The 72,089-nt window shown below is 40.5% G+C and overlaps 1 protein-coding gene across 2 annotated transcripts; it reads right to left on the bottom strand.

Annotated features, from left to right (window-relative positions):
• Positions 1–20,943: 20,943 nt before the first annotated feature.
• e2f6 (E2F transcription factor 6) lies at positions 20,944–39,282 on the bottom strand. Of its 2 annotated transcripts, XM_060853307.1 has the most exons (6): positions 39,068–39,282; positions 37,705–37,909; positions 33,889–34,047; positions 31,795–31,909; positions 29,164–29,414; positions 20,944–23,004 (listed from the first exon to the last, which is right to left on the bottom strand). In XM_060853307.1, the coding sequence occupies exons 1-5, from the start codon at positions 39,111–39,113 to the stop codon at positions 29,208–29,210; spliced, it is 732 nt and encodes a 243-aa protein (XP_060709290.1). In that variant the 5' UTR covers positions 39,114–39,282; the 3' UTR covers positions 20,944–23,004; positions 29,164–29,207. The 2 variants fall into 2 exon arrangements, with proteins under 2 accessions (XP_060709290.1, XP_060709281.1); XM_060853298.1 differs by lacking the exon at positions 20,944–23,004 and having other exon boundaries at positions 25,073–29,414.
• Between the last annotated feature and the right edge of the window lie 32,807 nt (positions 39,283–72,089).

The raw sequence follows: 72,089 nt of genomic DNA, 5'->3' as shown, positions 1-72,089 counted from the left end.
CTGTGAGGCAGTAGTGCTAATAACTGTGCCACAGTGCCGCCCGCGAAGCTGCCAGACGAAGTCATGGAGTTATATAGCACAGAAACAGACCCTTCAGTCCAACTCGTTCATGCCAACCAGATATCCAAAATTAAGCTAGTCTTTTTTGCCAGCATTTGACCCACATCCCTCTAAACCCTTACTGATCATATACCTATCAAGATGCCTTTTAAATGTTGGAAGTGAACCCGCCTCCACCACTTCGTTTGACAGCTTGTTCCATACCTGCACCACCCTTATGTGAAAAAGGTTGTCCCTCAGGTCCCTTCTAAATTTTTCCCCTCTCACCTTAAACCTATGCCTCTAGTTTTGAACTCCCCTACTCTGGGAAAACGACTTTGGCTAATCACGACATTATAAGGTCACCCCTCAGCCTCCAATCCTTCAGGGGAAAAAGCCCCAGTCTATTCAGCCTCTCCCTATAGGCTAATCTTTGGCAGCAGACTTGTAGATCTTTTCTGAACCCTTTCAAGTTTAATCACATTTTTCCTATACTTGGGACACCAGAACTGAATGCAGTATTCTAAAAGTGGCCTAACCAGTCCTCAAGATGGGTATAATTACAACATTTAGAAAACATTTGGACAGGTACATGGTTTAAAGAAAGGTTTAGAGGGATATGGGCCAAATACAGGCAAATGAGACTACAGTAGAACCCCTGTTTCCCAAATTCGATTTCCGTGGTTTCAGTTATCTGTGGTTTACCACTGCCCGAAAATATTACGTGGAACATTCCAGAAATAATTCCAGGGGGCTGCCAGGGAGGTAATTTTCCCATTTAAATGATAGGGTTTGCTATTATCAGCAGTAGGTCTTAGAACGTATCACCCGCGGATATGGGGGCAGGGGGGTGGGGGAGACCTGTATTCGGTTTGAGACACCTGGTCAGTATGGATGAGTTGGGTCGGTGGGCCTGTTTCCATGCTGTACAACTCTATTGGCAGGCTCTCTGGCCAGACTGCATTGATTACCTCTCTGCTGTTCGACATCTCATTGATCACAGCCATTTTGATTTAAATCTGATCCAATTAACAATAAAGAGTATACATTCTTCAGTAAATGTATGCTTTATAAGAAACAAGGCAGGGTATGCACAAAATTCAAAACTTGAAAATTTCACAAGATCCACAAGTGACTCAATTCTAAAAGCTATTCAAAATACCAGAAAGAGGAAGAATCTGCAGTCTAGCAAACAAAGACCTTGGTTTTGGATTTTCACTTGGTGACACCCTGGTCATGCAGCCAACAGAGTTTATCTCCTTCTCTCACTGCATCATCTCACCACAAAGTAATATTGCTCTTTCTTCTAAAAGCTGCTCAAAAACTATCTGCCTCTCGAACAACGTAGCTTGACCAAAATTCCTCTCAGCAGGTTTTCACTATGGACACAATGCTAATTCTCCTCAAAATTATGATGGCCCCTCTTGTAGTCATTAATTTTCCTAAGCCAAAGAAAATTGTCAATCATGTGTTTTGGCAATAAACTGAAACTCTTCCTCTCGTCTTTCATATCATTTAGAGTCATAGAGTCATAGAGATGTACAGCATGGAAACAGACCCTTCAGTCCAACCCATCCATGTCGACCAGATATCCCAACCCAATCTAGTCCCACCTGCCAGCACCCGGCTCTTAACCCTCCAAACCCTTCCTATTCATTTACACATCCGAATACCTTTTAAACGTTGCAATTGTACCAGTCTCCACCACTTCCTCTGGCAGCTTATTCCATACACGTATCCCCCTCTGTGTGAAAAGGTTTCCCCTTAGGTCTCTTTTATATCTTTCCCCTCTCACCCTAAACCTATGCCCTCTAGTTCTGGACTCCCCAGTCCCAGGGAAAAGATTATGCCGATTTACCCTAACCATGCCCCTCATAATTTTGTAAACCTCTATAAGATCACCCCTTAGCCTCCGAAGCTCCAGGGAAAACAGCCCCAGCCTGTTCAACCTTTCCCTATAGCTCAAATCCTCCAACCCTGGCAACATCCTTGTAAATCTTTTCTGAACCCCTTCACGTTTCACAACATATTTCAGATAGGAAGGAGACCAGAATTGCACGCAATATTCCAACAGTGGCCTAACCAATGTCGTACAGCCGCAACATGACCTCCCAACTCCTGTACTCAATACTCTCACCAATAAAGGAAAGCATACCAAACACCTTCTTCACTGTCCTATCTACCTGTGATTCCACTTTCAAGGAGCTATGAACCTGCACTCCAAGGTCTCTTTGTTCAGCACACTCCCTAGAACCTTACCACTAAGTGTATAAGTCCTGCTAAGATTTGCCCAAAATGCAGCACCACGCACTTATCTGAATTAAACTCCATCTACCACTTCTCAGCCCATTGGCCCAACTGGTCAAGATCCTGTTGTAATCTGAGGCAACCCTCTTCGCTGTCCACTACACCTCCAATTTTGGTGTCATCTGCAAACTTACTAATTGTACCTCTTATGCTCGCATCCAAATCATCTATGTAAATGAAAAAAAGTAGAGGGCCCAGCACCAATCCTTGTGGCCCTCCACTGGTCACAGGCCTCCAGTCTGAAAAACAACCCTCCACCACCACCCTCTGTCTTCTACCTTTGAGCCAGTTCTGTATCCAAATGGCTAGTTCTCCCTGTATTCCGTGAGATCTAACTTTGCTAATTAGTCTCCCATGGGAAACCTTGCCAAGCGCCTTACTGAAGTAAATTAGAGAAAGGTGAATTTTGACGGGATTAGGCAAGAACTTTCGAAAGCTGATTGGGGGTTGATGTTTGCAGGTTAAGGTACGGCTGGAAAATGGGAAGCCTTCAGAAATGAGATAATGAGAATCCAGAGAAAGTATATTCCTGTTAGGGTGTATTTATTTCTCCAAAACATATTTATAGTATAATTTAGTTGGTAACACAGTGAATCTCCATCATGTAGATTTGGCCTTTGCCGCTCTTACTGGGGAGAGGGCAAAGTGCATAGACAATATTGCTTCTGGCATTGCAGGCATCATACTGCCCTTGCTAGTACTGTCTCCCTTGTTAGTGATGTCTCCAGTGTTGATGATAGTATTTTCTGTTGCTCCAGCTCTGGTATATAGGCCAGAATTGACTCTGTTTCTTAACATTTGCTTTCTAGTTTCAGTTTCAAAGATGTATAACTTTGATATTTTGGGTGCTGGATTCAAGACGTTTATGGTTGGATCCTGTAAAGGTCTGGAGCTCAGGTTAGGATTGAGCATGTTTCATGAAAGGCGGAAATGAGGACTGCAGATGCTGGAGATTAGAGTCGAGACTAGAGTTGTGCTGGAAAAGCACATCAGCATCCGAGGAGCAGAAAAATCAATGTTTCGGGCAAAAGCCTTTCATCAGGAATGAGGCAGGGAGCCTCCGGGGTGGAGAGATAAATGCTCCTCGAATGCTGTCTGTTCTGCTGTGCTTTTCCAGCACCATTGGACTCATGGTTCATGAAATGCTGACCTTCTCTTTCCTGTGTTTTGGTGTCTCATTTACCCTGATCACATGGAGAATGTATTTTGCTTGGCAGAAGAGTCTTACATTTTCTTCCCTTGAAGAATTATACAGGTGATTTCATGTCAACGCTAAGAGTTGTGGATTGTAATGTCAACGCTAAGAGTTGTGGATTGTAATGTCAACGCTAAGAGTTGTGGACAATAGATGAGGTTTTGGGTCTTCCTTTAACACTTGGCATTTCCAAAGGGTTGTCTTGACCATTTGGACATGTTTTTTTCTGCAGACCCAAGACCCCAGGGGGTACAATTATGATGCTTTGAAGATTTTGAGTATTGCATCACTGTTGCCTCAATCATGAAATCAATGATTCATTCCCAAGGTAAAGTATTTTTAACAGAAATAAAGAATAGCTTGAAAGTGATTTCTGAAAGATGGAAGAAGATAATGAGTTTTTCAGAGTTAATAGAGCTTACAGATTCGGTTACGATGAATAGCAAGCCAAATAGACAACCAAGAATTTGCCTGGATCTTCTAAAGAATGACCACTGTCTTATTCTAACATTGCAAGAGATCACTCCAATGCAGGCAGGGGGTAAACGTTTTCATCAACCTTGATGCTAGAAATAGTGAGTGGAATGTGAAACTAGACAGGACTCTCAGGATTTAGGAAGTTATGACCACAGGCCTGTCTCTGAAATACAGCTTGATAAAGAAAGGTTTAGACTCTGTAACTGTACCACACTATTTTGGACTCAGGAAGAAAGTAGGGGCACGCAGATCAGAAAAACCTGAAGAAAACAGAAGACAAATACAACGAGTTAAAAGAGTGAGCAAAGTGAAGCCAAAGTGCTGATTGATCATTTCCAGGAGATGAAAATGCACATGGAAAGTAACAAATCCTCACTCGGGGCAATGAATTGTTAGTTTCATTGCTGGGTCAGTAGTGATGTGATACTCAGAATATCAGACCCTTCAAACCTCTGGGCACATTTGTATCAGATCTTCTTTACATCAATGGGCAAGTTACCTTCTCTCCTCTGTGCCTCTGCATTCACCTCGTGTTTGGCTGAAGTAATCTGCAGTTCTTCACAACTGCTCAACCCCAGACTGAAAGGACCATCTGTGGCATAGGAGTTCATTTTGGTAAGATATGGTGAGAAAGCACATTAGGCCTCGCTGTGAAAAACCCAACTTAGCTCAAAACAGCATAAGACTGTTACCAATAAAGTTCATCATGGCCTCCTGTGTGCCAGTTCAGCCTTCAATTCAATGATGAAGAGAGTATTTGAGACCAGATCTCAACTGAGACTAAGGTAATTGTTTACCAGTTACACTGATCCCCAGACCTTTGTGCCTCAGAGATTTGGATTTCTCAGTATAAACAGTGCCTTCACAAGATCCTCCAAAACCATTGGCAAAGGCAGTCCAACAGCGGGATCCTCTTTCAAGCCAGCTGCTAACCAATCAAAAGAAAGGTTTCACTATGTCCTTTTGGGGAAGGAAACTGTTTTCCTTACCTGGTCTGGCCTACATGTGACTCCAGACCTACGTCAAAGTGGTTGAACCTCAACCGCTGTCTGGGCAATTACGAATGGACAATATATTATAGCCTGGCTAGTGATGTCTACATCCTGGGAATAAAACAAAACAGTGGGCAGGACACAACGTTCATTTATCTGATACCAAGCTCCAAAAGAAATTGTTCTATTCTGAACTGGATGTTACCCGGAGACTCCCAGAGGAGACTAGATATATTTTAAGGGTACCCTCAAATATACCTGAAGAGGTCAAACATGCCTGTTGGCTCATTGGATACCCTGGCACATGACCAACAAAACCAAAAAGCTTCATTCAGGAGGGCACCGGGTACATGGACAGACTTTCTTGGGAACGTGCAGAGCCAAGAGCGAGGCATCAAAGGGAGCACACGATCCTCCATTTACCTAAACCTTTGAGCATCTCCCCAACATGTGTACAGAATCTGCAGAACTCATCGGCCTGGATTGGACACAAATTATTCTTGACCGCAAGGGATTGCCTGAGAAGAAGAAATGTTATTTGATAAATAATTAATTGAGTGATTTGGCAGTGGGTTTTTCAAAATAACAGCAGCTGAGTTGTTAGGACTGCATTGGTGCAGTGGTTGTGTCTCAGCCTCTGGGCTAGAAGACGTATCAAGTCCCGAATGCTTCAGAGGTACAACATGTTTAACGTGTCTGTTTTAACGTTAAAAAGACTGACTTTGTCCCTTCCACTGTTGATCTTTTGCTCATGTTCTTATCACATTCTCTTAGTGGGCACTGTTTGTAGTAATTTGTTAATTGCGTGTTTTGTTTGTATTGAGTTTCGAAAACAAAAATAAAAGAAGCAAAAATGTAAATATCCCAAATCACTTAAATACTTTTGGTCAGGAAAGAAATATTACCTTCTCCATACTTTTGCAAACCATTTAAGGCTTGAATTTTTTTTTTGGAAAATAGCAATTATGCTAGAATGTATATGTCAAGACAAAATCCTGGGTCATTTGCAAGTATGAACACTATTATTGTCTGCTTCACAGATTCCCTGCATATTTCAAATGGCAATCCGTTCTAATTCTGTGCTGAATAGAAATGGATTCAAGGGGATGCACATGTCAATATGAGTGCCAGCTATTAGTCCCTAGAGCCTGTGAAAGCAAACCATTGCATTATAATTCAAATTAGTTCTTTTACTGCTCCCTTATTTCATTAAAACGGAATCACTTAGTTGCATTTTAAGGAAAACAGCTGTGTACACAGCTTTGATATAGTGGAATGTCTGCAACATCTGACAACACTTAAAAGCACTTCAAAAATATCAAAGTATGGAAAACAACCAAAACCCTTATTTTTTTCCCTCCCAACATGAAGGTGCTGACTGAAGTGCAGTTTCTATAGCATCGAGTGCCCTTCAGTATCTTACCCAAGTGGCCATTAGTTAGATGCTAGCCAAGTAGATGCTACTAAGTGCCAGTCCCATTCTTGAAACATAAGGGTTGGAGGATTTGAGCTATAGGGAAAGGCTGAACAGGCTGGGGCTGTTTTCCCAGGAGCGTTGGAGGCTGATGGGTGACCTTATAGAGGTTTACAAAATTATGAGGGGCATGGATAGGGTAAATAGGCAAAGTCTTTTCCTTGGGGTCGGGGAGTCCAGAACTAGAGGGCATAGGTTTAGGGTGAGAGGGGAAAGATATAAAAGAGACTTAAGGGGCAACTTTTTCACACAGAAGGTGGTACATGGATGGAATGAGCTGCCAGAGGAAGTGGTGGAGGCTGTACAATTGCAATATTTAAGAGGCATTTGGATGGGTATATGAATAGGAAGGGTTTGGAGGGATATGGGCTGGGTGTTGGCAGGTGGGACTAGATTGGGTTGGGATATCTGGTTGGCATGGACGGGTTGGACCAAAGGGTCTGTTTCCATGCTGTACATCTCTCTGACTCTATGACAAGCCAATGCAATCCTCAACTGAAATGCACCTTCCAACAGGAAACAATGACTAACTTTCTCTTCCCCAGACAAAGTCTGTGAGACCATATTTAGTTTCTATGTTGCTCCCTCAGCTGAGATTAGTTAACTTTCTAATGAACTAAGATTCAACTAATATTTGCATTTTTGCCATTTATCGCTACTGCCTAATTCATTGTTTAGTTTTAAGAAATTTTGATCCTCTATTTCAGTACACCTCAGTTTGCTTCTTCTTTTTGTGTTACCAGTAAAGCTGCCTTTTTCATTTTTGTTTGTGGCTGTGAATACACCAACACACTTGTAGAGTAACAGGAATTTCGCTCTTCCTTGTGATAACTCAGGAAACCCGTCTGGAAAGGAAAATTATTTATCGTTGAACACCAAAATAGAACCACGATGCATCGCATACAAAAGGCTATTCCCAACTTGGGACAGTTAGTTTATTTTTATATATCCAGTGTGTTATGACACACCACTGAATGTATTTCCCATGTCCAAATCACTCCGGTATGTTTTTTCCAGTTTAAACCACCTGCATAGCCAACTGAATAGTTACAGTCAAAGTCCATTAAGGCGAATGCAAACCATCAATGGTGAGGGAGACATAGAGAGAGCTAAAGGGAGGTAGGGAAAGGGCTAAATCAAAATGGAGTTGGGGGAGGTGATAAAACACTCTACCTCCTGCAGTGCTGCCCCCTGTTTAAAGGTGTTGAGAGTATTGTAAATGCTGTGTGCTCATTCTCAAAGGACACTTGGGCTAGAATGTCACGAAGGAAGAGGGGTAGATAGCTGGCAGATATGACCCCTCCCCAGCCCACTGTCTATTAATAACTAATGTGGCTAGGCCTAAGAGAAGACACACAAGGAGACCCTTGGGTCTGTTTTTTAAAAAATCCAGAAATGCTGAACAATGCTTTCTCCTATCACTAAATCACCTTGATGAAGGGCTTATGCCCGAAACGTCGAATTTCCTATTCCTTGGATGCTGCCTGGCCAGCTGTGCTTTAACCAGCAACACATTTTCCCTGTGATGTTGCCAGCATAAAATATTTCAGTTTTGAGCCAATTTAAATCACTTAGTGTAATATCAAGAAAGAGGTGAAGGTGCGGAATATAGGAAAGGCTACTAGCCATGCCAATATTCATGGCTAGTGTAATGAAGATTAGTCATGGCTCTAGCCAAACTGTTCCAAGTACAGCTAAAAAAATCAACATTTACCCAACAATTCTTTTTGGTTGTGGATGGAATAAAAATAATTCTAGCAAGGCCAGCATGTCCTGTCCATCCCTAATTGCCTTTGTGGAAGTGGCAGGGATCTGCTTTCTTGAAGCACTGCAGTCTGTTGTGCAGTACAGATACAATGCTGTTAGGAAAGGTTCCCCAAATACTTGACAGTGACAGTGAAGGAATGGTGACACACTTCCAGGTCAGGATGATGTATTGATTGAAAGGGACCTTGTAGAATTCAGGGTTTTTTATGCATCTGCTGCCCTTGTCCTTCCTCATGGCTTGGAAGGAACTGTCAAGTAAGCCTTGGTGATTAGCTGAGGTAATGCTTCTTATGAAGTTCAGTTTTGCTACATGGGAGGAACTAATGTTTAAAGTTATGAGTGAGATGCCAGTCAAGTAGGTTGCTTTGTCCTGATTGTGTCAATCCTCCCTTGAGTGTTGTTGCAGTTGCATTCATTTGTGGGATAAGTGGAGAGTATTACATCACACTCCTAACCTTTACATTGTAGATGGTGGCTGAAAATGTGTTGCTGGTTAAAGCACAGCAGTTTAGGCAGCATCCAAGGAACAGGAAATTTGACGTTTCGGGCCAGCAACACATTTTCAGCTCTGATCTCCAGCATCTGCAGACCTCACTTTTTAATTGTAGATGGTGGGCACCCTTTGGGGATTCGACCATTCTGTCCATGGAAAACAGGAAAAACATTTTAATCCATCCCATTAGTTTACCCTCAATTATCAGCAAAGTGATAAAACAAGTGATGATCAAATGGCACTCACTCAGCAACAGCTGGCACATTTCCTAAAACAGTGACTGTACTTCAAAAAAAAGGAATGAATTGGCTCTAAAGTGTTTTGAATAGTTCCCAAGTGTAAGTCTTGCACCTTGAAGGTAGTGGACAGTCCTTGGGGAGTTAGGAGGTGAGTTAATCACTGCAGAATTCCCGATCTCTGACCTGCAGTTAGAGCAACAATATGTATATGGCTGGTCTAATTCACCTTGGTGCCAATAAAATCCCAACATCTGACTTTATGACAGAGGGAAGGTTGTTCGTGAAGCAGCTGATCTGAGGACACTACCCTGAGGAAATTTGTGCAGGGGCATTCATGAAGGATAAGAAATGCTGATGAAGCCAGCAATTCACACATCCTATGAGCAAATAGAAAATAATCCACTTCGTTATGTGCTTCAATAGCTATTCTATAGTCGTCACCTAGCAAGGTTAATTGTTGGCTGGTTGATGATAGAAGGTAATTGGAGAAGGGTCAGGGTAGCAATGGGGCAAAAAAAAGTGACATTAAGAAATAGGGTATATTTTGGCAAATTAGATGGGCCTGAATGGCTACAAAGGTTTCATGTCTTTTCCCTTGTGGGTTAAAATTGCAAAGCACTTCATCAAAATTAAAATAAATTCCTCACAGATTCATTTTTGCTCATGTCTATTTTCTTATAGTAAAATTCTTTATCTTTGTCTGAATATAGGCATGTAGTGAGCATTACATAACCATAACTTTCCAAATGATGTGGTGTTCTTTTTGTGGTGTTCTGAGCATATATTTCTTATTCTTAATGCTTGACATATACTCCAAGCACAGACAATGAGAACATTTATGACTTACATTGCTACCAGACAGATGAGTCGGCATCGGGGAGCACTTAGCAGGAGTCGACTGTTTTCTTACAATAAGATGAAGATTGTAGCTGGGGGTGCTCTAGTAGTACATCTTTCAGTGGTTGATTCAGTACAATACCAGTGGAGACTAAAAGCAGTTTGATAGCAGATTGAGCAATTCTGCAGTATAGCCAAGAGTAAATTCATTGAAAGTTTTGGTTTTTAATATTTGTTCAAACTGGAGGAACTTTGGAAAACAAAACTAAGATTGGTCATTAGCATGTTGTGTGTGCTGCTGATAGTTGAGGTAGAATGTTAACACCCACTCTCCTTTCCATTTCTTTTAAAACCAACCTGCTCAAGAATCTTATGTCACACTTCAATGGCAGACAGGAATCGGTGTGGCCCTACCTTTGGATTCTGTTCCAGATTTTTGGACGAGCCATCAATTTCTGGATCTCTGAAAATTCTGAATTGCTGTTCCAGAGCTAGGAAATGATTGCTGTAGTACATTATCACCTGTGTTCCTTTCAATGTCTTATTGAGACTTTCTGTTGGTGTAGAATTAGACATTTTAATCAACCCGTTCAAACATGTTCTGATACCTCTGATGTCAGATATAATCTAGTTGCCAATTAGAAAGACATAACCTCAGCTGGCTGGCTGTATATATTTGCAAGTCATGACATGGATTACTCCCATTTCCTAAACAGTTACCACTCTGTAAAGGAAATGGAGGTCATACACCTGGCCTAGGGAAAGAGACAGTTGGATAGAGAATATAATTTAGTGTCAGTTCTACAGGTTTAAGGCAGTAGATCTCTGTACAGTGTGGATTAATGGGCTCAGAATAGTTGAGAAAATGATCTTCAATTTGTGGGCTTTTTGACAATGCACTGTCACATTTATTACCATTTCCACTCTGAATCTGACCACGCCTTCATTACATGAAATATAATATACAACATATAATGCAAATCATGAAGTTTTGCAACTGTCTTTCATTGTTCTTCTACAGGCTGTGTGTGGGTGCCCCTTTCTTCTCAATTGCTGTGTTGTTTTATGCCCATGTCCATAGGTTTGGAATGAAGAACAGCTGAGCGAGAAGAAGGCACCATCAAGAATGTCCTTAATCTAGTTGCTCTAGTCTACATGCTTCTCTGTGCATATTTCTGACGTTCACCTGACCAGACTTCAGGCTTATGTATATCTCTCCATGTTTGTCTCTTTTCTTCCCAAACTTCACCCATATTGTATTATTTGTGCCCAGTGAGGAGCGGCTCTGTGACATTGTTGCAAGGTTGCTCCAAGATCTTGAAGCCCTTACACAAAACCCCCAGAAATGGCAGTCAGCAAAATCAATTGATCTGATGAGAATTTCTGCTTTTTCATATTAAAATCACTGTTAGAAACCTCAGAAAACGTTGTCTCATCTACGAGGTGTAAATAGGTGTCTAACTATCTAAATAGTCACAGAATCTTTACATTATTGAAGCAGGCCATTTAGCCTATCAAGTCCATACCACTAAAGAGCATCCCAGCCAGACCCAAACTTTTACCCTATCCCTGTAACGCTGCATTTCCCATGGCTAATCCACATAGCCCCTGGACAACTTTGAATGGTCAATGCACTTAACCTGCACATCTCTGGACAGTAGGAAACCGGAGGACTCAGAGGAAGTCCACGTAGACACGAGGAGAATCTATAAATTCCACACAGACAAACCTGGGATGCTGGCGCTGTGAGGCAGTTGTGCTAACCACAGAGCCACCATGTTAGTTATTGCTGAATAACTAATGCAGCCCTGAAAAAAAAATTATAGAATGATGATAAATTTCTCCATTATGATTACATACCATGCTTTTTAAACAACACTTAGACATTTAAAAAAAAAATCTTGCTTATTATATTTCAGTTTCGACCTTAATCCCATGAGTGTGACCTAATCTGTATTTCAGCACCTGTAAGATTTTTATCAGGTGGATTAATTGTGAATGCTTTTTTGGCTGTCTGTCTGTGAACATTGTTTAATGTGATTGAGTGCTCGCTGCTGTGACTGCAGTTTTGACACTGAATCACTGAGGAATACTACAATGAGCCTCATCACAGAGAATGCTGAATCTCTCTGCAGTTTTCTTTAAAAACACGCTAGCTTCACTGCTGATAGTAAACTATGGGTTTGCTAAGTTAAAATAAGTTGACATGCAGCTACTCATTCTAACTAGTTCCACAATTTCGACAGTCCAGTGGAAATGTTTGAAAATTAAAAAGCCTGGTGCACGTAACAATTGAGCCTCTGCCAGAGGGGGAGAAAAAAGTGATTGTGCTCTTTTCAACTAAAATAGAATCATCTGGAAGTTCTTTGTGGTCACAAACATATTTGTCATGGAATATCCAGACATGTGGAAAATTTATTAGTACTTTCGCTAGAAGAAATTATTTGCATGGGTGAATGCCATGAATTCAGAATTCTGGCAGAGTCCTGCGCTCCTGCCAAATGTTTAGCAATCAAAGTCACTTTTCTCTTGAGGCATCAAGAGACTCTGATCGCCGTAGCAACGCTGGAGCCAATCTTGTGCCGTCTTGTCCAATAAGGCTTGCTGCATTCCATCTTTCTTGAGGAGGATAACTTTTCAAGTTAAGATGAGAAAGTAAATGTGTCCATACAATTAATGCTGAATATTTTCTTACATCAGTCCATAAACTTGGATCTATTTGCTTACTTAAGAAGGGTCACCTTGAGAGTGCAAGTTTCAAACTATAATAGACTCATAGAGATGTACAGCATGGAAACAGACCCTTCAGTCCAAACTGTCCATGCCGACTAGATATCCCAACCCAATCTAGTCCCACCTGCCAGCACCCGACACATACCCCTCCAAACCCTTCCTATTCATATACCCATCCAAATACCTCTTAAATGTTGCAATTGTACCAGTCTCCACCACTTCTTCTGGCACCTCATTCCATATACGTACCAACCTCTGTGTGAAAACGTTGCCCCTTAGGTCTCTTTTATGTCTTTCTCCTTTCATCCTAAACCTATGCCCTCTAGTTCTGGACTTCCTGACCCCAAGGAAAAAACTTTGTCTATTTATCCTATCCATGCCCCTCATGATTTTGTAAACCTCTAGAAGGTCACCCCTCAGCCTCTGACACTCCAGGGAAAATAGCCCCAGTCTGTTCAGTCTTTCCCTAGAGCTTAAATCCTTCTACCCTGTCAACATCCTTGTAAATCTTTTCTGAACCCTTTCAAGTTTCACAACATCTTTCCAATAGGAAGGAGACCAGAATTGCACGCAATATTCCAACAGTGGCCTGACCAATATTCTGTGCAGCCGCAACATGACCTCCCAACTCTGTGCTCAATACTCTGACCAATAAAAGAAAGCACACCAAATGCTTCTTCACTATCCTATCTACGTGCGACTCCACGTTCACGGAGCTATGAATTGTTTGCTTTATTAAATATTGGCAGAAATATGAAAATACTAAAACCTCATATGTGAGCCTATCACTAAAAAGAAAGGATTTAGTTTCCATTAGAAAAAAGGTACATTCCTTTGTAGCTATTATGTAGTTAACAATCCTAATTTGTACCACCAACAAGGCACAAGTCGGAACGGTGATGGAATACTCCCCAGTTGCTTGGGTGGTTGCAACTCCATCAACACTAAAAGATTGACACCATTCAGGACAAAGCAGCCCACTTGATTGGTACCACATCCAGAAGCATCCACTCCCTTCACCACCAACACCTGATCGCTGCAGAATGTACTATCTACACTCACCACAGAAATGCATCACAGAAAATCTCAGCACCTTCCCAAACTCTCAACCACTTCCATCTAGAAGGACAAGAGCAGCAGACAAATGGGGTACCACCACCTGCAAGTTCCCCTCCAAGCCAATCACCATCCTGACTTGGAAACTTATTGCCGTTCCCTCACTGTTGCTGTTCAAGAAGGCACCTCACCATCACCTTTGCAAGGGCAACTAGGGACGGGCAATAACGTGACATCCACATCCTGAGTGAATAATAAAACAAAGGCAGGCAAACTATCATCTGGTGGTATGCAAGGTATTGGTGACATCACCTGAAATTACATTACACTTGTCTCTTCTTCCATTAAAAAAGTATTGCGATCACTTGCAATTATTATTAAGTACTGCTAGCTTTTTTTTGAGGATTCCAAAAGATGGCAACATGCATAATAAAGAATTGGAAATATTCAGTTCCCATTGTAGAGACTATTGAGCTAAAATAATGGGAGGGTGAGATGAGACGACTCAATCCACAATAGTGACTGCGCTTCCAAAGAACTTAAATTGGTTTTAAGGTGTGGGACTTGAGAAGTTTAATGTTGAGCGGAGTTTGATCAAATGAGAACATATCACCATCTACTATTAAATGTTTCAGATTTTTCCAGATATCAAGTAAAATGAAGGTGAACAAAGGTATTTTATGATGTCTTTTAAAGAGAAAACATTATCAAGTGCATAACAAGATTGAAATCAGTAAAAGTGATAGAACTTGGTCTTAAAGGAAGAGAGCGAACTAGATAGCCAAAGAGGTTCAGGGAGCAAGCTCCAGAGTTAGGGACGGCTGGACAGTTAGAAGGACTTGCATCAATGGGCAAAGAGATTAGAGGATGGTCGGGGTCAGAGTTGGAGGAATGTGGAGCTCTCACAGTTTTGTAAAACCAAAGTAAAGAGTGATAGGAAGGATGACGCCAGGGAGGTAACTAGTTGCAAGAATGGCAATTTTTAATTTGGGGTGTCTGACAGCTGACATGGATCAGTGAACATGGGATGATAATTGCAAATGACTTGGTATGGCTTAGGACATGGACAATAGAGGATTTAAAAAAATATATTCATTCATGTGAATTTGAGCATCGCCGCCTTGGTCAGATTTTATTGCCCATCACACAGTTACAAGTCAACCATGTTGCTGTGGATCTGGAGTCACATGTAGGCCAGATCAGGTAATGATAGCAGTTTCTTTCCCGAAAGGACATTAGAGAATCAGATGGGTTTCCCCCAACATCAATAATGGTTTCCTGGTCATCACTAAATGCTTAATTCCAGACTTTTATTACATTCAAATTCCACTATCTGCCATGGGAGGATTCAAACCTGGGACCCTGGCACATTACCTGGTTCTCTGGAAAATACCTCGAGTCCATCACCTCCCCCATTTGATTAAATTCTAGTTTATGGAGGGTAGAAGATAGGGAATTAGCCAGGAATACATTGAGATACTTGAATATGGATACAGATATGAAGGGTTCAGCAGCAGATGATGGGCTTGAAATTCAGCAAAAAATTAATTCAGACCTCAGGGCCCCCTAATTCAGCCTGAGACAATGACCAGGGAGAGGTACAGAATCAGGAACAAGTCAGTAGAGTTTGAGCATGTGTTGAAGGTGATGACATATTCCCCTAATGTTTAATTGAGGAAAGAGTGACCCCTCCAGGACTAAACATCAGATACATAGACAAATAACATAGATTAGATTAGACTACTTACAGTGTGGAAACAGACCCTTTGGCCCAACAAATCCACACCGACCCACCAAAGCGCAACCCACCCAGACCCATTCCCCTACATTTACCCCTTCACCTAACACTACAGGCAATTTAGCATGGCCAATTCACCTAACCTGCACATTTTTGGACTGGGAGGAAACCGGAGCACCCGGAGGAAACCAACATAGTTGGAAGGATCGAGAGAGATAGTGGTTAGGTAGAACCAGGTATTGTCAGAGTGTGTGGGAAAATTGATGTAGATGTAAATAAGGAGGGACCAAGGATTGATGCATGGGGAACATTAGATTAATAGCACAGAGAGCAATGAATAACCATCAGTAAGGACCCTGGGCTCTGCTGATACAGATACCAGTGGAACTAGGTGTCATTGTACTCCTTCTGACAAATACAGAGAAAAAGCATAACGGCAGAACATCGTGGATACCTACATCAAAGGTTGCTGGAGAATTTTCCCGTGAGTTCCATTAGGGCAACAGCTCCAGTTCCATTTTCATGGCTCTAGGGAACTGAATATTCATGCCGATTAATTGGCAGGATTCCTCTCTCATGAGGAAACCTTCCAATATAACCAATTTAATTCTGGAAGTGGGAAAGATGTTGTGATTTCAGAAGAGGCAAGGACAGACTGCAAATGAGGCAGAATTACCCAAATACTGGATCACAGTTCCTAATGAAGTCCTTGCCTGAATGTTTGGAGTTGCCCTTCTAAGTTTCCCTCCCTCCATTAGAAGAAATCTAATGGGGGGAGCACACTTATTTTCATTTTCTGACATTATATTGACGTTGTACAGGATGTTGGTGAGGTTCTTCTGAAGTACTATGTAGAGTCCTGGTTGCCCAGTTATAGACAGCACATTATTAAGCTGGAGAGGGTTCAGAAGAGGTTTACCAGGATGTTGCCAGGAATGAGGAGAGGCTTTAAAAGCTGGGAGTTTTTTCATCAGAGTGTATGAGGTTGACAGTTAACCCTATAGAGGTTTATAAAATCATGAGAGGAGGTGTCTTTTCCCTAGAGTGGGGGAATTTCAAGACTACTGCAGATATTTTAAAGGCGAGAGGAGAAAGATTTACAAGACAAATATGGAGAGTAGCGAGTGTGTGGCATGAACTTTCAGAGGGAGTGGTGCATCTGGGTAATTACAATGTTTAAAAGACATTTGGATTAGTGTATGAATAAGAAATGTTTGGAGGGACATGAGCCAAACACAAGCAGGTAGGACTAGTTTAATTTGGGATTACGGTCAGGATGAACTGGTTGGACCAAAGGGTCTGTTTCTGTGCTGTATGCCTCTATGACTCTAAATTCTGTGTTTTTAACTGCCACATCCCAGAATGTACTGCCAACAGTTGGGGTGAAATGAAAGGAAATCAGTACTCCATTCCTGCAATTAATGGGCATTGCCCTCTGTTCCTACCACAATCTGCATATCATGTATTTGAAAAAAGAATCTAGTGAAGAATCTTTGCATAATTAAAGCTGTCGATCTTAGTTGAGGTGATGAGGTGACAGTGGGACACACCATTCAACTTATCTGTGAATCTCTACCATGAGCTCCTGCACGCAATAATTTGAGGAATGTGGCACCATCTGCTGACAATCTTGTGTTATGGGTTTTTCTCACATTTTTGGGGATAACAAAGTGAAGCAGAGAAATCTACAGACAAAAGTTTCAAACTCTCACACTGGACCCAGTTGGATGGCAAATGTATTACATTCTACTTTATTAAGGAGCAACAATATGTTGCAACATAAATTAGAGATCGGAGTGACTTAAAACAAAGTTATTTCGTTTGGGTGCTTTTAATTTGATTTTTTACTTTGCAAAAACCAATCTGTGGTTTTAATGATTGAATTCCAAATCTATTGAAAATGTTATTTTGTATTCCCTTCCTCCCCACTGGTAAAGCCTTCAGCTACATATGGCTCCATTCTGAGGGTAGCAACGGAAAATGGACTGGTGCTCTAGTGTTAGGTTTGATTCTGTTACTTCTCATTCCACCTTTTGTTTTTATTATCTTCCTTTCCCTCCCTTTTGCACCAAGTTCTCAAAGCCCTGAATTTTATCCTTCTCTTTGCCTTTATACTGTTGCGCTATAACAAGAATTGCCAAGTTTAGAAGTATAGGGAAAGAAATTAGAAAAGATTCAATTCTGTTAATGTTTAAACAGCATGGTCATTATGCCATTTTGGATAATAATTTAATTATTCAATCATTGTACATTTGATATACAAATTTGATTGCTGAAAATAATTCTCAGGCATCTATAATATATCAAAGTGTTATAGACCGGGCCAGACCCCCTCAAAACACTTCAAGAAAGTAGCCCAGACCCTACCTTTGTTAGTTGCTTTAAGCAGGTGTATCGTGGATATTCCAGGAGTAATGCAGCTGGTCAAACCACTTAGTTTTAAACAAAACTGAATTTATTTTCAAGATTACCAAATGGAACAAGAGAACAGAATACAGAATAACTTAACCTATCTGAAAACCCAACTGATTATCCCAACTTAATGATGCTGTTCCAAATACTTGCAACAATCTCCGTAAACATCCCTTGGCAAAAATGATAAAATCAAACACAGGGTCTTACAGGAGAGATGTCAGAGAGAGGGAGGATCAGCATGGATCTGCTTCTTTGATTAGATTAGATTACACAGTGTGGAAACAGGCCCTTCGGCCCAACAAGTCCACACTGACCCGCCAAAGCACAACCCATCCATACCCCTACATTTACCCCTTTTACCTAACACTACGGGCAATTTAGCATGGCCAATTCACCTAACCTGCACATCTTTGGACTGTGGGAGGAAACCGGAGCACCCGGAGGAAACCCACGCAGACACAGGGAGAATGACTGTGTGGAGTTTGCACAGTCGCCTGAGTCGGGAATTGAACCTGGGTCTCTGGCGCTGTGAGGCAGCAGTGCTAACCACTGTGCCACCGTGCCGCCCACTAGAGTCCAGCAGATTCACAGCTGCCTGACCGCTTCCAGTGTATAGCTAGACCAAACCAGAGTAAAGCAGAGCTGGGAGAACTGACCACGCCCCTTACATTGTACAAGTTTTTTTAAAAAAAACTTAAAAGCCTTTTTCTGAGGCCGTATCTGTTAGCTGTAATCAAATTGGCCCTAAAACCCTTCAACTTAGACCTTTTGGACTCTGTGTCTTTTACGACCTCTCTGAAAAAAAACCAAAGCACAACATAACCTTGTTAAAGGAGTAGCATCATCACAAAAGCCAGAAGATAATAACGAACAGTTACAACTTTAGATGTTAGATGATCACAAAATGGAATCTTCTCTGGATCTCAGAAATAACTGACTGAGAATTTTCCCGACTACATGTACTTTAATAATCAACATCAACAGTTGAGGAAAGATGACAATAACTGAGCACAACTGGTTATGAACATCATTATCAAATTCAAATAAAACCATGCCCACCACAGCAGAAAGTTATAGCTGTCTAATGCAGTAACCTGCCTGACAACAAAAGGTAGACACCACTGTTATGATAGATTTGTGAGAAATCAATTGTGGCTCCCATTCTACCAGAACATTGATCCAAACCTGTCTCGATTATGATAGCTACTTGTTCAGTGATTTCAGTGGAAGATTAAAGTGCTATTAAATTACACCACTTGAGTTCTGGTAAATCAGTTTCTATTTCTGCTCACTGTTCTTTCTCTAGTACTTTTCGTTCAACTTTGTGGCTCTGGAAACTCTATTGTTCCTTACTGGTATATTATTCGTAAATGTAAGTATTAAATCTGTTAGTGTTTACATGCATAGATTAGTTATGTTCATTTAAATGTTTTATCTAATCATAGAACAGATACTGTATGACAGGCCACTTGGTCTTGTACCCATGACTCTGCAAGAGTAATTCAGCCAATCCTTATAGGCCTGTAATTTTTCTCTCTCCAATTACCTAATTTCTTTGGAAAATCACAATTGAATCTTGCTTGACTATACTGTAAGGTAGTACACATTACAGATCCAAAGACACACTACATACAACCTGCTGATGGGAATAATTTAGTCGCAGTTACACAGCACAGAAACTGATGTTTCGGTCCAAATTGTCCATGCCAACAAGTTTCCCAAACTAAACTAGTCCCATTTGTCTGTGTTTGGCCAAATCCCTCGAAACCATTCTTATTCATGGTCTTCTGATCTACTCTGTCCAAACCCTCAAGATTTTGAATACCTCTATCCAATGTCCTTTAAATCTTCTTTAAATACAGTGCAATGTCTCTAATCTACCTACAAAATCCCTCATTCCTGAAAACGTTTTCATAAGTTATTTCTGCAACCTCTAATATCCCTAAAATGAATTAACTGAATTTAAAGGAAAAGGGATATAGCTATTAAGTGAAAACACTTTTTTTAAAAATAGAAAGTTTGAATATATTTGAATAAAAGTACAGTAACTTTGACACTATTAAAACTTAGAAATATAAAACAACTGTCATTTCTAACTTTATTTTGATTTCTGACATTAACTACTTTTACAAGTTTCTAACCTTAAACAATACAAATGTCGATATTCAGGTGAGCATTTTAAGAATGCAATCCTAATTTACAAATATTTACGATTAGATTAGATTACTTACAGTGTGGAAACAGGCCCTTTGGTCCAACAAGTCCACACTGACCCTCCAAAGAGCAACCCACCCAGACCCATTCCCCTACATTTACCCCTCCATCTAACACTACGGGCAATTTTAGTATGGCCAATCCACCTAACCCGCACATTTTTTGGACCATGGGAGGAAACCCTCGCAGACACGGGGAGAATGTGCAAACTCCACACAGACAGTTGCCTGAGGTGGGAATTGAACCCGGGTCTCTGGCGCTGTGAGGTAGCAGTGTTAACCATTGTGTCACCGTGCCATCCATGGAACAGTATAAGTGGACATTCAGTTTCTGAGACTGCCCCCCCCCTCTCTCTTTCACCTGGAAACTCCAAAATGTTTCTTGTGAAATGCATCTTAAACTTGGATATCTCCTACTCCTAAGCTTTGCACCCAGTGATACTGCTCACACCTCGAAAAACCAACATCCTGATGCATCAATCTTTTTTTTCCCATTCCATACATGTCTCTTTTCAGGGCCAATAGCCAGGGTACAGTTCAGATGCAAGTCAAAAGCACAGGTTTGATTTCTGTTCTGGCTGAGATACGTTTAGGATCTCTATCCTTACCCTGCAAGAGTGTGGAAGGCATTGCAAACACCCACTGATCAAAAGCAAACAGAGGAATCAGCTCAGGTTAAAGTATTAGGAGACAATGAGCAAAGGCCCTGCCTTTGGGCAAAGCATACAAGTTAAAGACAAAAATGAATTGTATCATTTTACTGTAGACAACAATACTGATGGATCTGCAGCTGCAGCACGGCTGTTCTTAAAACATTAAAAAAGGTCACACCACACAGAAATGGCAGATACCAAGTATATGATTTTATTACACAATTCTGAAGAAATGATAAAAAAATGCATATTATTGATATTAATACATCAGTACAAAAAACATTAAATTATAATTGTATAACCTAATAGCAGGCTGTGACATTAATCAATCATTAAATTCAAAGTTATGAGGAAGTTCATGTAGATAAATTATGTTGGTAATAGCCACAATTTATTTGATAAAGTAGGTAATAAATGTCTGACTAAAGGATATCTTGAGATTTTATGCACAGTGCTATTACATGTCTACTTATAAGCTGAGTGGCAATTCTGTCGATTGCAAACACAATTTAACATCTGAAAAGAAGAATTCCTGTTTGTAAAAATGGTAGTGTTACAACTTAGGAACTGAGGTATTACCATGCAACTTTACCCTTGTCTCAGTTTAAACCATCAGTGAGTCAGCTGCAGCACTCAATTATTACCTATTGATAGGATGAGCAACTGCTTAACAATACAGAAACCTTTTATCCTTAAATGTACTAAGTAGGATAATATAATTCCTTGCATTGAGAGAGGTTGATATTTCTGGGCAAAAACCAAGGCAAGTCAAGCATTCTACTGCCCTCCCATCAAGTACAAGCTTTCAACAAAGCCTTGATTTTGAGCTAACAATGGTTTAACACTACCTTTTAAAGTTATGGCTTTTCAAAAAAAGTGTGTATACAGCTTATACAAGTTATATATTTTAATGATTACTACACTTAACATTTGTGAAACTCCCAGCATTCTTTAGGCTACTTCACACTGTGCCCATGTAAAAGGATTTGAAGTCTTAAGGCTAAATCTGCATTGCTAACGACTTAGTAGCATACACAAAAGCAATCATGACTCGTGAATTAACTCTACTAACTACAGAAATAACTAAGTAAGTTTCAGTATCATTTGGGAGGATACTCAGTCTGTAAAGTAAGGCTTTAAATAGTTATTGACATGGAGATCGAGTCTTAAGTTTTGATTTCGTCATATTCAAAAAATACTTTGAGACACAAATGATTGAACTGAAGACAGTGATGTCCTGACTCAACCTCGGGATGGTACTTTTCTATTTTCATTCCCTTTCAGGGCATTTAAATGTGGCACATCATTTCAGAGTTACAGTGAGATCACAAGCAATGCATGTGATAGTAGAGATGGAGTGGGTGGAAGGCATTTCAGTACTCAATGCAACAGCACGTTGGTGCCCCAGTGTGCCACCTGATATTGTGACAGCCACTTGGCTTCTTAAAATTAAAAATATTCCTTGAACAGTTACATTTGATGTTTAAGCAAAACAATCACAATGGCTTAATATAGATTTTATTAACCCAATTGCACAAACTTTCTACTTAAAATATATAAATAGAAATATTCCAATACTGTGGGTAACAATGATGGAATGATCATTATGTTCGCAGTTACCATTGCCCCACACGTCATTTCATGTTAACATCAATCACCAATATCCTCAGGATAGAATTATAGTACATAAGAAATTACTATCCATTTTAAGTGAACATCAACTTAACATCAGATCTCTTAGTTTAGTGTTCTTTACAGGAAAAGGCTAGGAGTTTGCATGATTGTGTTGTGAAAGATCATGGTGAAAGACCAAGCAGAGAACTGATTAATGCTACTTATTGTGGTTTGCAAAATATACAAGATGTTCCAACTTGCAACAGTAGGGAAAAATGCCAGCAGCTGAATCCTTCAGTGAAACATTAAGTCATCAAAGAGGATAGTTACTCCTAAGCAAGGGTTTGAGGTTGAGTAGACCGGAACATTCTGGAAAAGAATGTCTTCCAGGACACGTGGAAATGTACCAGGACTTAGAGCAGCAAAGAACTGCCTAACATTGCTGCTTGATGAAAACACAGCTGGTGATTTTAAAAGGGACTATGGAGGGTTATGCAAACAACAAATAACCATTCTATAGAGGGAAACACAAGAATTGGTTTTCATCTTACTTTTGCCCATTATTATTCGGCAAATGATCTTACCACTGCTCATCCTGGACAATGGTCTTAGTCATCACTTGACTGAAGATCACTTGGCAATGCCTTGAAAAAGCTGAGAGATGATGGCCATCTTTGACGAAGATGATCAAGACAGACTGCAGAGTGCACAGTTCAAGACTGAACAGAAACATTACCAATGCAGTCAACTAATACAGGAGCTCTATAGATAGAAAAAAAAAGCAAAAGTGGATCTATCACTGGAAAACTAATTTAAAAGCCCCTGCAAAAAGATGGTGGAGTGAGTCTTAACAACTCTTCGCAATGTCCTCCAAAAACCTTCCAATGGTCCTCCTAGCCTCCAGTAAAACCCACTTCCACCATCAGTCAACCATTCTACTGAGCGAAAGAAGATTTCATAACTTGGTAATATTCACACTTTATATTTGTGTTTTCTTAATGTCCTGATGTTCAAATAAATTTATTGTTGATACAATCTATATTTTAAATTGAAAATATTAGCATGAGTATTGGCACGGAATTGTAGTCAAAAAGCACGCCCCTAGGGATGTAACCCATTTACAAAACTCTGTTCACAGCTTATATCGTGTCACTTTTCTGGGAACCAATGACACTGACTGAGGACCTTCTACAAGGTTAACATTTGTTTAAAAACGAAGCACCACCTACTAGATTCAATTTTTAAGATAATCTGTGAACAAAAGAAAAGTTTCAGATAATTTTATTATGCCTTTCATGTTTTTGAAAAGCTGATTCAATTAGATTAGATTAGGTTCCCTAGTGTGGAAACAGGCCTTTGGCCCAACAAGTCCACATCGACCCTCCGAAAAGTAACCCACCCAGACCCATTCCCTCTGACTAACGTACCTAGCACTATAGGCAATTTAGCATGGCCAATTCACCTGACCTGCACATCTTTGGATTGTGGGAGGAAACCGGAGCACCTGGAGGAAACCCACGTAGACACGGGGAGAATGTGCAAACTCCACACAGACAACCACCTGAGGGGGCTGGAATCGAACCTGGGACCCTGATGCTGTGAGGCAGCAGTGCTATCCACTGAGCCACGTGCCACCCCCAACACAGGTAACTAAAAAAACAAAGGGTTATAGTAAAGCCTGCAAATGTATAGATGGTGAAACTATATTGCATAAACTTTGTTTTGGAATAAAGCTGCTTTGCTGTCTCAGTGCAGGGTAAAGGTAGTCTCATGATTTCATTCTCAGTTTTGGAAGAAGGTAAAGGGTCACTGACATAAATTTAATTGTACAGGTAACCTAAGCCTGTACAATGAACAATAAATGGATTTTATTCCAATGTAACAAATTGTCTATTTTTTCTTATGTTACATTGAAAAATACTTTCTGCACAATGATGGGATTTAAAAAAGTTTAATTTTCCAGGTATCATTTCTTAAATTATAAAATCAGTTAACCCTTAATATTTTAGAGCAAATATTCTGTAAATTTGTGTATTTTTTCATGATACACTTGTCATCTAAAATATTTACAAAAGGCTAATTTTGGCGACTCACATTTTTCTGAAACTGTTCCTCACCGGATTTGCCAACTGGAATACCAACTGATACTTCTGATTTGTGCAAACCCAGACTACTAATTTTTGGTAATTCACAATAAAATAAAATGGCTTGCAGTTGCTTGCACATAATTTGTCAAGACGTATCAACTGCATGTCTTCACTTCACTTTTGTTTTGGTTTCATAAGCAGGTTTTGACACAGTGATAGAAAGATGCATTATCACTAGTCACTGATGGTTCCTGCTTTTCAATACATTACACAATAGTCTCAGTGCAGCATAATTACATACATCAACTTTTGTTCTGGGATAAAATTAAAAAAAAATGTACAAAAATGCCAATTCATTATTCGATTCAGATACCTATTCAAGTATAATGTGATAATTTTCCAATCTTCACTCTTTCTCTCCCAAACTATTGACTAAACCAATACTCTTCCAATATCGCATTCAAGTGACCATCCCTCATGGGCAACCCTTAAAAGTGTTGGTTTTTCTCAGTCACTATCACTTTCAAATGAGTCAAAAAGTGTTGGTTTCAAGTCAGACACCAACAATTTTAGGTTAAGTGCAATTTCAGATCTAGGACAGTCTTCTATAATTCTAAGACTGAACAGGACAAGGGAAGTTATTCATCCAAAATTATTTTTAAAAGTATTTTTTAAAAAATAATTTCGGATGAATAACTTCCGTTGTTCTGTTCAATCTTAGAATTATAGAAGACTGTCCTAGATCTGAAATTGCACTTAACCTAAAAATGTTGCACTGGTTATGGTCACAATGTGATATTTTGAACTGAGCAGGTAATCAATGGTGAAGTGGGGAAAAAAGGGAAATACAAAATTATCTGCCTATGCTGCTTACAAAACCCTCAGATTAGATTTGTCAGATCTACTTAGGGGCATTCCTGAGATTTCATGACATAATTTCGCATTTATAACTGCCCTGCCCAATCATTTTAATGACCTCAAAATGTTTACACTAATTAACAAAAGATAAAAATAAAAAGAAAGATCCACAATACTTCTAATTTTGTCTTTTCTTTACCTCCTGGGCTGCCAGGAAATTAATTCTTGATGAACGTGGGACAATGTTGCAAGGCTGGCAATCTTACTGATGATCAGGTACAGAGCTGCATTAACACCTTAGGAGATAAAGGCTTGCTGTATAAAAAATGCTTATGCTGTGAAACTAAGAGTCACTCCTTTTTCATTTGGAGACTTTTTGAAATAATTTCACAGGATGTGGTGTTACTGATTGCCCATAAAGTATTCATGGTGAGCTCCTTCTTGCCATCAGTTTGCTATAGGTACACCCACAGCGCAGTCAGAACACTTCAAAATTTTGATCAGACAGTAAAGGAACAAAGCCATAGGACGTTGTTGCAGATGGTGGTACTCCCTCCCATTTATTGCCATTAAACATCTAGGTGGTAAAAGCTGTGGCTGAAGAGTGTGGTGCTGGAAAAGTACAGCCTGATGAGGGGCTTACACCCGAAACGTCGACTCTTCTGCTCCACGGATGCCGCCTGACTTGCTGTGCTTTTCCAGCACCACAATCTTCGATTCTGATCTTCAGCATCTGCAGTTCACATTTTCTTCTAGGTAAAAGTTATGGATTCGGAAGGTGCTTTCGGAGAAGCCTTAGTGAGTTACTGCTGTGCACCTTGTGGATGGCAACTTTCATCATTGACAGACAGTGACAGCACCGGGTAATCAATGATGGGAAGAAGTGAATGTTTGAACTATGAGATAGTGTGCCATTCAAGCACACTTTGTCCTGGTTAGTATCGAGCTTGAGTGCTTGAACTGCACTCATCCAGGTAAGTCTTGATCATTGGGAAGCCTGTGATGGTAATGCCATTGAATGTCAAGGGGAGATTGGATTCTCTTGATGCGATGGTCATTACCTGGCATTTATGTGGTTTGAAATGTTACTTGCTACATAGAGGCATTGATATTTCTATATCTAAGGAGTTGTAAATTGCGCCAAACATTACTCAGAGTGTGCCCACAAATCTGACCTGATGGAGTGAGTATCAGTGACCTCCAACAACCATACCAACTTCTTTTGTGGTAAGAATGACTCTAGCCAGCTGAGTGTGCAATTGCCATTGACTCCAGTTTTGCTCGGGTCCTTTGATGTCACGTTCAGTCCAGAGCTGCCCTGAAGTCAAAAATAGTCACTGTCACCTCACCTCCGCAGTTGTGATTTTTTGTCTATGTTTGGCTCAATGAGGTCAGGAGCTGAACGACCTTGGCAGAACACAAGGGTGCTAAGCATGTCAGCAGGTTAACGCTGAGCAATTTCCACTTGTAATACTGTTGGCACAACCACCCATCAGTTGCTGGTGATCAATATTAGATTGATAAGACAGCAACTGGCTGATTTAAGTTAGTCTTGATTTTTGTGCACAGGACATAACCTGGACAATTTTCTATTGTCAGGTAGATGCCAGTGTTGTAGCTGTACTTGAACAGCTTCTCTAAAAGGATATCAAGCTCGGGAGTCTGTGTCTTCAGGACTATGCTGCAAGGACCCATAGCGTTTTCAGTTTCCAGTGCCTTCAGCCATTTCTTGATATCACATGGAGTGAATCAAAGTGGCAGAAGACTGGCAATGTAATGCTAAGAGCAAGGCAGAGATGGTTTATCTACTCTGCACTTCTGGACCCTGCTGTAAATGTTTCAACTTTGGTTTTTGCACCGATATACCTCACTCCTCCATTATTAACAATGGGGATATTTGTGCAGCATCCTCCTCTTGCCAGTTGTTTAATTATCCATCACCATGAATGACTGGGCGTAGCATTACCAGAAAGCTTAGGTCTAACTGTTGGCTGTTGGATTCCTTAGCTCTGTTTAGCACATGCTGATCATTTTGATTGGCATGCATGTAGTCCTGTATTATAGCACTACCAGGCTTACATCTCAATTTTAAGTACGTTTGTGCTGTTCCTGGCATATTCTCTGCAGTCTTCATTGAACCAGGGTTGATCCCATTGTGTGATGTCATGGTAGAATGGGAATATATAAAGATTACAGATTGCTGACAGCCCTGAACACCTCACCTGATGCCCAGTTTGAGTTGTTAGATATATCCTATTTAGCAGGTGTTAGTGCCATGCATCGTTATTACTGCAAACTCAGGACTGTATTTCTATAAGGTCTGTGTAATGGGTATGTCTACCAACACTGTCATGGAGAGATGCAACTGCTACAGATATGATGGCGAGGATACGTTTAAAGTAGATCTTGTTGGCCACCTCAAGACTTGCAGTAGATCCAGGCTACTAGTTCTAGCAGGATATGTCCATTTCAGCCAGTGGTGGCTCGAGCAAATTATCCTGGCAATGGACAGAAAAGTCCCTCACGCAGGGTACATTCTTAGCCCTGTCACCTTCAATGCTTCTTCCAAAAGGTATGCAACACAGCCGAATACTGATTCATCAGCTGAGGGAAGTGGAGCAGTAGGCACAATCCATAGGAAATTTCCTTGTCTATGTTTAACCTGATGCCATGAGGTTTGCTGGGATCCAGTAGCAATGATGATGACATTAATTCCCAACTGATTGTAAACAACTGTGATAGCACTTCTAGTGACATTGTCCTGTTGGTGGGACAAGATAGATTAGGGATAGTGAAGGTGGAATATCAGCCATTGCCTGTAAGGTGAGATTTGGTGAGTATTACTATGTCAGGCTGCTGGGACAGCTCTCTCAAATTTGGCACAGGCCTTCAGTCGATAATGAAGAAAATTTTGCATGATAGATCAGGCTGTGTGTATTGTTATTTCCAGCACCTAGATTGATGTCAGGTGGTCACATATTGTGATGATAAATATTATTGATTCATAATCAAATTAAACCTTACAATGATTTTATCTAAAACCCGTTCAGTATCTAATTTTGGAAATGTAATGGATGAGGAAGTAAAGGAACCAGAGTTAACTAATCCAGCTTTTAAAAACATTTGAAGATAATGTAGGAAAATCAGCCAAGTTCAAAAACTAATGTTAAAAGAAAATATTCTGAAGATCAAGTAGTTTAATGTTATTGCCCTAAATATGATACACAAGATGAGACTTAAAATAAAAAATACTGAAAATAACTTGAGCATAGAATTTTTAACTGGAAACCAATCACACGTTCAGAGCTGTTTGAACTCCTAATCATTACTCACTGACTCTTGCTGGAATCACAGAAGTTGAGGAAAGAAAGCATTCAACATGGCTGAGATGTCAGCCATGATGACATAATCAAATGGTCTCTCAACTCACTCTGCCTCAATTCACACATAATTATTTAAGCAAGAAAGCTATTAACATGTATACAAACATATGAAAGCAAAACAAAACCATTATATTCTACTGAGACGCAGCAGAGGGAAAGTAAGATATGTTCCACAAAATTCCTGAACTGTAGTAAGGTCAATTAGCATGCTGAATGAAAATCCAAATTTTCAACATTTTCTTAAAGAAACTGTCTGTTGTAGCATGAATTAAATTGTAACTGAGGTAAACAGCACAGGAGAAAGTGTTACCACAAACCTCAGGGATTGGGTTCAAACCTACGTCCCACTGGAATTGACCTGTCACTCTCAGAAGGAACAAGACACTTATGAATTATGAAGTTGCATTGTGTTGTTTAAAACGGCAACACTAAAGAGAAATGCATTGTTAGATTTTGCAGATTCTTATTCTTTATATATGAACTATAAAATCTACAGTTATATCATCTAGTCTTCTACATTTGACTTCATCAAAATTCATAAACTATACATGGCAATTTCTAAGTAGGTTTTCTATCATCACCAAAAAACTTACCAATCAAATTTTTAACATGCAACAATATGAAGTAAAAATGCTGTTCACTGCATCCAATAAGATATACATAGAGCATCTTCACCTTCTTCAGGTGGTATTGTCACTGTATAATCTGTAGCTGCAGAGGTCCCTTTATTTTCGTTGGATTTGTCGTCTGTACCCTTTTTAAAAGGTTCTTCCAGGTTTTTCACCTCACATACAAAGACATCAATTGGCCCTTCAGTACTTTTTAAGTGAACCTGGATAGTTTCCTACACAAATAGAAAGGTCTTTTTTAGAATTCTGAAAGGGAATAAAATGCAAATGTCATAAAGAAAGAGAGATTGTGGCATGAAGAATTTCAACTTTGAGAATGTTCAGGAATCCGGATGTAAATTGAAGTTGCGCTGTTTTTCCCAAGTTATGGCTCAAGTATCCACTTAAATTAATTTCAATAATAGCAAATATAAAATATTCCATAAAACATTATGATGGAATCTAATTTTATCTTTTTCTATTACAAGAAAATCTTGGTATATTTAACAGTGGTAATCTGTTGTACTTTTATTAATACTGTACAACTGGAAATTGGCTTAGCAAATTAAAAAAAAAATTTAATAAGAGTTTAGTCCATCAGCTAAGACCAACCTGATTTTAAATTAGTGAAAATAATTTCAAAAATTATACTGAACTCAATTTAGTAGTACACAGCTCACCTTTCAGTAAAGCAAGTTAAATCTCAATATCGAAGTACTATTAGAAGTTGTCTATTCATGTTTTTACACCAAAGAACAGCAATCATAATTTCAAGAACCTTCTCAAATAGGTTCAACTGATCAGCACCTTCATTATTTCAAAATGTGAGGAGCTTGTGTAGGCAGGATGTGCTGCCAGCATGATTTATATTAAAAAAAACTTTAAAGATTGTGAAAACAAAGTTTTGCTCAAATGTAGCTTGCACTTAAAACTCAAGGTAGTTTGGCTGATTTCTGGATCAGAAACTCTGGGTCACTATTTTAACTCAGGCCATTTGCTACTTTTTGTTATTGAAAAGGAAAAAAAAAGTCAAAGTCAGCAACACGTCTATAAAACATTCCCAGTCTCATAACTAACTATAGATTAAAAAAAAACAAGTATTGGATCAGAAACTTCGAGTTAACCATGCATTATAATCTGCCTGCCATTTCACTAATCTGAAGAGTGTGCCCTTGGCAGTCCACAATGCTGGACAAACACATGACTCCTCCCCCCAACCACCTCTCCATTCCTGCAACTCCCCCAAATGACCCTGTGATCAATCACAGGTATAAGCTTTTCAGTCTAAAAGATAACCGATGACAAATGTTTACCTGAAATATCAAATTTTAAAAAGGCAACAGGAACAAGCACCAAGCAGTATACAATATTATCTTTTAGATTGCACAACTTGGGTTCTAAACCAGTTTAATTGGGTATAGAGAAAAATCTTTCCTCTTGACATTAATATTCCAAGAGAAATTAAATTTGCAACAAAATCAATTTTAGCTCATTCTAACTTCAAATAGCTTGAGTTCAAAACCACAAGTTTGTACTGTAGGTTTTACTGCTAGAAATGAAATTTGTAAGCCTCTTGAATTTAACTGATACTGTCCCTCATGGGACTGGAAGCACCAGAGCTCCAATTCTCTCCAGCAAATGAAAACTCTTGCCAGGAATTCTCTAAATATTCTGCCCCGCTCTACAGCTGTCCATAACTGAACATCCTGGAGGAGGGTGCAAGAGCACCGTTTTCTCATCACTTGTACATGTAATAATGGCATGAGCTCTTCGACACTGCTCTTCAATGATGCTCATCTGGAGATTAAAGTATGAATCCTCCAGTTAAAATAATAAGAGATTATAATCATTCCACTTCTATTTTTTGCTGGGAATAATTTTGTGTTCAGTCAAGCCATCCATCTCTGTACTGCAAAACAGAACATATCATTCTCGACAGCGAACATCTGCATTCCTGACTCATCAACAAATGTCCAAGTCATTGTTAATTTTTACAACTTTTGCATGAAATCTTCAATTTTTAGAAAAATATAATGCCTTTCCTATCCTCTGGGCTACATATTTCTATGCACTTGAAAAGACAGTTGGCGGTCTGCTCATAAACTACTCCCATTGTTTCTATTAATTAGCCAACAGTATATGAAGGACACCAATCAGTGGAAGTGAGCCATTTTAAGTTGCTAATTCAACAATACTTGAAAGTTATGCACACAGTCCAAATCATCATGAAAGCCATCTCCCATCCATAGACTCCATCTCTACTTGTTGCCATGGTAAGGCTACATCATCAAAAGTCCCCCACCCCCCAGTAACACTCTCTTCCATCAGACAGAAGATACAGAAGTCCGAACACAAATACCAACAGATTCAAGAATAGCTTTCCCCTGCTGATTGGACGTCTCTAATTTAAAATCTAGTGTTCATCTTGCCTTTGTGCACCTGCTATGCAGCTGTAACCCTGTTCGCCTCGCTCTGTCTAAACACCTTATGATCTCTGTTCTTGTATACTATGATCTGTCTGTACTGCTTGCAAAACAAAACTTTTCACTATACTCAAGAATACAAGACAATAACAAATCAAATCAAAGAAACTGAAAAGGTTAACATGCATCTTACCTCTTTAGGAATAGGTACCTCCAATTTGGTTTCTTGGGGAGCTTTGATTGCAATCACAATCTGTTCTTTGAAGGCTTGCAGGCTGTGTATGTCTTGGTAGGTTACATATGCTAGTGTATTCCTTTGTCAAGTTGAACAAATTGAAATATGTGGAAAATTTATTCAGGGACTTTCACAATATACTGATACCAAGACTTATTTGAAATTCGACATGAAACCATTTACTTCTACAACTTAAAGGTGAACTGAACAGAATACTTTGGATGGTGGAAATCTGAAATAAATCTAGTGGTGAACTCCATTAGTTTCACATCTCATCCAATAAACATCAGTATAAAACTGGCTCTGTTCATACAATTGCGTTTTCTTCCTAATGCTAATCTCCACACTCGACAAAGACCCACATCACTCATCACCCAAGCTGACCGTGACAAAGTACTGCATAGAAGACCAGTCACAAAATCTATTTTGCTTGTGGTAATATTCCTAGAAACTGTGGCTATTTGAAACTCTGACTCTGAAATATCAAAGCTCATTATAAGAAAATAAAGCATCAGGAAAAGCAATTCTCCCAATGGTATTCTAATTGCAATTTTCTTTCACCAGCCCCCACCTCAAGGCTTTCAACATTCTTGCAATCCAAATCACATGCTTTATTCACACTCTTCCAGATATTTTCTCATTATCAGCTACCAGGGAGAAGCTTGAGAAGTTGTCATTCCGGTGCCTTATGACTGGTTAAGCAGACGTCACATCCAATAATCCAGAGCATGCTTTAACCTGGTCAATATCCAGGCAAACATAAAGCAGCTATGAAAATCTACTAGGTACTATCACAAGATGTGCTTCTTTCCGAAACACATTATTTCTTAGCATGCTGATATGGAGCCTCAAAAGAATAACAATGGACATTATGAAAGAAACCTACTCGTACACTTAACTTTGATAAAATATGAAAATGCCATTCACCACTTCTTTATATATAAAGGTTAAACCAGAGGCTCACATCTTACACTCTGAAACAGACTGTAAATAAACACTAATTACATCAACCAGATGAAAAGTAATGTTAAAACTGAGAACTGTCCTCATGGCTGGAAAGTGGAAATTTACTTGAACCATGTAGTAGTATAATCCAGCCATTGAATACCTGTACCCAAAGAAGCCAATAACTGTGTTCTATATTCAAAGGTAAATGTTTGGTAGTACAGAACTTAAATATTGCTCAGTGAGACTGAATTTGAAACTTTTCATCTTCTCATCAGAGCAAGGACACAGGAAACAGTGTTGAAAATCAAGACGCCATTTTATACGGCATGAGAAGAGAGCGCTGATTGGTTGGGTCATAATTAACAATGGAGATGTAGGAAGAACATTTAACTGGCAATCTTAATCCTCAGATCGGGCAGGCAAATTCTGATTGGTCAGGGCACTGCCGTAAAGAGCCGTGTTTGGATGTCTCCACAGCCTCTACTTTTGAAAAAGGTGAAACATATACACAAATATATAAAACAGGGTCCTGAGTATTTTTATTTTATATATAGGGTATGTATCTATATAGCTTCTGGCACACACAAACATAACACTAGAGGTATATGACGATCTTGAATTTGTAAGATTGACGGTATACAGTACCACAGACTTTACGAAACTTGACTGATCACTTCAGGGCTGGTTCAATAAACTATACCTTCAGTTGGAAGGTAGCTGCATCTGATGCTTGGCAGTGAGGTAGCTCTGCTAGATGGAGTTTCTGGGCTACGTGTTCCTTGTGCCACCTAGAGATAGTGTTAGGAAACACGGCTAGTCAATTACGACACCATGCTGTATTATACCGAACACTTTGCATCTTGTTAAGATGATTGCAACTTCTGATGTGATTATGTTACTTCTCTTTGAGAGATGATTTGGTATCTATAGGATGCAAATCCTTTATGGGATTTTTCTAGCTATAAAGGGTTCCCAAACTGATTTTCTAATCGATTTATTGAATTCATCAGCTTCAGACTTCAGTTACTTTTACAAATTGACATTACCTCAACAAAGTAAGGAATTTCTGAGCAGAAGTAACTTCCTTGGAAATTAAAAGGATATCTTGCAGTTTCTTGATCTTCTGTTAATGTGTATAACTGATGAGCACAGTCTTTGATTAAATCATCTAGTGAATTTTCTACTTTTGTCAGGTCTGCCAGTTCTTTTCTTAATTTGCGAGACTGGGCTTCATACGCTAGTTTTTCTTGTGGATTCTTGCCTCTATAATCAGAGAAAAATATAATTTCACACTAGCTTTCACAATAGGCAGTAGTTGTGATTTCAAACACAAACGACTAGAAGAGGAAGGCCAACAAATTGGATGAGGTTGTAATTATCTCAAAAGTCAAACAGCTTTTCAAACACAACATTGAAGCTCAAATCAGGAAAGTATCAGTGATAATGAAATAAGTAAAAGAAAGTCATTTGAGACAACAGTTACATGTTTTCCAACAGCTAAAATGAAGCAAGAAATCTGTAGTAAATAATGAGGTTGGGTAACGTGGTGTCATTATTTTTAAAAATGCTGTAGTGAAGAACCAGGAATTATCGACCTGTGAAGCTTACGTCAGTGGTGAGTAAGTTGTTGGAGAGGATTCATTTGGAAAGAGAGAGAGGACATGCATTTGGAAAGTCAAGAGCTGATTAGGAGTAGTCAGCATGGCTTTGTGTGAGAGAAATCATGTCTCACTACTTTGGTTGAGTTTTTAATGAGGTGACAAAGAAGATTCATGAAGACAAAGTGGTAGATGATGTCTATATGGACTTCAGCAAATGATAGACTGGTTAGTAAGGTTAAATCGCATGGGGTCCAGAGGGAGCTAGAAAATTGGATATCAAATTGGCTGGTAGGGGACAGAGGGTACAGCATGAAAACAGATCCTTCAGTCCATCTCGTCCATGCCAACTAGATATCCCAACCCAATCTAGTCCCACTGCCAGCACCCGGCCCATATCCCTCCAAACACTTCCTATTCATATGTCCATCCAGATGCCTTTTAAATGCTGCAATTGTACCAGCCTCCCCCACTTCCTCTGGCAGCTCATTCCATACACGTACCACTCTCTGCTTGAAAAAGTTGCCCCTTAGGTCTCTTTTATATCTTTTGCCTCTCACCTTAAACCTATGTCCTCTACTTCTGAATCGCCTGACTCCAGGGAACAGACTTGGACTATTTATCCTATACATGCCCCTCAAGATTTTATAAACCTCTAAGGTCACATCTCAGCCTCCGGCGCTCCATGGAAAACAGCCCCCCAGCCTATTCAACCTCGCCCTATAACTCAAATCCTCCAACCATGGCAACATCCCCGTAAATCTTTTCTGAACCATTTTAAGTTTCAGAATATCCTTCCAATAGGAAGGAGACCAGAATTGCACGCAATATTCCAACAGGTGGCCTAACCAATGTCCTGTATAGCCACAACATGTCCTCCTAACTCCCGTACTCAATCCTCTGACCAATAAAAGTAGAGATTTAAAAAAGGACCTGAAGGTTAACTTTTTCACACAGTGGGTGGTGCACATCCAGAACAAGCTGTCAGAGGAACCCATAAGAGATGTACAGCACAGAAACAGTCCAACTTCGGTCCAACTCATTCATGCCGAGCAGATAGCCTAAATTAATCTAGTCCCATTTGCCAGCACTGAGCCCATGTCCCTCTAAACCATTCCTATCCTTCCAATGTGCAATTTGTTTGCCTCATTTCCTTACATTACAAAAGTAACTTCAAAAGTAATTAACTGGCAACAAGGTTTGGCATGTTCAGAAGTCATGAAAGGGGTTAAACAACTTATTTGTTTGCAACCCGAGAAGTTTCAAAAGAATTTAAGAAAGAAGCAAATTAACTGGAACTAAGCCTTGAAAGTATCAGTTTCGAGAGATATGTCATCAGACAGTGGCAAAAACAAAGCACATATTAAGTCAACTTGGCAAAGTCCATGAAATGCACATAAATTTCAATTTATACAGCAGCCAAACTGTGGAGTGGAGAATTTTAAAACAGTTCTAGTGAAAAGGATAGGACATGAAAAGACAGATTTATGGTGAACTAGCTTGTGTGACTGATGAAATGAAAGCATATGACAATTTTCAAACATAAAACCATGCTAAACATCAAGTTCCCTGCAGGCGTTTTTGTCCATATGCAATGTCCAATGTTTGGATGGATTATAATGACGTGAAGTCATGGATTGATAATATGTGGAATACAGCTCCCCTTGGCCCATACAAACAATGGACCTTATTGGTGTGTGACATGTTCAGATCCCATACAAGTGACATGATCAAGATGTGTTTGTGGAGAAATAACACAGTGCAGCTAAACTAATGGATTCAACATACCTTGTTCAACCTCGGGATGCACACTTCAAGTCATTCAAGGATAACGTTCACAGTGAATAGGTGGATGGTTGATTCAAGGAAAAACCTTCACAGAGAGGAAATAAGTATGCTGCCCTGGTTGAGTTTTTTTGTGGTTTCATTAACAAATTACGGGGTGAGATTTTTGTATCACATATCATCACAGTATTCAAAAAAATGCAAAATATTCAATTCAATAGATGGAGAGGAAGATGATTTAGTAAGGAGGAATGATTCTGAGAGTTAAAGATTGACATCTGATCCACAGTGGGCTCTCATAACAATACCATAATTAAAGTAACTCAAAATAAATTGAACTGTGTTGGATGCTGAAAATAATGAACTGGATGATTTTTAAAAAGCTTCAATTATGGTTAAAGGTATTTTTGGATCATTAATTCATTCAATAAATTATGTAGTGTTACTTCAATCCAAATTATCACCATTTCAAAATGGTAACCACACACAACAGTGGTTCACATTTTATACTTGTTATGTTGTCTTGGAAAGATTTTCGAAAGCTTCAAAAGGTCAACTAATATGTCATGGTCTGCAGCATTAGCGCAGTTGGTCAAAAGCTTAATCAACGAGGAAGGATTCTAGGAATCTCTTCAAGAAAGCAAATCAGAAAGGTGAACAGACTTAGTAAAGCAATTTCAGAGTTTATGGCCGAGACCATGCATTCGGAATTAAGTACATGATGAAACTGATATGTAGCTGTAATTGCGAATTGGTTTCTAATTTTAGCATAATTTTAAAATCCATTTCTTTATCTTTTAATATCCTGTTCAATACTTTACTGTCGCTTGCTGAAATTTGTGTTTTTTTTGCCACATGATCATTACATGTTTTTAACCTGATTACATAGCCATCATGACTATTTTGATGTAATTTACACTGCAATTCAATCTTCGAGCTGCAAACATATTTTGTGAATAAAACTCTACTGTTTATTATAAGCAGCTGAAAGCATGTCTAATGACAGAGCAATTAAAATTGAGGATGGTCAAGAGGCCAGAATTAGAGGAGTACAGATATCTTGGGATGGCTGGGCACTGTCGGAGGTTACAGAGGTAATAAGGAATAGGTTCTGGAAAAGAAGCATTATTTTAAAGTCAAGGCTATACTTGACTTACATATACACATTAAGAATCTGAATGGAGTTGTTCAAATTACATTTTTGCAGACTTTAGCAGCAGATGGTACAGGAGAGAAAATAAAACTTGCATCTAACCAATTCAAATCTGGATTCAGAGCATGTAAAAATATTTACAACAGTTTCATTGATAACAGTGGGTTTTAACTCATAAGCTGCATTCACCTCAAAGTAAAAGGAAATTTAAATTTACATTGAAAGTTATTTCAAGAATACAAATATCTGTGAGCTCTGAAGAGTACCACGTTCTTGAGAGCCCGCCTTTTGAATTACCACAAAACGATGATAAGATACATTTGAATGAATACCAAAGAATCTTACAGAATAAACCAATTTACAGGTAGTGTAAAATTGACTTACATCCATTCAATTAAATTTTTGGATTTTTTTCTCACAAGACGAATCCCATCAAGTACATTGGTGATATCGTAAACCCTTCTCTTTCGCACCCCAAGCATCTTTGCAATATCGTTCATGTCAAGGACACCATCAGGTGCCTCATTCACAAGTTGCATAAATTGTTGCGTCAGATGCACTAGGGACACATCAAAACGTGGTTTCTTTGCTGTTACAAAACAGGAAACCAACATTAACCTTCAATCTTCAAAACAGAAATACTAGCATTATTGAAGTATAATTTGATAGAAATGTATTATTAATAGGAAACAAAGAGACACATATAAATATTCATAAAACCTACTCCAAAATTGCTATTTAGATATAGCATGTTAATATTATGGAACTAAGATGTTTGCTTTAAATTTATGTTATTTTAGTTATTCTACTTAATTGGGAAGATAGTACAACAATTTGTAATTCTTATTTGTTTCCGAACCCTAAACATTAGCGGTAAAATGTTCCAAAGAGTGTCTAATGTATGTCACAAAAGCAAATTTGATATTGAGTCACATAAGGAAATATTAGGAGATAGTGAGGACTGCAGGTGCTGGGGTTGGCAGAGTCAATAAAGTGTAGCACTGGAAAAAGCACAACAGGTCAGGCAGCATCTGAGGAGCGAGAGAGTCAACGTTTCAGGCTTGACTCTTCATCAGGACTGGGGAGGGGGAAAGAGGCTGAAAAATAAACGGGGGAGGTGAGGCTGGGGGAAAGGTTGGGATGGACGATAGGTGAGGTGATTGTGATAGGTCAGTAGGAAGTGTGGAGCAGATAGGTGGGAAGGAAGATGGACAGCTAGGTCAGGTCAAAAGGGCAGTAATCGGGGTGGGGGGTAACGGAGGTGCTAGGGCAAAAGAGTGGAGATGGATGGGTACAGGAAGGTGGGATTAGTTAGTGCATATGGATGAGCTGTTCCCTGAACCTTTCTGTGAGTTTGCATTTGGTCTCTCAAAAGTACATAACATCACATTGAGAGCAAACAGATGCAGTAAATGAGGTTTGAGGACATGCAAGTAAATCTCTGCCGAATTTGGAATGATCCTTTAGGGCCTTAGGCGAGTTGGGGGGAGAGGTGGGGGTGTAGGTTTTGCACTTCACACCAGCAGGGGAATTTAATGGGGGTGGAAAAGAGGAGGAAAAGGTTGCCCTGGAGATGTCTGAGCGGAAGGGATTGAGGCCCAAGGAAGAAGCAGTGCCATCTTGATGCTGTGGAAGGACATGTAAACACAGAGGGGGGAAGACAGAGGAAGGAATGGATAGACAAAGACAATTAGATAGAGGAGAGGAGAGGAGAGCCTTGTGTCAGGACTCAGTCAGTCAGACTCACTGTATTTGGGCGCTGAGGTCACCCGGGGGATGCTCTCGTCCTCCATTGCTGGGGGGGGTGGTGATAATGGTGGTAGTAGTGGTACTGAACCCCACCCCACCCCGGCCCAGTTATGCACGAACCCCTCCAACACAGAACTGCCCCCGTCTCCCCCTTCCTTGCTCCTATCCTCCTCCACTCCAGTCTTTCTTTTCTTTCCCCCTTGTCTCTCGGCTGCTATTGCCCCGCCATTCACGAGAACGCTTCCACGCATGCCCGAAAAAAGCTTCCCCGGGCGCATGCGCCACCCAGCCGATAACCGGCAATCCGACGCATGCGCCACCCCCAACCAGTCTGCCGGCAGTTCACCCTTCCAATCTCGCCCCGCCCTCATATATGAATATTGATGAGAAATGGGCGGGCCCGTCTTCGTGGGCGTGCCCTCACAGACAGACAACGTACTACATCATACGCAAAGCTTTGTGACGTTGGGTAGAAGTATCTTTTGAGCAGGGTTGTTACTCGCCGGGCGTGGTGGCGCGCGCCTGTAATCCGGCGACTCGGAGGCTAAGGCTATCGGATTGCTTGAGACCAGGAGTTCTGGGCTGCTGCGGACTATGCCGATCAGGTGTCCTCACTAAGCTGGGCATCGATATGGTGTCCCCGGAGGAATCCGGGATCACCAGGTCGGGTAAAGAGGGGTGAATCGGCCCAGGTCGGAAACGGAGCAGGTCAAAGCCCCCGTGCCCATCAGTAGTCGGATCGCGCCTGTGAATAGACGTTGCAGTGCAGCCTGGTTAACACAGTGAAACATAGTCTTTTCTCAAAACTACTCTTGACATTTTTCATTCTCTTATTAAAATTATCATCATTTCAATATTACTTCACTTCAACATTACTACACTTCAACTGCACTAAATACAGAGAAATATTGATGCACAAAATGACCATTAAAAATACACATCAAGCTCTCGAATTCAAACTCAGATTCAAATTTTCATCAGCTCTGATTTACACTGCTTATATGTGCCAAATTGGCTAGTCCGAATGATTGTAATAATTTTGTACCACATGTAAAACAGTTAGGTGTTTCTGAAGAAAATAGCTTGTTTAAACCGTTTGGCTGTTTCAATGTTACTGCTCTCTACCGTTCCCTCGTTTTACTACAACAGAAAAGTTGATATCATAGCTGTTTTTCTGGCAGTGACGCACAGGGAGCGCTAACTTCACATTGCCGTCAGCACAGAGTGCACAATCTGCAATTAATGAAATATTTTAATATTGGGGATCCGAATTGCATTTTAAAAATCTCGCCTCTGTTACTAATTCATCAAAGAAAACTAACAAAAAACCAGTATACATAAAAATGACGTGGAAGCAAGCAGAATTAATCTTTTCTATTTTCTAAATAAAGCAATTCTGGCTTGAACTAAATTATGCCTAGCAAATAAATAAAAGCTTGAAATGGCAATGTTAAGAAAAAATCACACAACGCCAGATTATAGTCCAACAGGTTTATTTGGAAGCATTAGCTTTTGGAGCGCTGCTCCTTCATCAGGTGGTTGTGGAGTATAAGATCGTACGATATAGAATTTATAGCAAAAGTTTACAGTGAAATATAACTGAAAAAGACCTGGATTGTTTGTTAAGTTTAGGCTGTAGGTTTGATATCCAGACGTTTCATTACCTGGCAAGGTAACATCATCAGTAGCAACCTCCCAGTGAAGCTAAGCTGTTGTCACCTGCTTTCTATTTATATGTTTGTCCTGGATGGGGTTCCTGGGGTTTGTGGTGATGTCATTTCCTATTTGTTTTCTGAGGGGTTGATAGATGGTATCTAGATCTATGTGTTTGTTTATGGCGTTGTGGTTGGAGTGCCAGGCCTCTAGGAATTCTCTGGCATGACTTTGCTTAGCCTGTCCCAGGGTAGATGCGTTGTCCCGGTCAAAATGGTGGTTTTTTTCATCCCTGTGTAAGGCTACAAGGGAGAGAGGGTCGTGTCTTTTTGTGGCTAGCTGGTGTTCGTGTATCCTGGTGGCTAACTTTCTTCCTGTTTGTCCTACGTAGTGTTTGTGGCAGTCCTTGCATGGAATTTTATAGATGATGTTGGTTTTGTCCATGGGTTGTACTGGGTCTTTTAAGTTTGTTAGTTTTTGTTTGAGAGTGTTGGTGGGTTTGTGTGCTACTAGGATTCTGAGGGGTCTTAGTAGTCTGGCTGTTATTTCTGAAACTCCTTTGGTGTATGGTAAGGTGGTTAGGGTTTCTGGCTGTGTTTGGTCTGCTTGTCGTGGTTTGTTCTTGAGGAATCTGTGGACTGTATTTTTTAAGTATCTGTTCTTCTCGAATACGTTGTATGGGTGGTTCTCCTCTGTTTTCCGAATTTCGTCTGTGCTGCAGTGTGTGGTGGCTCGTTGGAATAGTGTTCTGATGCAGCTTCGTTTGTGTGTGTTGGGATGGTTGCTGATGTAGTTAAGTATTTGGTCAGTGTTTGTCAGTTTTCTGTATACGCAGGTTTGTAGTTCTCCATTGTCCTTTCTTTCGACTGTGACGTCCAGGAATGCAAGTTTGTTGTAGGTTTCTTCCTCCTTGGTGAACTTTATGCCTGTGAGGGTGTTGTTGATGATGTTAAATGTCTCTTCTATCTTGTTTTGTTTTGTGATGACAAAGGTATCATCTACATAGCAGACCCAGATTTTTGGTTTGATGTTTGTTAAGTCTCTCATCTTTTGGAATGACCATGTTGGTTTCAGTTCTTTCATATGTAAATTGCAAAACTTTTTTAAAAGTTATATTCTCAAGTGAACTTTAACAATTGGTGTCACATGTGAGCTGTCCTGTGTGAGACTGACTGTCCTACAGTGGTCAGACTTGAGTTTATTCACTGTTAGGGCTTGGATAGTGAGGAATTTATTAAATGTTTTCAAGAAAATTTTATTTATCAATATGTAGACGTACTTACTGTTATGAAGATGTGGGGTGTACTGTACCTTTAAGAGAGTTAAAAACTGGTAGAGCTCCTTGTCAGCATCAAGTGTTCTCGATAAAGTAACAATGTAATACTTGATCAAAAGCTAAATTATCTGGTTGTCTGGGAATGACAATACAGATTCGAATTAGGCCAATCAGTTTAAATTATACCCTCAAAAATACCAAATTCCAATCAAGTTTGAATTGAGTATATTGACAATCCTAAAAGCCACTGACACAATCTGGTGCTTTGGGAGTATAAGACAAGTGAAAATTGAACAGTTGAGAGGAGAACTGCCAAGCCAACAGCATCTGTACACTGCCCAGAAAATAGCTCTCTTATAAGGTCCCTTTATTGTTCAGTAATCTGTGAAACATGATCCCCAAGAAGAAGAAAAGAAGACTGAAATACAGAGTAGAATGAAAGCTGTCTGGTTTTGAGATAAGACATTTTGTTTTGTATGTCTTATTGGGGGTTTTATTATTATTAGTATTGTAGAAGGGAAGATAAAAGATAGGTTAGAGTAAGGACTTGTAAATAGTTGTTAGTTAACTATTCTCTAGCAGAGATATTTGTTTCACCTACAGTCATGGGTGAGTGCTGGAGGAGTCAGGGATAGCTAATATTGTGCCTTTGTTTAGAAAAGGCTAGAAGGAGAATCCTGGGAACTATATTCCTGCAAGTGTGACATCAGTGGTGGCAGAGCTATTGGATGGGTTTCTGAGATTTAAGATTAAATGCATTTTGAGACTGATTAGTTATGGTTAGCAATGCTTTGAGAGTTGGAAATTGTGTCTCACAAACTTGCTTGAGTTTTTTGAGGACCTAACTAAAAGGATTGAGGGTAGAGTGGTAGACCATGGACTTTAATAAAGCTTTAAACAATGTTCCAAATGGTAGACTAATTGGTAAAGTTAGATCACATAGGATTCAGGGAGAATTTGCCAGTTGGGTACGACATTGGCCTGATGGTCAAAGACAGAGGGTGGTGGCGGAGGTTTGATTTTCGGACAGGTGGCCTGTGACCAGTGGTATTCCACAGGGATTGGAGTTGGGTCTACTTTTGTTTGTCATTTCTATAACCGATTTGCATGAGAATTTAGGAAGATGGTTAATACATTTGAAGATGACACCAAAGTTGATAGTATATTGGACAGTGAAGACGGTTATCTGAGTTCACAAGGGATCTTGATCAATTGGACCAATGGACTGAGGAGTGGCAGATGGAGTTTAATTTGGATAAATGTGAGGTATCACATTTTGGTAAAACAAACAAGGGCAGGAATTATACAGTTAATGGTATGGCCCTGGGTAGTGTTGTCGAACAGAGAGACCTCGGGGTTCAGATACATAGTTCTTTGAAAGTTGCATCATAAGTAGACATAAGTAGACCAGTTTTTAACTCTCTTAAAGGTACAGTACACCCCACAACTTCATAACAGTAAATATGTCTACATATTGATAAATACAATTTTTTGAAAACATTTAATAAATTCCTCACTATCCAAGCCCTAACAGTGAATAAACTCCAGTCTGACCACTGTAGGACAGTCAATCTCACACAGGGCAGCTCACATGTGATACCAAATGTTAAAGTTAAGAAGGTATTTAGCACATTTGCCTTAACTGCTCAGACCTTTGAGTATAGGAGTTGAGGCCGTGTTGAGGTTATACAAGACATTAGTGAGGCCACTTCTGGAGAACTGGGTGCAGTTCTGGTCTGTTATCTGGAGGATGTTATTAAATTAGAGAAGGTTCAGAAAAGATTTACCAGGATTTTGCTGGGGTTGAAGCAAAGATAGATTGGGACTTTTTCACTGGAGCCTTATAGAGGTTTATAAAATCATGAGAGGTATAGATAAGGTGAATAGTAAAGGCCTTTTCGCTAGGACGGGTGTCAAAACAAGGGGTATATTTTCAAGGTGAGAGGAGTAAGATTCAAAAGGGACCTGAAGGGCAATGTTTTCACACAGAGGTGATTCATACAGTACCAGAGGAAGTAGTAAATGCAGATACAGTAACAACAATTTGATATACATTTAGATAGGTAATGAATAGGAAATGTTTAGAGGCATATGGGCTAAATGCAGGCAAGTGGCATTAGTTCAGTTTGGGAAATTTAGTCATCAAGGATGAGTTGGATGAAAGTGTCTGTTTCTATTGTCTATGACTCTATGACTCTATGATACTTCAACCATGACTGAATTCTCAAAGGGAATTTTGCCTTATGTTGCCAGGATAAAGGGTACCACAATGTGACTGGAAAGGAATTTGCATCTGGTGGAGGAAGTTCTAGTTGTCACACTTCATATCAGGGCCAACAATATAGGGAAGAAAAGAAAATCTCTGACAGAGCCATCTAAAAGGACAGGACAATAGATAGGTGGGAAAACCACCGTCTGCAAGTTCCCCTCCAAGCTCCTCATTGTCCAACCTTGGAAATATATTAGCACTCCTTCAGTGTTGCTGGATCAAAATCCCGGAATTCATTCCCTAATAGCATTGGGAATTTATCTACATGAAAAGGATTGCAGAGTTTTAGGAAAACCATCTTCTAAGGGCAGTTAAAGAATGGCAATAAATGCTGGTCCAGCCAATGACACCCACAGACTGAAAGTGAATAGTAAAAGACAAGCCCTCAAAGGTGGTAATATCAAGACTGTAACCCAAATTTCCAATTTATTAATTGGAATAAGAACAAACAGATCAGCATATACTGTAAACATGAGGCTAAAGAAGTGGTGTGAGAAGAAAGTGTTCAGTGGAACAGAGTTTATAGTAATAAATTAAGAGGGAGGATGCAGTCAGAAACAACATTAACATAGTTTAGAGGTTTAAAAAAAAGTGTAGGAGCAATGTTACAAATGTAATAATAGTGCTATACTTCACTGGGATAGCATGCTGGAAATTAAGCCTGCTATTCCTGCAGTCATCCTAAAAATTAAAAAGTTTTAAAAATGTGCAGTATTTACCTGATTTTCAGACCCAGATTGTCAAAAAACCTGGATTAGTTTTCTGAATTTAACATGAATTACAATGTATTACAAATAAATGGACTCCAGCTAGATAAAGCAATTATGAATCATCAGCGTATAACTCTCTAGTTAAAATCCTAACCCCATTATAAAGTCCCACTTACACACACATACAGACAGATGCAAACAGAAAAAAAAGTGGGTAATGTAGGCAGAGACAAAAACTGGAAAAATAGTTTAGTGGTCCCTCACCTACCTGATGAAGGAGCGGTGCTCCAAAAGCTAGTGCTTCCAACTTAACCTGTTGGACTATAACCTGGTGTTGTGTGATTTTTAACTTTATACACCCAGTCCAACACCGGCATCTCCAAATCATTCCCTAGATATGATTCTATGATTGTAAGGTACTTGTCTTCCAGAGACATAGTTTGCACTTGTAAAAACCTTGGACTTATTCATTAAAAGACACTGCTTAAAACAACTGCAGAAGGAAAAATAAACTGGTCTTCTTTTGGTTTACATGAGTTTTTACTGCAGATAACAGAGACAGCTTCCCAGAATATGTGGAGGTCTGATGATTTCTTCCTGTCTTGCTCACAGTCCCAAGGTGTGTAGCTGCTTGGGAACTAATCACATAGCTGTTGGCAGACAGAGGGCCTTTGCCATCAAGGACTGATTATTAGTCAACAGAACAATCTGCTACTTGTTGCCATTGACTCTCAATTTGTATACAGCCCTTGACTCCAGCTCACCTGCAAACTATACTTCAAATACTGCTTGAACCAGCAGATGTATAAGCAATATTTACAATGAGCGCCAAATTACTTTAAAAGCTGTAGTAATCCTTCAGCAATCCTTGGTCGTTTCAAACAGTTTTTTTCCCCCGTTTCAGTACACAATCAAATACACAGATATATAAAAACATGTGCTTTATACAATCGATACATCAGGTGAGGAAATTACTAAAATAACTAAAGTAGTCACAGCAGGAGTGACAAATAAGAGACATGGTGAAGTCAATTGTAAGCAAAAATGAAGCTGAAAAAGTGTTGCTGGAAAAGCGCAGCAGGTCAGGCAGCATCCAAGGAGCAGGAGAATCGGCGTTTTGGGCATGAGCCCTTCTTCAGGGAGGCAGGTTATGGCATACCAATATGTAAAATATCAGAAATTAATTGACTGAAATGGAAAAACAAATGCCATTTGGAGAATATGACTTTGGTGGTAACCAGTATTTGATGAGAACATAAAATTATAAATATTTACATAGTAATTGGGTAGATTTACATAGTAATTGTTTATTTCTAGCTTGAGTTTATTTATTTGTAATATATATTAAATTCAGAAAACTAATCTAGGTTTTTTGACAATCTGGGTTTGAAAATCAGGGAAATTAGCAAATACTGCATATTTTTAAAAAGTTTTAATTTTTAGGATGACTGCAGGAATAGCAGGACAGTAGGAAGGTCATCTGTCTTGGACTGACTGAAAATAATGGATCTGATTATTGCTAAAGTGATGACAAGCTAGGATCCAAAGAGATCCATATAAACACACATCAATATACTAGGGTCAGCAAGGACAAAAACGAGCAGTGTTATCTTCAACAGCTAGAGGTGTAAAATATAAAACAGAAGACATTTAACAGTATCTATACAACCCTTGGTTAGACCACAACTGGAGTACCATCTACAATTCTGAAGGGTACCTCAGGAAGAATTTGACTCTAGAAAGATATTTAAATAATGAAGACAGAGTTAGAAAGAGATAATAATGAGGAAAATGTTTTCAATGACTGAAGGGTTAACAGTCCAATGGCATAAATTTGTGCAAATTCAGCAGGCTTGACAGGATTCCAAGAGTTAAATTATGAAGAGTGTTTTAAGTCTCAAGAATATATTAGGCCAAGAAGTGAGGTGATTTAGGTTTTTATGATTTTAAAGGAGTTGAGGATGTAGATAGAATCATTCCCTTTGGTGGGTAACGATGTAATCTCAAAAGTAGAGCTGTTACATTCACAAGAGAAATTAGATAACATTTCTACCTGGTAGCATGTTAGGAGCATAGTATTGTATCCCACTAAAGGCATTAACTTTATTAATAAATAAATTGGATTTTTGCCAGACAGTATTATAAATTGATATGGAGCCAAGTCAGGTAGATGGAATGCTTGGAAACTGGTTCAGGGCGGTTGAGTGATACGGCAGCAACAGGCCAGGCTGTATTAGATTTAGTTGTAATGTGAACAATGAGACTGAACTAATTAATAATTTAATAGTAAGGCCAATACCTCATTAACAATAATCATAACATGATTGAATTAGATATTAGGCTTGAATGAAGGAGAATGAGTCACAAATTAAGGTTTTAAATTTAGGTGAGGCTGTCTTTCAGGGATGCAGTAGAAATTGACCACCATAGATTGCACAGAGCTGCTGGTGGATAAAATCATGGATGATTTATAGGAGGTTCAAAGAACTACATGTGAGAACATGAGACATTTTCATAACCCGAAGGAGCAAGAGATATAGTTGTTTATTTCAGAGTCAGAGTATACTATACATAGAAAACCATTTTGTCTGTCAAGTTGAAGCTCATCCTCTGAAGAGCAATTCTACTTAGTCCTAGTTCCTTATTCTTTCCTCAGAGCCTTGCATTTTCTGTTTCCTTAAAGCACTAATCCAGTTCCCTTTGAAATACACAATTGAATCTGTCTTCAGCATCCTAACAGGCAATGCGATCAAACGCTAAACTACCTGTAATCTGAAAAAGATTTTCTCTTGTATTTTCTCTCGCTCTTTAGTGAATCTTCATAACTCTCTGCGCTCTGATTGTTAATCCTTCAGTCACTGAAAATAGCTTCCTCATTATTGACTCTTTCTAAAGTCTTCATAATTTTAAACATCTCCAACAAACCTTCTCGAGGCTTTTCCTACTCTGAAAAGATGTCCAGCTTCTCTGATTAATTAAAGATACAACCTTGGTCAATTAGAGAAGTAGGAATAGTACACAGCGAGAGGAAAAGGCTTGTACAAATGCAGATAACAATAGAGATTATTGAAATATAAGGAGCAATAAAGGGTTCTAAGACCTGAATATGAGGACAAAACTGTGGCAGATGGAGTATAGTGTGGAAAATATGAACTTGCCCCTTTGGCAGGAAGAATTGAAATTTGCATATTATTTAATTGGAGAAGGATTGCAGAAATTTTCTGTGTGTGTTGGGGGGATGGTGGGATCTGGGTATCATGGTACATGAAATACAAAAGGTTAGTATGCACTTGATTAGCAATTGATTAGGAAGGGAAATGGTGCTGGAAAAGCACAGCAGGTTGGGCAGCATCTGAGGAGCAGGAGAGTTGACATTTTGGGCACAAACCCTTCATTAGTTGGGAAGTTTTGCTGCAGATGCGCAGGGTTTTGATGAGACGCTATCTGGATTATGATGTACACTTTTAGTTTCCAAGGATAGGAATTTATTCAGTGCCCTGTCAATAAAACCAGCTGCATTTTTCTCTCTGCCCAACAGCTTCAAGCTCTGAGTTATCAGCTCCCTGAAACATTTCCCTGTTATTGTCAAAGGCAGAGTATTCTGTGAACACCAGCAGAGACAAAGCCAACCTTAAGTGATGAGAAGCAGCTGCCTGTCTAAAGATGGTAAGATGTAAAATAAAGTAAGCTGTGTGACAAAATAAAAAGAATTGCATTTTATTTTGAAGTTATCTCTCTTCCTTGTACCATTGCTCTCCTTCTTTCTTCCAGTAGCCTCCCTCTCTCTCTCAACTTTCCCCGTGGCCTCTACATCTTCCTGAAGCCTTTCCATCATTTCCACCAAAAAGGAAGCTGGCTTCCAATACAGCTGCCCCACCCATTCCACTCCCAGTGTAGGAGCCCACCTCATTGCTCCCACACATCCCCTCCTCATACTTCTCCCTGTGCAGAACTCTACTCCTGCCCCATTCCCATGCTCTACATTGGCCTCAGATCCTGGTGCAGGCTTGCCCTTCCCCACTCTGTTACCAGTGTGGGTCTGTCTCTCTCTCTCTCTCGGGCTTAACCTAGACCTGTCTGTGTCTGTGCTGAGACTGATGGCTATTTTATTGGCCATTTTGGTATTTGGAGTCATGACTCAAATTGTTAAAATGATCAAGACAAATTCTGATTCAGTGAATCTGAGCTAAATCAATTAACTCTAATGTCTTATCATGTAATTTCTGTTATTTCACAACATTGAAATGGAAAATTCCAATTGGCAAGTCCTCTTGAAACCCTCCAGGAAAACCCCTTAACATTGGAGATTTAATCTGAGGAAATGTCAGAGGATTAAAAATCTACAGTGACTGTTGGCTAATTATTAATTTAATCCCTTGACTTGCCGCTAACCCTCTTTCCAACAACACAAACCCTGACCCACCCTCCCAGACTCAACACAAACACCACCCCTCGTGAGACAACCCCTTATCAACAGGACCAGACACTCCCCATTGGCCATGATGCATTCTTAAACCCCCTACCCAACCCAAAACTACAGGATCTGAAACAACTTGCTCACTTGACTGACATCTCAACCTCCCCAAAACATTCATGCAGTCACCTGCCCCCTTTCCACCCTCTCAGCCACACTGCATCCTAGTTCTCTACTCCCATCACCTACTGGGCACTCTACCCCTCCTACACCTTCAGCGACCTGCTGCCCTCAGCCCACATTCACTGACGTACTCTCACAGCAGCTGTCAAAGTAGTTGATGCTACTCGACATTTAAATCACAGAATATGGCAGACTGACTGCTGAGAATAATGATGGATTTAATTATGGTCTTCTCCCCTGTTGGCTGTGAGGATGGGTTTCCCCTGTTTTGTAAATTATCAGGCCAAAAGCAATCTAATCATAACCGTGTAAATGCTTTCTTGTTTTATTAGGGCCGCATAGAGGGGTGGTGAATTTTATTTTAGTTCATTTTCATGGAGGGTTTCAAGCCCATTGAGTCTTCTCACATTTGGGCAGCATGGTGGCTCAGTGGTCTGTGCAACTGTCTGTGTGGAATTTGCCCATTGTTTGCGTGGGTTCCCTCCGGGTACTCTGGTTTCCTCCCACAATCCAAAAGATGTGTAGGTTAGACGAATTGACCATGCTGAATTGCCCACAGGTTAGGTGCAGTAGTCGGGTAAATATTAAGGGAATGGGTCTGGGTGGGTTACTTTTCAGACGGCCGGTATGGACTTGTTGGGCCAAATGGCCTGTTTGCATGCTGTAGGTAATTTAATCTAATTATCATCCCAAACTTAACTCATTAACAATGCAAACACATCCTGTGGTGCCCCACACGTCTTGATTTTCCAGTCACTGAAGGCAGACGTTCTGATCACTGTCAGAATATCCCAGGATTCTGAACACAATGTCACCTTTGAACCCAGCCTGCACCTGGTTCAAGGGTTGGCAGTTCAGAGTTACTCCTCACTGTGCACATAGTGGGATAGTTACCACAAACTAGCGCTTCGCAGGGCACATAGGTGGCACAGCTGACCCTTTGTTGTACATGCAGCTGTGCATTCACACACCTTCCACTGTTTAAGAACAAAGCCTACCATTCCTTAGCCACATATCATCTTCCAACCTTGTCTAAATCAGTGCTACTCTTCCTCCAATGTCCACTGTAACTCAGCATCTTATCATTGTCTAAGAATGCTACAAACAGGAAATATTTCAATCACTTCAAACTAGTCACTTAATTCACCAACGGGAAAAGTGAACAATAAAGAAACAAACTAAAGTTGTATTTGCCTGTCAGAACAGAGAGAGGCTGCTTGCCATTCAAGCTACAATAGTTGTACAGTTTTAACAATTTGAATGAAGGATCACTGCACCCAACGATGATCCACTGGAACTGAGTGTCAATGAAGTCCTGTCGAGCTTGTAGTGCCTAATGGTGCTGTACTCTATCATACTGAAGGTAACGTTTCCCCTGCTCAATACCCTCACCTTTCTCCTTGGAATATTGCTGCCACACTCCCAACTCTTCAGTCTCTGTCACACCCTCTCTTTATCTGCTCCAGTTATGTAGGGAACAGCATGCAGCTAATTCTATTTGGATGATACAGTAAAGTTAGTCCCTAGACTGATGCATGCATTGGAAACTCATCTTCAGGAAGCCTATTGTCTGCTCCATTATGGGCCTGGTTGAACAATGGGCTACATTGATCCACTGTTGAGGAAGTTGCATGATGAAGTCATCAGCCATTATTGTAGAGTGTAACTGTTGTCTCCCAGTAATCATGTTTGTCAGGTATCAACCCAAAAAATGAAACAGGAACATAAATGTTCTCAAGGATATAGGACAATGGCAGCTCCTATGATACATCATGCAAACCTCTAAGGTTTAATAGCCATGACTACAGATGACTTGCACATTGATGTAATGGTACAGTTTTCTATTAATAAATTCGGTTGCATCAGAACATGGCACTCTCAAAATGTACAGTCTATCATACCCCATACCTGGTAAAGTCAGACACATTGCTGAAGTTCACTGCCTGGGCTATAGCATTGCCCTCGATACAGGTGGATGAAATGATGTGGTGTGATCTGACAGAAAGGGCACCAGTAACATCTTGGATGCAGTTGTAGGTTGAGGATCGAAAGATCCCACACAGATCCCCAGTGGATCCCTGGAAGGAACTAGTAGTGTGAACACTGAGTGCAGCTGCTGATATAGAATGACCACCCACCCCTTCAGATCCTATTCTAGCAGTTGGCCTGGTCTGGTATTGTGTCCCAGGACATCCTCAGCCTGTGGTGACATTGTGCCTGATTTGTCTGGAGGAAATGGCAACAAGAATGAAAAGCTATGGGCTTCCTGTTCCCTGAGGTGACCTCTTCATATTTGGCATCTCCTGGGGTTTACTACCAATGTGTTCAATAAGGGAACGGTATCTGAAGTTCAGAATTTGCTTTCTTTTCTTTCCTTCTTTTCACTGGTCTGCCTCATCATTAAGACACTCACACTCAAATTGTGATGCAGCTTGATTGATACTTGTCGCCATTTTGAATGACTCAAGGACAACATGGTGGCTCAGTGGTTAGCACTGCTGCCTCACAGCACCAGGGACCTGGGTGTGATTCCAGCATCAGGCAACCGTCCGTGTGGAGGTTGCACATTCTCCCCGCATCCATGTGGGTTTACTCTGGGCGCTCCGGTTTAGCTCCACTGTCCAAAGATGTGCAAATTACGTGGATTGGCCATGCTAAATTGCCATAGTGTCCAGGGATATGTGGGTTAGGCGGATTAGCCATGCAAAAAGTAGGCTTATAAGGTAGGGGGTCAGGTCTTGATGGGATCCCCATCAACAGTGTTGTCTCAATGGGCCAAGTGGCCTCTTTCCACCCTGTAAGGAATCTACAATTGATACAAAGCCCTCTCAATCCTTTATGTCAATTCTGTTGCACTTAAGGGAGAGTTTCAGAAGTGTAGTCCTTGATTTCCCATGGGAGCGTAACCATTTGAGGATTGAAAAAAAACTGGATCTGGTTGGGGAACACTTTTCAGCAATGAAACATAGCATCCAGTCCATTTTACCTGAACCCTCATGGAGCTGTGTCAACTAGCACCTATTCAAATTGGAATATACAGTGAAGATCTTGCTGATAGAATTTCTTCAGTGGTCTTATGTGTTGCTGTCCAAGTCTCACTGTGTACACTACACTTGGAATGTTGTGGACTTGTGATGGAATTTGTTCTTGAACACTTCTTGCCAGAGTTTGTACAAGATAGAACTGGCATGCCCAAACTGTTGTTGGATCTGTTTGTCAAAGGTGGACTTTAGATAGAGATAGTGACCCAGGTATGGGAAGTGCTTAACATATTTCAGAGTCTTTCCTTCAACATATATGGGGACTGGAACATTTGACTGACTAGGTGTGGGTTGACATATGAGTTTTATATTGGCCAAGTTCAATGGCAGCTGAAAAGCGCAGCAGGTCAGGCAGCATCCAAGGAGCAGGAGAATCGACGTTTCAGGCATAAGCCCTTCTTCAGGAATGAGGAGGGTGTGACAAGCAGACTAAGATAAAAGGTAGGGAGGAGGGAATTGGGGGATGGGTATTGGGAATGCGATAGGTGGAAGGAGGTTAAGGTGAGGGTGACAGGCTGGAGAGGGGTGGGGCAAAGAGGTCAGGAAGAAAATTGCAAGAAGAGCTTCAGGGCAGCGGAGATGACCTGGGGGGGTGCAGTGAGAGAGGGACTCACTGAAATCCTCGTGGAGGATTTGGCACACCTTCCTCATTCCTGAAGAAGGGCTTATGCCCGAAACGTCGATTCCTTGGCACATCCTCCTCATTCCTGAAGAAGGGCTTATGCCCGAAACGTCGATTCTACAAGGATTTCAGTGAGTCCCTCTCTCACTGCACTCCCCCAGGTCATCTCCTCTGCCCTGAAGCTCTTCCTGCAATCTTCTTCCCGACCTCTCCGCCCCCACTTCCTCTCCGACCTATCACCCTCACCTTAACCTCCTTCCACCTATCGCATTCCCAACACCCCTCCCCCAAGTCCCTCCTCCCTACCTTTTATCTTAGCCTGCTTGGCACACCTTCCTCATTTCTGAAGAAGGGCTTATGCCCGAAACGTCGATTCTCCTGCTCCTTGGATGCTGCCTGACCTGCTGTGTTTTTCCAGCAACACACTTTCCAGCTCTGATCTCCAGCATCCGCAGTCTTCACTTTCTCCAAGTTCAATGGCAGCTTGAGTTTATTGAATGCAGAATTGAAGAGACTGAGGGTGGCTTGGAAGTCTGACACAGTGTGTGCAATGATATCCACAAGTATGAATTTTGTAAGATAGACTGGTATACTCCAGCATTGTGTACATCCATGGTGGTCAAACCTTCCAAACAATCTGTTTTAAAATCAGCAGGAGCTGTTTCCTGACAGAGATAGAAAGCCATTGATATAGCTGCAAGTCATCCAAGCATCAAAGGGAATTATCAGCAATGACCATGGCATAGTGTTATAATGTTAATGCATTAGTAATTGTATGCCTAGAGTAATATCATGGGGTCTTGGGTTTACATGGCCACTGGTTTAATTTATGTTCAATTAATGTATGTGGAATTGAAAGCTAGTTTCAGTAATGATAACAATAGCAGCTTTCACTGATTGTTATAAAAAGTATAAATCTCCTTTAGGGAAGGAGATCTGCCATCCTTATCTCATCTAGCCCACATGAGACTCCAGACCCACAGAAATGTAGTTCATTCTTACACACTCTGAAATGGCCCACCAAGCCATTTAGTTCGAGGCAACTATGGATGGGCAACTAACACTGGTACTGCCAGCAACACCCTCAGCTCAGGAACAAATTAAAAATCCCTTTAAACTAGATAAGGGTCAGCTGCAGTCTGCAGTAGAAGTAATTTTACCTACTCTCTTTCATGTCTCATCATAATTGTCTCCAACCAACTGTTAACCTCTTCCTTTAATAAGTGTTTAAAAAAATATAGAATTTTTAATTGACCTGTTGAGACATGATGCACCTCCACGGTAGGTATGACTTGAATCCAGATGAAAGGAATGCTACCATTGCGTCACAAGAGTTCCACATTAAGGGGGTTTTGCATGCGCAATTGTTCTCTTCAAATCCATTTCAACAGGTACTGATCATCTTCCTGATCTGCAAGCACCATCAAAATGAATATGATTAGAAATTCTTCAGAAGGATATTATCTATAAACTTGTTAATGACCCTCACAAGTACGAAAATGTGTTTGATAAACTTTGTAAGAAAGACAGGAATATTGCAACATTCTAGTTTGGGAGGAGTTGTCACTGAATCAGTTGTTGATACTCGCTCCCCCCCCCCCCCCCAACACCCCCCCCCCCCCCCCCCCGCTGCCCGCTACTTTCCTGAACAAAGGGAATACCAAAATGACATGAAGAATGTAAGGACTGACTTGTTAAATAGCTGAAAATGTGTTGCTGGAAAAGCGCAGCAGGTCAGGCAGCATCCAAGGAACAGGAAATTCGACTTTTCGGGCATAAACCCTTGACCAGGAAAACGAAACGGCGAATTTCCTGTTCCTTGGATGCTGCCTGACCTGCTGTGCTTTTCCAGCAACACATTTTCAGCTCTGATCTCCAGCATCTGCAGACCTCACTTTCTCCTGATTTGTTAAATAGTCTGGGAGAAAGTGAGGCCTGCAGATGCTGGAGACCAGAGTTGAGAGTGTGGTCCTGGAAAAGCACAGCTGGTCAGGCTGCTTCTGAGGAGCAGGAGAATTGAGGTTTCGAGGATAAGCTTTTGTTAAGTAGTCTTCCTTGGAGTGGAGGCAGTGGTTGTCACTCTTTCAACAGTAAAATCTGAACACAGAATGTGGATCCAAATTTTGGAATTATTTTTCAATTCACAATGGAAAAGTACTTAAATCCTCATGTACATAGCTAATGGCTTTTCTGTGTCCAATAACATTGATGCAGCAGGTATTAGATAACAACTTCAATGCAAATATTGACATAAAAAAATCAAAAATCTTGCCTTTCACCAAATGTACTTGGAATTGTTCAGTCAATTCATTAAGTCCTTCTTAGACTTCTTTGACAAGTATTATTTTAAATGTCTGAAGGTGAGGACAAATAAATCTATAAACTACACAGAGAAAAGACACCTGTAATTTATTTGAGCATTAGACTGATTCATGTTGAGTAATTTTAAGAGCTCAATTAGCTGCTAATTGTTCTCAGAACCAATTTGGGAAAGCAAATCTTAGCAGGACTTATACACTTAATGGTAAGGTCCTAGGGAGTGTTGCTGAACAGAGACCTTGAAGTGCAGGTTCATAGCTCCTTGAAAGTGGAGTCACAGGTAGATAGGATAGTGAAGAAGGCGTTTGGTATGCTTTCCTTTATTGGTCAGAGTATTGAATACAGGAGTTGGGAGGTCATGTTGCAGCTGTACAGGACATTGGTTAGGCCACTGTTAGAATATTACGTGCAATTCTGGTCTCCTTCCTATTGGAAAGATGTTGTGAAACTTGAAAGGGTTCAGAAAAGATTTACAAGGATGTTGTCAGGGTTGGAGGATTTGAACTTTAGGGAGTCGCTGAACAGGCTGGGGCTGTTTTCCCTGGAGCGTCAGAGACTGAGGTGTGACCTTATAGAGGTTTACAAAATTATGAGGGGCATGGATAGGATAAATAGACAAAGTCTCTTCCCTGGTGTCAGGGAGTCCAGAACTAGAGGGCATAGGTTTAGGATGAGAGGCAAAAGATCTAAAAGAGACCTAAGGAGCAACTTTTTCATGCAAAAGGTGGTATGTGTATGGAATGTGGTGGAGGCTGGTACAATTGCAACATTAAGAGGCATTTGAATGGGTATATGAATAGGAAGGGTTTGGAGGGATATGGGCTGGGTGCTGGCAGGTGGGACTAGATTGGGTTGGGATATCTGGTTGGCATGGACAGGTTGGACCGAAGGGTCTGTTTCCATGCTGTACATCTCTATGACTCTATGACTCTAAGTATACACACATATAAAAGAACCTGTAGAATATACCTCTCCTCTTCGGTTTTAGTCAGTTATTTGGTTCCTACCCAGAGCACTCCTATGCTACTTTCCAGATTATTTGTTTTTTAAAATTCATTCACGGGATGGGTGCATCACAGGCTAGGCCAGCCTTTATTACCCATCCAGAAAGCAGATAACAGTCAACCATATTGCTGCTATGGGTCTGGAGTCACATGTGGACCAGACCAGGCAAGGATGGCAGATTGCTCTCACATTAGTCTACCAGATGGCTTTTCCCTGACAAATGACAGCAGTTTTATCTGCATTCCATATTTTTATTGGATTGAAATCAAATTTTGCCATTGCAGGATACAAATTTAGGTCTCCAGAAAATTAGCCTGGGTCTCCAGATTATTAGTCTTGCAATAGTACTACCAGGACATCACCTTCCCCTTGTTTATTCTCTCTTTTAATTCTTTGGATTACCCATCAACATCTCTGTTTCTCATATTACAGTATCATTCAGTGCTCTATCCTGTTTAAGTCCTTCGATCTTTGCATAAAGTATGCAGTAGACTGGAAGAAACTACTCATCTCTTCCTGTAGGTGGCAGTGGATACTAAGACTTTCAATTGGTTTCTGATGCAATGTCACAATGGGGAAGGGGGATTTTGGGGCAGGACAGCACTCCGGCCGGAAAACCAGAGGTGGAAGGAACTTTAATTTCACAAATAACTAATGATAATTAACAGAACTTATACCAGTAAGTAATAGTAACATTGGTGACACTCAACATTCTACGATCAACCGTAAAACAACTTGTTAATTGTCTATAACGTAATTGTGTGCAAACTCTTCCATTTGAGCCATCCAAGTGAGTGTCACCTCTGCTAGGGGATGGTTTGTGTTTTCTTGCTCGATAATGCAATCCTTAGCTCATATATGAGCATTGTTATTCTTGCACATAGGGTCACAGAATCATTCAGAACGGGAACCGACCTTTCGGTCCAACTCATCCATGCTGACCAAGTTTCCCAAACTAAACTTGTCCTGCATACAAGAAGTAGTCAACTCCAATGATAATTACAGGCTGGGGTCAGGGATATGGGGTCTGGCCTAGTGGGAGTTAGTGGTGTAATACCAATATCACTACATTAATAACTCAGAGCTTATGCTCTGGAGGCATAGGTTCAAATCTCACCATAAAGTGGACCAAAACGTGAGTCTAATGGTGACCATGTAACCACTGTCAATTGTTGTAATATCTAATCAATCTACGAGTGTCCTTCAGGAAAGGAGATGCACCATCCTCATCTGGTGTCATCAACATATAACTCCAGACCCAAAGCAAAGTGGTTGACTATGAACTATACTCTGAGTCATTAGGGATGGGCAATAAATCATTGATGTCTTATTGTGCAGCAGGAGGCCATCTCTTCCAATGAGCATCATGACCTTGTTTCATTCTCCTAACCTTTCCATGTCTCCTTACACATTATTTTTACCTAATAATGGCAAAACGCCCTCATGAATTCTTCACTTAAACCTACCTCCACAATACTTCCAAACAGTGCATTTCATATCCCAACTACTCATTGAATGAAACACTTTTCCTTCTATTAACCTTGCTTCTTTTACAAATTCCATTCTTGTATCTTCACAAGCGGAAAAAGTTTCTATCTACTGCTAGCCAGTGACACCCCAGGAAAGAATTAAATAAGGTTTGTTGCTTGCTAGTGGATCTTACCGGCAGTGAGCAAGGGAGAAAACTGTCCTCTGATGGGAGGCTATCTTCCTCACCAATTCTGTTATTTCTATTTGGTGGAGACTCTTCCTTGATCAGTTGTCTCCGTGATTGAATTTTCCTGAGCGTTTTGGGGGGCGTTTGAGGATGGATTTGCCAAATATTTTGAACCCTGACTCTTGAGTCTTTTAACCTGTATAGATGGTTTAATTAACGTCTTCAGACATGGAATAACACACCTCTGGAGCAGGCCATCTTTGATCATCATTTGAGATATTGTGGCCATGGAATGTATAGTGATTGGAACTAGGGCAAGGTGGATCTCATTGACGATGGGATCCCTGATTGGAGTTGTCAATCTGGACCAATCAGAGAGCCCTGGCTGACAGATATAAACAGCTGATTGGGATTTGAGGTTTGTCCTCATCTCCCTGTAGGCTGGTTGAATGGTAGGGTTTGGGGCCTGGCTTTGCTGTTCCTCTCCCTTGTAAAATTGCTGTTGTATACAGCTGTAAATGTTAACTGTTTTTTGTAAACTGTTTTGTAATCATTTAATAAAATAAAAAATAAGTAAACAGCTGATTCAGAGAGTCTCATCAATCTAGCGACTGGCCCGAAGCCCGTTGTTCTGAATCCATGTAAATGAAAGGTGATAGGATACCAGCCTTCATGCAGTTATTTCAGAATGCATCAGGCCATTCTGTAGGTATGCATCACCAATATTCATCCCTACATGTGAATGTTGTCTGCAGTTATTCTATTGCAAAGCTGAATTTGCAACTGGGTCCCCTGGATTTACAAGCTAGTGATAATGCCACTAGGCCTCACCTTCTTCTGTCTTCCTTGCTGCCTTGTAAGTGGCACAAGTGTTTGAGACACTTCAATGAATGCAGGACTGGCTCATTCAAGACAAGAGATACTCATAGACCTGGTTGATGATACTTTTTAGCAATCCACAAATTGCCTCTAAGGAGAGGCACAATGTTGTCCATGTGTCAGCAAGGACACAGGGCTGCTAAAGTTATAGGATATCCAATGGATGTACTAAAATGAGGCTCCACTGCTTGGACTGCCCAGGTCGAACATTATAATAGACAATAGGTGCAGGAATAGGCCAATTTGCCCTTCGAGCCAGCACTACCATTCATTATGATCATGGCTGATCATCCTCAATCAGTATCCTGTTCCTGCCTTATCCCCATAACCCTTGATTCCACTATCCTTAAGAGCTCTATCCAACTCTTTCTTGAAAGTATCCAGAGACTCGGCCTCCACAACCTTCTGGGGTAGAGCATTCCATACACCCACCACTGTCTGGGTGAAGAAGTTTCTCCTCAACTCTGTTCTAAGTGGCCTACCCTTTAATTTTAAACTGTGTCCTCTGGTTTGGGACTCACCAATCTCCCATAATCTTGAATTAAGATGATGAAGATGAATCCTTTGTCGATTGTTGGAAACAAAAGCCTATTTGGTTCATTAATGACCTTGAGGGGAGGAAACTGCCATCCTTACTGGGTCTGGTCTACATGTGACTCCAGACCCACAGCAATGTGATTAACTCTCAACTGCCCTCTGGGCAATTAGGGTTGGGTAATAAATGCTGACCTAGCCAACAATGCCTTCATTCCGTGAGCAAATTTTAAAAAAGGATGTAGGTATCACGAAGATTCCCTGAGGAGTGGGCACAATACTGAATTATTTGTTTTCTGTTATCACAGATAACTTGCACAGTTAGGCAATGAAAATCTTTCCAATCAATGAATGCAGCAGCGTGCACTTTTGTTTTTCAAATCTCTGCCAGCTCTGTCCTTCTTTTATCTATCTGAAGTTGTAGAAATCTGCAATTATAGGAAAGCCCAGTGCTTGGGCTTACTAGCTGTTGGGATCCAAATGGAATTTCAAAAAATCATGGGGTCTTCTGAAGAAGTCACTGTCACCACCCCATCCCACATGCGCTCTATGTGTGACTGACTGGAGAATCGAACTCAGGTCCTCTGTAACGAGTCAGTGCAAAGAGATTTAAGGCTGTTGTCACCTTTAGGATCACTGACCTGGGATTGCCTCCCAGTGCCTGAGTGTGCAGATCTTCACTGGGGAGTCACGTATGGGCTTTACTACACCCTGGGACATCCGAAGCTGTCTCTTCTCTCTCACTCATCAGAGGATAACTGTGGGACCTGCAACATGCCCCATTTCATGCCAACACATGTCATTGCACCCCCTGCTGGTTGCCAGCATCTTGTGCTTTTGAAGCAGCAGCCACAGGCCGTTGCTGTTTCTGACTCTGGGCCACTCTACATTGGTCTTTCCTCTGTTACACCATCATTAAGAGAAACATACGGTTGATTTGAGCCATTGTCATGCAGGCCTGAAGTGACCTGTGAACCAATTCCAGTGAGCCGTCTGGTCAGCATTTTCACTGAAGCTTTCCCTCAGCCCTGACGACTTGAGCTAATGGGAAGCCCTGCACCTAGCCACAGCCTCCGTATGGCTGAGTCTGCCAGACATTGTTGGTCTACCCTCCATTACCCTTGGAACAAATTCAAGGGAGCCTTCCCTTGTCTGGATGTGTCACATGACCCCTCACCAGTCACAACCTGGAAACCTTGAGATTCTAAACTGACATGTCATTTCCACCCTCCAACTGTGCACCTTGGAAGTACCACAACCCTCCCTTACTCCCTCAGCCTTACATCGATCAATAGGAGATGCCACTTGGCACAAAACTTATTGCCATTTCTGGACAGGCCAGGATTACACTGGAACAGGTGCTAGGGGTCATGAAGCAATGCTCCTGTCTTCGGGGTTTGAACATTGAAGGGAGGATGCAGCTTAGTTCTCCATCCAGCTGACTAATGATGAATAGGGTGCCCGTTAGTACCCTAAGATGCACAGAATTAACTCCCATCCCAAAAAGACTCTCCTCCCATCTCTGCTGTTGGCTATGAGCGATTAACTGTCGACAAAGTTTGTCAGTTGCAAGATGGAGCATACTATTATTTTCAGGTATGCAAGCACCTCTTACCCTTCTCCATTACCCACCAAAATGTGCTGGACCAATATCACACTACCATTCCTCACCCACTATTACCCTTGAAACCTTTCTGTTGCCATTATAATAAACTTTGATGACCTTCTACTCTTCCCACTGAGCCATTCTGACCTGACCCTTTCTGTTCACAAGTACATTAGCTTTGCCACATTCCAGAATCCCATCCATGAAACCATATAGTACAGAGTCATGACCCTGACACTCTCACCCTAATAGATTTAATTTCCTCCATTTCCTGTCACTGTTGCATCTGTTTCACAGTACCCTCATTTCAGCCCTGACCTAGACCTGAAAATCAATGACTGATTTCCATTTGAAGTGTATTTCTCCCTGTGATGTCCTTCTCCTCAAAGCTTCCTTGACACACATCAGGTGTGACAGTCCATGACTTCTCTCATGGCTGAGGTTCATGCACACAAGTCTTCCTGATAGTCACTGAATTACATTGCTTGGAATTTATATTTTCAGTCATTCATTGGCTTTTTTTGGCAGTACAATGTTTGAAAATACAAGTTCAATATGTCTGTGGGTAGTTGGGATAATGATCCATCACCATGACAACACCAAAGGATTGGACAAACAACATTGGATTCCATGTTTGAAATACAGCTCAGCACGAATGCTATTAGACCATATAATGAGCTTGGACAGAGGAAAGTAGGATTTTTATAGAACTATGGAAATGACAGACCCAGAGGCCATTTGGTCTCTTATACCAACATTAACTCTGTAATGACATTCACGGTCACTCACTAATCTTTGTTCCACTCCCCCTCCAGCCCTGCTGCTTAGATCTTTTTCATATTCATTTTTTGCCTTATAAACTCTGTCCCAATATCTACCTTTATAGCTACAGGTGGTGAAAGAAGACTCTGAAAGCCTTTTATACCCAGTTCAAGAATCATTTTCCTACCAATCTCTTTCATGCTTTTATTGAGAATCTTTGATTGCCATTTCATCATTCATGCTTCCACTACTTACTGAGAGTAAGTTCTTTTTCTTTCTTTTCTCCTTTTCTGGCTGCTCCTCTCTCTGTCCCTCCATTTCTTCTCACCAGGTTGTTGTTCCTGACTCTGCAGGCATCCACCCTTTTGTGGAGTCTTCATTCCTCTGCTCTGCCTCCTCCCAAAAAGCACCTCTCTCTGGCAATAGCCCTATTCCCCAATCTCCCGCAATCCCAAGAATTCTCTCACTTGCTTCCCTGAGCACCCATTCCCTAGCATCCCTTCCTTCTTGAGTATCTATTCTCCCAGTTTCTTTCCAGCCCTGAATGCCCATTTCACTTTCCATCTCCCCTGATTCCTCAATCCCTTTTACTCTCCTCAACTGCTTACTGACCATCTCATATCTCCAATAATTGCAGAACTTTATGGACTGCCCTTCTCATCCAAAGACTCCCCAGTATTTTTACAGCCTTTGCCCTGACCTGAACAGAAGAGATTATCTGAATGGTGAAATCTAAGCACTGTAGGAAGGCCGGTGGGAGGGGTTGTTTATCCAGATATACACACCACAAAAAGCTGGGACATAACCACAAAAGTAAGCAATTGGGTAATGGAATGTGGACCTTTATCACAAATGGGCTGGAATATAAAGGGGCTGGAAATTATGGTGGGGTCATCTGTGATACTACTTTGAGTTTTGGTTACTGTATATCAGAAAAGAAATATTGGCACTGTGAGGAGTACAGTACAGATACACCAGAATGTTTTTGTGACTTAGAGGCTTAAACTATGTATGCATTCACATAAATAGCTTCCAGGCAATATATTTGTGCACCTATATCCAACTGTACCATATTAAAGCTGCCTATAACATTGTGATAACACCTGAACAGGACAGTTTATAACAGTTCAAGAATCATCTTCCTAATGATGCGTTTCAGCGCCTGGGACCTGGGTTCGATTCCAGTCTCTGGTGACTCTCTGTGGAGTTTGCACATTCTCTCCGTGTCTGTGTGGGTTTCCTCCAGGCACACCGGGTTCCTCCCACACCCCAAAGATCTGCAGGTTGGGGGAATTGGCCATGCTAAATTGTCCTTAGTGTTCAGGAATGTATCGGTTAAGTTGTCCCCGACATTCATCTATCTATTGCACTCCCAGCTTCCTTCCTCCCATCCCCACCCCCTCTCCTATTTATCTCTCAGCTCCTCCCCCCAACTCCCGACCGGGCCAACAAGTCTCATTTCTGATGAAGGCCTGAAACGTCGATTCTCCTGCTCCTCGGATGCTATCTGACCTGTGTTTTTCCAGCACCTCACTCTTGATTCTGATCTCCAACATCTGCAGTCCTTACTTTCTCCTCTGTAAATTTAGAGTAAAAGGGTAGATGAATAGGTCACGTTGCGATACTCTTTGGAGGGTCAGTGTGGACTTGTTGGGACAAATGGCCTGTTTCTACACTCTAGGGATTCTCTGATTCTATGATATGAGATACATTGATATTTAAGACATTAAAGCCAAATGCCGTGTGCCAGATTTCATTGTCACCAACTGTCTAAGCTAGAGAATCATTCAAGGGCTTTTGAAAACTTAGATTTGTCCATCTATAAGCCAATTTTAGCTCTTAAATTGAGTCATAGATCATAGAGATGGAAATGGGTCCTTCAATCCAAATACAGGTGCAAATGTGTTGCTGGTCAAAGCACAGCAGGCCAGGCAGCATCTCAGGAATAGAGAATTCGACGTTTCGAGCATAAGCCCTTCATCAGGAATTCCTGATGAAGGGCTTATGCTCGAAACGTCGAATTCTCTATTCCTGAGATGCTGCCTGGCCTGCTGTGCTTTGACCAGCAACACATTTGCAGCTGTGATCTCCAGCATCTGCAGACCTCATTTTTTACCCTTCAATCCAAATAGTCCATATCCACCAAATATCCTAAATTGATGTAGTCCCATTTGCCAGCATTTGCCCATATCCCTGTAAACCCTTCTTCTTCATATGTCCATCCAGATGCCTTTGAAAAGCTGTAATTTACCAGCCTCCACCACTTCCTTGAGCAGCTCATTCCATACACATACCACCCTCTGTGTGAAAAAGTTGCCCCATATGTCCCTTTTAAATCTTTCCCCTCTTACTTTAAACCTATGCTCTCCTAGTTTTGGACTTGCCCACCTCAGGGAAAAGGCCTAGTCTATTTACCCTATTCATGCCCCTCGTGACTGAGGTCACCCCTCAGCTTCCTATGCTCCAGGAAAAACAGCTCCACCCTATTCATCCTCTCCCTATAGCTCAAACTCTCTAACACTGGCAACATCCTTGTAAATCTTTTTGAACCCATTCAAGTTTAACAACATTCTTCCTATAGCAGGAAGACCAGAATTGCACACAATATTCCAATAGTAGCCTAACCAATGTTCTATAGAACTGCAACATGACCTCCCAACTCTTCTACTCAATGCACTGACCAATAAAGGAAAACACCAATCACCTTCTTCACTATCCTACCTACCTGTAACTCCACTTTCAAGGAACTGTGAACCTGTACTCCAAGGTCTCTTTGTTCAACAACACTCCCCCGGACCTTACCATTAAATGTATAAGTCCGGCTCTGATTTGCCTTTATCCAACTAAACTCCATCTGCCATTCCTCAGCATGTTGGCCCATCTGATCAAGATCCCATTGTACTCTGAGGTAACCTTCTTCACTGTTCACTACACCTCCAATTGTGGTGTCATCTGTAAACTTCCTAACCATACCTGCTGCATTCACATCCAAATAATTTACATAACCCAATGACTCATTTACATCAGTGGACCTAGCACTGATCCTTGTGGCACACCACTAGTCACGGACCTCCAGTCTAAAAAGCAACCTTCCACCACCACCCTCTGTTTTCTACTTTTGAGCCAGTTCTGTATTCCAACAGTTAGCTATCCCACTATTCCATGTGATCTCAACTTGCTAACCTGTCTACCATGAGGAATCTTGTCGAATGACTTACTGAAGTCCATTCAGATCATGTCCACTGGTCGGCCTCATCAATTCTCTTTGTTACTTCTTCAAAAACCTAGGTAAGTTTGTGAGACACAATTTCCCATGCACAAAGCCATGTTCAATGATAGGTGGTTTTCCTCCCTTTTTTCACCGCTTGATACTGAGCTTTACCTATGGCTGAAAGGAAAGCCTTTTCTTGTAAGTCTAGGAATTCCCAAGCATTTAACGAACAGAGCACAGGCACAGCTTATATGTATTAAATTAAACCAGAATGCTGGTGGACAGTATTCCAATTATCTATGATATCAAAAATGTCCAGAGTTTGATACTAAAAGGTAAATATAAAAAATCAATGCCTCAAGGAAGTCTGCAGGTACCTTTTAATTGTGCAACCATTTCTATTGCTTACAATATCTCTTTGTGTCTTGGTATTGTAATCCTTGTGGGGATCGATTTCCTTTGCAAAGGGAATCTGGACAGTTAGCTTGACCTGGCACAGTACCTGAGTGATTTAAGGCCATAGTCTGCTCTTCATTAAGTTAGGTGTCTGCTTACTTGCTGCTCTCTGGAGTTAATATTTTTGTGGTAGAGATTTAAAAGTTATAAGATGAAAAAATGCTCCAAATAAATCTTCTTTTTGCGTTTGAAAAGTGAAAAACTTGACATGCTTCTTCGAAAAGATCTGTATGAAGTGTGAAAACGTTTTGCTCGCTGTCTCTTGTTAGATTTATACACCAACGGTTTTGTTTCTGCCACTTCTGGAGTTATCGATCACATCAATTCCTTTTGCAATTTGGACAAGCCCTGAAATTGTAAAGTGATTCTGTATTCAGAAAGTGTTTGAAATCTGAATGCAATTTTATTGAGTTCAAACTCAGAATTTGTTCCAAATTATCTTGCTTAAAAATACCTTTGTAATAAAACTCAGAAAATATGATGGAATAAAAGCGAAACAATTCAGTTTTGGGTAAGTGATAAGTGGCATTTCATTAGAGTCCATATCTATGTCTTCTGTTGACATTATTTCAAACAACGTGAGACCATGCAGAATTTCCAACAACATTTTAAGGTGTACTAAATACACCAAGGTTTGCAACTGGGTGACAAATATATGGGAGGCTGTTGGCATTTGAATGAACTTTAATCAAGAGAGGCTAAGGGATAATGGTTGCATTTCAATTTGAATACATTTTGCTATAATCAGACTCTGGATAATATTCCCCAAATTTTTACTGTTCTAGATGAAATATCCTAAACAATTAGACTTTGTGGTGCAGAGGAATATTTTAGCTCCCCTTCTTTATTCACCCAGCGGTACATTTAGATGCAACAAGGTTAATTTGGAAAGGATCCCTTCCCTTGAGGATATCTTTCTCCCAGACCCAAGAAACCCACAAAATATGAAAGAGCAAAAGGGCTACGTTATTAGTTACGAGGAGGAAATACTAAACCAACAGAGATTAGAAATAGGAGGTGAGGCAAAGTGATAAAAGTTTAAATAAAAAGAAATGCAGATCAGTATTGGTGAAGCATGGATAATTGAACATTATGGTTGTTGCAGTGAAGATAACCAGAAGCATTGAGTGAAGTTTTAATACCTTTTGACCATGACTGAATTTCACCATTCAGGGTGAAGGGGTGTTCTTTGTTGTCCTGTTTCATAGAGTCATAGAGATATACTGCAAGGAAACAGACCCTTCAGTTCAACTCATCCATGCCAATCAGATAACTTAAATTAATCTAGTCCCATTTACCAGTATTTGGCCCATATCCCTCTAAACCATTCCTATTCATATATCCATCCAGGTGCCTTTTAAATGTTGTAATTGTACCAGCCTCCACCACTTCCTCTGGCAGCTCATTTCTATATATGCACCACCCTCTGTGTGAAAAAGTTGCCCCCACGTCCCTTTTAAATCTCTCCTCTCCTACCTTAAATCTATGCCCTTTAGTTCTGGACTCCCCCACCCCAGGGAAAACATTTGTCTATTTACCCTATTCATGCGCCTCATGATTTTATAAAAGCTCTATTCCCAAATTGGCCAACGTGTTTAACTTGACTTTTCAACTCTTCCAGAGAAAAAGAAATTCATTCTCAGGATGCTGGAGTCATTTGCTGGGCCAGCATTTATTGGTTATCCCGAACTACCTTTCAGAAGGTAGTGGTGAGCTGCCTTCTTGAACCATGTAAGTACACCCCTAGGGCTTTTAAACAGGAAATTCCATGTTTTTGACCTAATGACATGAAGAAATAGCAAATAGTCCCAAATTAGGATAGTGTGTAGTTTGAAGAGGAACCTGTAGTTGCTGGTGTTCCCATCCATCTGCTGCCTTTGTCCTTCTGATGGCAGAGGTGATAGGTTTGGAAGGTGCTGTTGAGAGAGCTTGGTGAATTACTGTAGTGCTTTTTGGAAGTGGATGTTGAATGTGGTGGATGGAGTGTCAATTAAGTGGACTGTGTTGCCTAGGATAGTGTTGTATTTGTTGCATGGTTTTAGATGGATTGGAAAGTGTGAGCAAATGTGTTGATTAGGCTGGATGGACCAAAGGGTTCATTCATGTCTGTCTTTAGTTTTATGTTATCTTGTTTGTCGGAATAGATAGATATCTCTTCTTAATTTAATTGTTTCTAAGGCTGACTTCCCACACATATCTTCATTTTTGCAGCCAGCCAGTAGAAAGCTAAGGCACTTATTGGCTCTGATGCCAGACAGACACATCACAGCACTAACATTCAAATGTGCTTCCTTTGATCTCCACCCCTCCAGGAGATTTCAGGTCCCGTAAATACTATGCTTTCCACGTCAAAACTATTCTGACATATTTAAATTGTAGATATATTCCACTATTTTGAACTTATCATATAATTATTTCAATGGCTAAGACATAGTGACTTTTACTTTTTCAGGTAATGTAATTATGTGCTCTGTTTCTCAATTATTTTTCATTTTAGTCATTGCGACTATAATAAATCAACATGAGAAGGGGGTCAGTTAGCTTGCCAGTTGGTTTGCAATGTAGAGTGATGCCAATAATATGGGTTCAAATCCTGCAACAGCTGTGGTTACCATGAAAGATTCTCCTTCTCAATTTCTCCACTCACTTGAGGCGTGGTGACCCTCAGGTTAAACCACCACCCGTTGTCTCTCTCTAATATGAAAGCATTTTTTTGGCTCAGTAGGCAACTTTATGGTTACTTTTAAATCACATTATCTTGATTATCATGTTGTGAAGTAGATAATATATTTTTAACCAATTTATATAAGTATGCTGTGAATTACAGGTGGAGCTTGAGCTCAAAGCTTCTCACCTATCTGACACCACGAGAATATTTTCAATCAGGCATACCGAAAATATGGTGTCAATCTGGTGAAGCCACCAAACAGGACTACTTGCATGCAAAACAGTAGAAGTAGCAAGTGATAATCAGAGCTAAGTGATCCCACAATCAACGGGTCAGATCTAAGCTCTGCGGTCCTGCCAGATCCAGTTGCGAACGGGGGTGGACAATTAAACAACTCACTGGACAAGGAGGCTTCACAAATATCCCCATCCTCAATGATGGAAGAGCTCAACACATCAGTGGAAAAGGTAAGGCTGAAACATTTCTGCCATGTAGTGAGAATTGTTGAGGGTGATCTCTCTTGACTTCCTCCAGCAGTCCCCAGCATTACAGATCCCAGTCTTCAGCCAATTTGATTCACTCTACATGATATCAATAAATAGTTGGAGGCACTGGATACTGCAAAAACTGCAAGTCTTGTGCTTGGAACTGCAGGTCGTGAAGACTTGTTCTTCAAAACTTGCTGTTCCCCAATCAAGCTCTTCCATGCACACTGGCATCTATCTACAGTGTGTAAATACAATGTGCAATACAATATCCTTTTATTGTCACATGTACTCCATTATAGGAGTACAGTGAAAAAGATATACAATGTCTGTCTTCTTATGCCGACATCTTAGGTACAAGTACTGACGTACAATTCTTGGATTCAGCAGAGGAATAAAAGTAGTTGCATTACTTACAGACTTGAAAAATTAGTTAAAAATAGGACATCATTAAAGGGTTGACATTACAGTAAGGTAGGAAATTTCAAATAGACATTACAGTGTAGCAGCTTAGTGCAGGCCTTCCCCATGTGGTGTCACTGACCACACTAGACACCAGCCAGCACCACTCTGTTCCAGGCTGTAGACTGTACCAGCACTCAACTGTTGCAAGGTAAGTGCCAGGACTCTCTCCCATGTGCTGGTGTCTGCTTGGGACTCGCTGCCTGCAGGACTGCTTCCCCATAGTTCTATGGGAAAGGCAGCCCAATTGCTAGACCATGGCTCGCTCTTTGCGGTTTTTGTCCAGGTATGTCCTGAATACAAAAGCAGGACAATTCAACCCAGTCAATTACCAGTCCCACCAGTGTATACTTGATTTTCAGTAACATTATGGAAACTGTCATCAACAGTGCTATCAAGCAGCAATTGCTCAGCAATAACCTGCTCAGTGACACCCAGTTTGGGTCCTGCCAGATCCACTCAGCTCCTGACCTCATTACAGCCTTGGTTCAAACATGGATAATGAGCTGAATTCTAGAGGTGAGGTGTGGGTGACAGCCCTTGACATCAAGATTGCATTTGACTGAGTGTGACTTCAAGAAATCCCAGTAAAACTAGAATCAGTGGGTATTGGGGGGCAAACTCTCTGCTGGTTGGATAGGAAAATGATTGTTACAGGTCAGTCATCTCAACTCCAGGACATCTCTGTGGGAGTTCCTCAGGGTAGTGTCCTAGACCTGACCATCTTCAGCTGCTTCATCAATGGCCTTCCCTCTGTATTAAGGTCAGGTTAGAAGTGGGGATGTTCGCTGATGATTGAACAATTCAGTACCATTCACAACTCCTCAGATTCTGGAACAGTCCACATTCAAATATAACAAGATCTGGACAATACCCAGGCTTGGGCTGACAAGTGGCAAGTAACATTCCCAGCACAGGCAATGACCATCTCCAAAAAGAGACAATCTAACCCACCGTTTGACAGTGATATTTCTTCTTTCAGGAACTTTAATAAAAAGTTGTTTTGGAGAACAAAAGAAGATATTGTTGAAGTTATCAGTAGAAGGAGCTTGACCCCTAAAGTCTGCAGGAGCATCTGGCAGACTGAGAAGAGGAAATCCATCCATTGCTTACCTTAGCTGTAAGTGCTTATTGTCAAAGTTTCTATATTAACCTGGTTCACAAAATGAACCTCACACCTCGCAAATACAATTCCACATGCTTTCATATTTTTCTCCATAATTTATTGTGTCATTAAATATGTTATTTTGTTTTATTAATATATATTGTTTTATGAACACCAATCACTGCTGACAGCCATATCACATGAGGCAGAATTGTTCACCATGGTGTAGGTGTACTCAGTCCCCTTTTAGATTTGGGATCTTTAGAACCTTCTACATCTGGTGTGGTGGAGGAAAACCATTTCCTAACCTTATGAAAAAATGCTTTTGCCTTAAACAAGATGGAGTTTCTTATATGGTAGCAACTATGTACAATAGACACTAATAGACATTGAGAGTCATTGTTATGGAGACGGAAGAGGACGTAGGTGGTTCTCACTCTTTCAAGATCCGAAGTCAGTTGAATATCCTCATCATGGGTTATGTTTAAGGCACTCCTCAATATTAACTCCCTCAAACCTTGTACAACAGATATAGATATTCGTATAGATAGGTAGTCTATAAAAATATGTAGACTACCTCCTTGTAACCTAACACACAAACATTTTTGGACAATCATTATGTGCAAATGTACATGATTTTTAACCCAGCTCTCTTGTACACATTCCAAGATTTATCACTTATTTTCTCTTTCATTGATTTAATTCTTGCAGATTCAGAACTGAAAATAAGGAATTCATATATTAAAGCTGGAATGTGAAATGACTGAACAGGACAGCACAGACCTATCATTCAGAAATGAATATAATTTCCCAGATGTCAGCTGCCTTGCCTTTCTGAAGTCAGTGAAGCTTTGCTCCAGGCTGCATCATGCAGCCAGTTAGAAGTGGTCAGCAGGGTCATCTCAGGAGAAGCTCTAGATATACTAAGCTGTCACAAATTGATCATATGCTTGGATCAGTCCAAATGCCAGCTGGTTGGGAACTGTGTGAAATATGTTGCATGAGTTGATCATTACTTCCAGGCGGTATAACATCTGCAGAAGTTACTGCAGACTGAAATATGAATTTAGCTTTTAGTTCCATCTAGCCCCTGTGGTCAGTTTCTTGGGTATTATTTCTCTTTACCCTTCAGTTTAAAAAAACGGGGACTGAAATGGATAGTCTCTCAAATTGGCCGAATGATTAATTTGCGCCTATTCACATTGATTCAGGCAAACTTTGTGCTATTTGCAAACTATAATGACTGTGTTGTGCAACACAGCTCTGAGTGTGCTATTATACAGTGATTGAATGCCTCAGCAGGGGACACAAAGTTAAAAATTACACAACACCTGGTTATAGTCCAAAAGGTTTATTTGGAAGCACTAGCTTTTGGAGCGTTGCTCCTTTATCAGGTGATCCGGACAATCACATGAAGGAGCAGCGCTCCAATAGCTAGTGCTTCCAAATAAACCTGTTGGACTATAACCTGTGATTTCTAACTTTGTTCACCCCAGTCCAACACTGACATCTCCAAATCAGCAGCAGAGGGCCTAAGTTCATATCAGACTGGTACCACTGTAAGCCACCTTCTCCCACTTAGAGCCTGATTGTGCATCCTAAATGTGAGGTTGCAGCTGGAATTGAACCTTGTGGTTAAAGCATTTAAAGACAGGGAAGAACCTTACAAAGTGGTATAACTGCCCAGACACACGGATTTGCCA

Source organism: Hemiscyllium ocellatum, chromosome 3, assembly GCF_020745735.1.
Source record: "Hemiscyllium ocellatum isolate sHemOce1 chromosome 3, sHemOce1.pat.X.cur, whole genome shotgun sequence".
NCBI classification, from domain to species: Eukaryota; Metazoa; Chordata; class Chondrichthyes; order Orectolobiformes; family Hemiscylliidae; genus Hemiscyllium; species Hemiscyllium ocellatum.
The sequence above is the reverse complement of the archived record's forward strand: the minus strand, read 5'-3'. Positions and strand labels throughout refer to the sequence as shown.

Bases quoted from the DNA above. Each gene is read 5' to 3' on its own strand.
- e2f6 (XM_060853307.1), bottom strand. From the start codon at position 39,113: ATGGAGGACGAGAGCATCCCCCGGGTGACCTCAGCGCCCAAATACA. The intron at 37,910-39,067 runs GTGAGTCTGACT...GTTTTGTAACAG, and splicing joins GACCTCAGCGCCCAAATACA to CAAAGAAACCACGTTTTGAT. The intron at 29,415-31,794 runs GTAAGATGCATG...CTATTTGTGTAG, and splicing joins AGGTACCTATTCCTAAAGAG to GAAACTATCCAGGTTCACTT.